At 32.9% G+C, this 72,089-nt stretch overlaps 1 long non-coding RNA gene across 1 annotated transcript; it reads right to left on the reverse strand.

The window, feature by feature from the left end:
- Nucleotides 1-12,410: 12,410 nt before the first annotated feature.
- LOC146996352 (uncharacterized) lies at nucleotides 12,411-36,052 on the reverse strand. Its single transcript, XR_015041908.1, has 4 exons — nucleotides 35,959-36,052; nucleotides 35,286-35,357; nucleotides 12,703-12,771; nucleotides 12,411-12,621 (listed from the first exon to the last, which is right to left on the reverse strand). It is a non-coding gene; the product is annotated as an uncharacterized LOC146996352 (long non-coding RNA).
- Between the last annotated feature and the right edge of the window lie 36,037 nt (nucleotides 36,053-72,089).

Here is a 72,089-nt window from a genome sequence, read left to right on the forward strand (position 1 = left end):
ATTTAGCTGAAATAGTAAAATCACAAGCGCAATTACAATCAAAAATTATAAAACAGTTAAACTTTAGAGTATGTTGGAAACTAGAAAGAAACCCATTGTCAGAAAAGTATAAAAATGACATCTAAAATTAACTAAAGTTCATGCGTATGGTAGGAAAATGTAATAAACAAGTTCGAAATTAGAGTACTTTAAAAATTACGAAGGTATAAAATGTACGAAACATGTTAAAAATAATATCTAAAATTGAATAAAGCTCATATACATGGCAAGAAAATAGAGGAATTAATCTAAATTTAAGAGCCTGTTTGAAATTAGGAAGGTTAAAACGTACGAAAGTCGTTACAAATTAAATGAAAGTCATGTGAAAATATAAGAAATTAGTTAAAATTCTTAGTATGTTGGAAACTAAATAAAAAAACAGAAAAGGAGTTAAAATTTACATCTAGAATTAAATAAGTTAGGTATATGGTATAAAAATGTAATAAGCAAGTTCAAAATTAGAGTACTTTAAAAATTACGAAGGTTTAAAATGTACGAAACAAGTTAAAAATTACATCTAAAATTAAACTAAATTCATATATATGGTCAGAAAATATAGGAATTAAACTAAAATGTGAAGTATATTTGAAATTACGAAGTTTAAAACGTATGAAAGTAGCTATAAGTTAAATGAAAGTCATGTACATAGTGTAAAAATATAGCAAATTAGTTAAAATTCAGAGTATGTTGGAAACTAAAAACGTTAAAATATAGAAAAGAAGTTAAAATTTACACATAAAATTTAATAAAAGTCAGGTACATGATGTGAAAATATAGCAATTATGTTAAAATTAGGACTATATTGGAAATTATGAAGGTTAAAATGTATGAGAGAAATGAAGTCACGTACGTAGTGTGAAAATATAGCAAATTAGTTAAAACTCAGAGTATGTTGGAAACTAAAAACGTTAAAAATTGAAAATAAGTTAAAATTTACACATAAAATTAAATAAACGTCAGGTATATGCTATGAAAATGCAGGAATTATGTTTAAATTAGGACTATATTGGAAATCATGGAGGTTAAAATGTATGAGGGAAATCAAGTAAAAGTCATGTATATAGTGTGAAAATATAAACTGGTTAAAAATTTGAGTATATTAAATAGTGTGAAGGCTAAAATGTACAAAACAAGCTAGAAATGTTACATCTAAAATTAAATACAGGTCCTCTATATGATTAGAAAATGTATGAAATAAGTTAAAATACAGAATATGTTGGAGATCGCTAACGTTGAAAAGAACGAAAAAAGTTAAAAATTACATCTAACATTGAATAATATAATACACGAAAATGCGTGTTTTAGTAATTACACTCATAAAATATAACGAATAAGTTAAAAGTATTGCCTAACAAGTCTGAAAAAACTCTGGGTAAAATGAATTTAAGAATAAAAATGAGTAATGAAGATTACGGAAAGTATATGTGATATTATGAACAGAAGATTTAAGAAATAAGGTAAAATTCTGAGTGTATAGGATCACTCAATCATTAAATTCGAAAATAATCCTCGTTCAGGGTAACTAGGAAATAATCATCATATACGTAGTAAAACAGTTGGAATACGAAGAAAAAACACAAAGGCTAAAAATTTATTAACGAAGGGAAATCACCTCCGATAAATCAGTAAAATATAATCTCTTATTAAATTGTGATGACATGTAGCAGTTTTGCAGATATTCAGTCATAGAATAAATACAAGTAAGAAAATAATTATCTTCCAAAGACTGTGAAGGAAACATTTCATTTTATATCTGTTTAAGGAAATGGTCTATATCAGTCACTTAAAACACCTACTTGATATACGTTTTTAAGAACTCAATATAAATAAGTACACATTATCATATAACTACTCAATGCCTAAATCACCAAATTAAAAAAGAAAATAATCTAAGCACACGTCCTTTTTCTGTGACGTAGCAACTACCCTTATCTCCCATCCACCTCCTGATAAGGCTCCCTGTCTCCATTTTCAGATAAGCCTCCCTTCCACGGCTGAGCCTTCCTTCTCGGGAGCTCCCTCAACTCCAGATCCCTAAGATCCCGAGCCAGAACTGTCATTTTCCTCTACTTACAGGATTTCATAATGGGCCGAATCAAGCAATTAAAAAGGCCGCATACTATTCCGTGGGCCGACTTTTGCCTCTCCCTGATATAACCAGCGATTATCAATAAGGGAGTCTTACCAATTTGCACCCTCCCGAAAAAAATGGATGTACCCACTGGAAAATTTCGAAACCGTTTTCATTGCAACCACAACCGAGAGAGCTGTATTGTTTTAAATCATTACAATCTTGAGCACATATCTTCAAATAACAATATCTAAAATTTCATTAAGAATAATAGTTATTTAGATTATGGCAAAACACTCGAGGTCTATCTGTCTAAAGAGAGGTAGATGTCCTCTGAACGTTGATAACTCCATCTGTTTTCAAACGGTCGTATAGTGGCCCTTAGTCGGTGAACGGGCTGGCTGCATGAGAGGTTTTGTGGTTTTTCCTCATGTGTAACTTGTATACGAGCCAGTTTTCCTTAGAAAGTCCCTCACGAAACCATCCCTCCCGTTAGGCAGACAGCTCTCGAATGCATTTCTATAATTAAATAAAACAAACCATCTTATTTCAAATCCCAGAGCTGCTTGCATGGTCATTTTCTTGGATTTCTTTATGTGCAACAAAAATACCTATCAGTTTCTCTTAAAAAACCCTCCGCGAAGGCATTCCTGCCTATTAGCCCTTCTTTATCATAAGATAAGTAATCCAGTCCTGTAAATATAGATAATTAGATTAAATAAGTAGGGACATTTAAATATGATTGGTTTCGTACTTTACCAGGTAATTAGTTAAAAAAAGTGAAAGAAATTCATGAAAATGTCCATACGCATATACATTTGCTTTATATTATGACGGAGTTTGCTTTAAATGACCGCGAATTCAGATTAAAGCAATGGATTAATTTCATTTGAGCTCGAATGTAGGGGAAGGCAACGCGATAATTTTATTTGCCACAAATGTCAACGCATTAATTCAACCGAATCGTCAGTCACACATCAAATGAATATATGCCAGAAGTTACCCCACCGAATTTAATTATGATTCGTTTGACTTCGCCGGCTTGCCAGTTATCATAATTGCTGCTTCACTTTTGGGAGCTTTCCTACTTTATAGTGTCAACCAATTACATTCAAAGCACCTCATAACATGGGTGCAACCGAGAATGTGAACGTGACTGACTATGATTTGGTTAACTTATTTGATATCATTATTTATGCAATTTATTTTTCTCTGAAGGTGCATAATTTAAATAACTCTATTTAATTTTATCAGTACTGGAAAACTTTTATTATTTTAAATTACTTCTAAATAAAATTTTGAATAAAAAGTCTTTCTGATAGATAATACTACATATCACCTTGTATTATTTATGGAATTTATTCTTCTAAAAAGACTGCGTGATTTAAATACCGTATTTTATTCTCGTATTTCCCACTTTTTTTACTAATTTTATCATGCGAAATTGGAGAGGAGAAAATTATGCGAGTAATTTAATTTGTTAAGATGCAGTTAGAGTAGAACATAAAAAATTAAAAGCATTCATGGATAAACTAATACTAACTATCACAATTTTATTTATTTAAAAGAAACCTACATTCCAATAACAATCCACAGCAATATTAGCATTATAGAAGTATCTAATAAGATATCTTCTTTTCTACTTTTCCGTATCTTCAATCTCGCCCCCTCCATTTTGTCATGGAGGTAAGGAAGGAGGTCTTACTTCCTTCCTTACCTCTATGACAAGTAGTCTTCATTATCATCATTGTCAACGTCTTCATCACCTTGGTCTGTCTTCCCACTTGCGGTGATCTTCAGAACCTTTAAGCGTGTTAGATATTCCTGTTTTCTTGAAATTCTTTACTATTATTGCTTCATTAATCAGAGCTCATGCGCTTAAAATCCCCGTGCAAATCAATTAGTAAGACGAAAATGGCCACGGCAGGGATGAATCCATATTAAAATTTAGGGAAACTCGCTTTATGAACTCATCGAGGAAGCAGAAAGTATGTGAATACTTATAGAATTTTACCACCTTATGTTAAAGAATTAGGGGGAGAATATATACCAGTAAATACCGTATTACTCTTTCATTTTCTTAAAGTATTACTTTTATTTAAAATGAAAAAAAAAATGAGTTAGAGCATTTAATAAATAAATACTCTTATCTCCTTAATAAGAAAATTTTTTCATCGTTTCATTAAAATAAAAATTTATTATTATTGCTATTACTGAAGAATGTCAAACTTTGGGGTTTAAGCCATGGGTTCTCCAGTACTTCCTTATACTGTTGAAACCTTTTAAAATGAAATTTAAAAAAATAAAAACTTCACCAATGAATAAAGTATTCAAAATTTAATTACCTCGAAAATATTTCTGTTTAATAAAATTATAACGAGCGAGAACTTTCCTTAATTCTTTTTCATCAGTGACCGAGTGAATAAGACAGCTGAACACTACTCATTCGGTTCGGGTTCATATGTCGCCGAACAGGTTGCTACATAAGTGGTTTTGTGGTAATTTGTGTAAAATAAATACGAAGGAGATTCTGTAAAAAACACTTCACAAAAGCATCCTTGTCCTTAGCCAGATAGTACTGAAGTACTTTATCGTATTTAAAAAACTTAAAGCTGAAACGTAAATAAATAAGAACTATTTGACTATAACTTAACTACTGTATCGAACGCCATTTAGTGGTGATAAAAACGACTTAGTCAGTTGACCTCCAGTTACGATGAGGATATGTTGACTATATGATGTGTATTTTCTTTGTAACTGCTCCTGTGCTCTGATAATAAAGCCTTTTGTGTTTATAGAAGAACAGTATTGAAAATACTGAAGTAACAAAAATCAAAGTAAGTACTCAGCGTAAGTTCTGCAACCAAAATTATACAGAAGACGTCTTCCGTTGGTGAAACAGATTTTCTAGAGGCTTTCTTCATTCATAAAAACTTTCAATTCTTGTTAACCATCCTAGTTCTAATACGACTTTACCCTCAGCCTTTTAGGGAATTATTTAGTAATTGTCTCCGCTTTTCGTCAATAGATGGCACCAGTAACTTTGTTTTTCTCGTCTATTGTTAACGCGTGAGCACAGGCTTTATTTTCGTCATATCCACTCCTGCGCCCACCAGAGGCCGAGCGGTAAAGTCGCTGAACACTGGTAGTTCGGTCCGAGGTTCGAATCCCGTGAACGGGCAGGCTGCATGGGTGCTTTCGTGGTTTTCCCCATGTGTAACGTGTATACAAGCCAGTTTCCCTTAGAAAGTCCTCCACGAAGGCATCCCTTCCCTTAGGCAGATAGCCCTCGAGGCTTTGCCGTAATTAAAAAAACCTAACCTAACCTAACCTATCCACTCCTGCAGCTGAAACAAATACTAGCAGAATTTTACCAACTTAACGTTAGTTCTTATTGCTTCATTATCTTTAAAGTGTATTTTTTGGAAAGCAACAAAATGTATATAATTGAAATACGTGATGTTATGTCTTAAATGTCTGCTGTTTCTCCATATTGAAGTTGGCAGTGTTGCTATCGATTAATATGCTGCACAGGGTTCTAATTAGTGATTAGAGAGCGTACTTTTAAAGACTGATTGCAACTGTTTATACTGAAGAGTTGAACAAAAATTAGCAAATAGGAAAATATGGCTTTTGCTTACATGAAAAAGGTTTAGAAAAGAACGAGTGCTAAGGAGAGCAGGTGACTGTGTGAAGTTTTAGATAACATTATAAAAGCTTGTTAAAATTTTTTATATATGATTTAGCTGTTCAATATTGTCAGTTTTAAAGCATGGTGAAACAAAGAAACGTGCTCGAGTTTCATATAACACCGTTCATAATAATACTAATACTTTCACCCGCAAAGATTAGAGGTGTGGTTAGGGCTTCACCTAGGACACAGTATAGCAGAGGCCAACGGAAAAGGAAATCTGCAATCCTAATCGACAGACTCAAAAAGAAGTATTGGAAAAAGAAAATGAAGAGATAATTAATGAGATGCAAAAAAATAGGGAAAGATAAAGGAAACGGAAAGGTTAAAGAAAAATATCCGAAAAAAAAAGCCAGTTAAAATGCGGGAGGAAAATTTTGAACTCAGATACAGATTCTAAAAGAGAAAAGTGGTTTTACTTAACTTGCGTGTCTACAGTAATATCATGAAACAACTCTAATAATTGATAATTGCCTACAACTCTGATGAACAGATATGTGAACAATACTCAGTTTGCAAAATGAGGGTATACGTTAAATATGTGAGAGGAAACAATCTATCATTTATTTGAGTTAACTGAAATTCTGATGAAGACCGACGATTATGTTGATTGATTAAATAATATTACTTTTGTTTTACTATACTGCTTGACATGATTCATTGTTATTATGCCAAATAATAACAATCATCAAAATGTTTTCTTAAATGCTGTCATTTTTATTCTTACTATATGCCCGAGTCAGTTACAATTTGAACCAGGTCCGAGACAAATTATAATAGATGAATAGTTTCGATAAACTATTTCTTGTACTATAGCAACGAAATTGCGGAATATTTGTTTTTGTGCAAACGATGAATGAATAGTTATGCTATAAAATACAGCAGTTATAATCAAGAAATCATAAATATATTTAAACGTACAAATATTTGTACGTTTAAATATATTTATATTTCAATTTTAATATATTTATGATTTCCAAAAATTTTATAAAGAGCCTCTATGTCCTCTATATTGAATAATTTTATAGTTATCGTTTTGCCTTAGCTACATCGCATACGTTTGATGTTACGCTCTGTATATGTAAAACTGCTTCAGATGTCATTGGCTTAACAGAACTAAACATGAATCTAAACACATCAACGAGGCTTAACATGACGTGACAGAAATCACAGATTGCTGCGAATTTTGTAAATAGCTAAATAATTTTAATGAAATTATACCTGAAATTGTGTATTTTTTTGTGTACTAATGTAACCTGTAAAGCTTCAGAGAAACGATGCTCTGCCGGAAAAATAAGAATACAGACGCAAGTCTATTTTAATATTGAAAAATGGCTGTGCCGTTAATTTGGCGAGATATCTTCAAAAATCGGCAAACTTGGCAACATTTTGGGCCGTTCGCTGTATAACTGTATTTGAATAACTGTAATTGGTTCCTACATTAGCTGTAAACCGTACCCGGCCCTCATATGAAGGCCCCAGTAATTTCGAGCAGCAAAAAGTACTAGAGATTTCTGAGCGGCCGGAGGAAAACTATATAAGACCGGAGAGGGCCTCAGTTTCTCAGTTGTTTCCCTTAAATGCATTCTTGCTATTCAACTGATGAATTTTAATACATAGTGTGTAACCTACGGAGCAAAGGGAACTTCGCTTCCGTTACTCCATTCAACATATGGGTCAATTAGTCGATTAAATTTCTCAGTTGTTAGTTGTCAGTTCAGCGTGGTTCAGAGTATTGAGATATCTCCGTGTTGGCTTCGCTCATCGGATGCGCTTTGCATTGAGTTGTATTTAATGTCCTTAATAGTTTGAAGTGTAACTTCTGATTGTACTCTGTGATACTGTGTAGAGCTGTATGAATATTTATGTGGAAAATTCCAGAATTGTGTAGTGTTTCTTTTCATGAAATAAATTTTATCAAGCTATCATCGGTTCTATGTGCATTCAATCTATTACGAACCCGTACGAATGCAACAATATACTAGCACACGGCATGTAATATAAATAACATATAATAACATCATAAGGAAAACATCAAATAACATATAATAACATCAACGCGACATGTGTCGACAATTACTTCACTCGATTAAAGTGTAGAACGCTGTTTGAACTACTGATAAGTGTTCATCCATAACTGTAAAGAAAGTAGTTAAGGTTGGGGCAGACAATAAAGAGGTGGGACCTCATTATCATATGTTGCCCCGGAATCCTCAAATGTTTAGCTACAGCTTTGCAATTCGTTTTGAAAAAAAAAAAAAAAAAAAAAAGCATATTACTGACAAAGAATTTGATACTATTTCTAAAGTTTTAGCTTTAATTTTTTTCTTTTAATCTCCATTACGCTCTCACTATTTCCAATTACACTTTAAGCCATTTTCATTTGGCAACATAAATAGAATTGCTTATTTTTAGATTGATAGCTATCATTATTTTTTCTCTCTGTTGGCAAAAAATTATAGCATCCATTCCATTCTCAGAATACAAAAATATACAATGTATGTCTCAGTTCAGTTTTAGAACAGGACGCGGGTATAAATAAGCCGACCATATCCTCACAATTATAATGAACGGAAACGTTAATTATATAAATACTGTAATGAAAATTCTACTTTTTTTAAATTTTTATTTCCCTCCAGCACAGTGCTTGGCTTAATATGTTTGAAAGTTCGAACATTAATATAAATATCCTATGTATTTATGACACGTAAAAATAATAATGAATACCACAAAGATGAAGTCGCCATAACCGCATAATATATCGACAATAAAGTTGTTCTTACTTCGGAATGCTTCCAATTAATTATGAGTAATGACTTTCAGTAAAATAATTGCCATAAAACATTAGCTGCACGTTCAAGACAGCCATGCCTTTTTTTAACCAAATCTATAATCATTAACAATAAATCAAAGGACTGCTTTTCTTTATTTGGTTTGCTGTTTCGCACTTCATTTCCACGACGTAATAAATATTCTATAAACGCACAGGAACAGCAAAGAAAACACATACGAGAAGAGGAGAGGAAAAAAAAGTTCTTTCAGAATGTGTAATTCATGTAATTAATTAGAAAGGTTCGTTCTAAATCAAGTTATAAAACACAATTTTCCAAGGCAGGATTACGCTTGCGAGAAAAAAACAAATAAAAAGTTCGCGCTAATTCATTTTTCTTCTGATATTCGAGAGTAAATGAGCTTAGTACCGGGTTCGCGATACGTGTTCGGGTTTTTAATTTATGCCTAAAAATCGATCGCAGTTTTTGTCAATTTTTACCAAGGCCTAAAGTGGGTAAAAAGTCACTAATGTCGAGCCCGCATGCTTAATGTCAGAGCGTGAACATACGTCCGTGAGACGTTCAAATATGTTATCCACGTGCGGGCATTTACGGTAATTTACTGAATACCCACACTTAAAACGAAATATTTTCCGTATTAAGTTAATTATGAAGGGTTTTAGATAACGCTATATGAGATTAGAGGTGTAGCAAGAGGAGGAAAAATAAAAACCAAAAATGCATAAATATTGGGCATTAACAGCAACAATAATAATAATAATAAATACAACACGAAAGGCGCAAAGGAAAAAAAAAAGGTTCGAATGCTTTTTGTCAAAAGTCCGAAACAGTGAAGGCGGTTACAGTTAAAACCGCTCCGCTCTTAATGGGCCTAATTAAATTATCGTCCAACTCATCTGCGGGCAAAAACCGAGTAAGATAAAAATCTGCAACGGAACGTTGGGTAATTTATTCCAGGCGAGAATTTAATTTGTAACCCGTAAATAAGGAATCTGGCAACGAGAAAATTTAGCGAATGGAAAAGCAAAAAAACGGAATTAAAAAAAAAAAAAAAAAAAAAAAAAAGGAAAAGAAAAGATTTAAATAATATTTTATGTGAAACCTTCGGACGATCAAGAGTTTTGGAACTTTATGGATCGTTTGAGAAGGGAGGGGAATAAAATTAATATTATCGGATATTAAAAAAGTGAAAAATAAGTTTTTGATTGCGGTACTTTACGTAAGCGATTTAATAAAGGCATTTTGTAAAATTTAGAGTCCTTATTGCCGCCATGTTTTGACGTCACCTATGTTTCTGACATAGAATGTTTATTATTATTATTAATTATAAAAACTTTTTACAACATACGGATAGATATCTTTATTTTCTACGGTGTTTCGTGGACAGCTTATTTGAAATACTAAATGAAAATCTTTCTCTTTAAAAGAAATTACATGTACTATTATGAGAAGTTGTTACATTCAGATTCTATTCCAGCCTCTATTTTATGAGTAAATCACCTGTTAATTAATAAACAGAAAATTTACGTTTACAAACATGCTATTATAAAGCATAACTAAAATTTTATTTACAATTTCTTTTCTTAATTATATCAGATTCAACCCCGCTTGGAAGATAAAGCTGGGTTAGTTAAGTTAATTGAATATGGAAAATCTCGAAAGCTCAAACATTCAAAAGAAAGGTATGTCTTCGTGGAGGACTTTGTGGGGCCATTTTTTTCTCGTACTTTTCGCCTTACGCATCGGAAAAAACAAGAAAACGGCAAGGCGACCAGCCGTTCACTAGGGACTTAAATCCGAAATCGAACTACCAGTATTCATTTTATCTTTTGATAATTGTTGGACAAAAATTACTATCGCTAAATGTTAGACGTGTAAATAAAGAAAAAATAAGTTTACTATATTATTTTAATTAACGTATGTCAGAAATGTGATATTATTATTAAAAATTTTAATAGCTGCAAATAGGAAAATTTTCCCCCTTTTTTAAATTTTAATAACTCATATTCAAATATAAAGCACCAATACTTTTGTCGCTAATATTTTTGTAATGCTAGTTTTCAACTCCATAACAAGTTTCTTTTTTAATGGAGATTGGTGGAATATTTTTTATTAATGCGTAAATCATTAATTGCTTACGCAATTAGTAGCTTTCTGAATATTTGCTAAGATAGTGATTATGTTTTAAAATCATATTTAACTATTACTTATGAATACTAAAGAAAAGATACAGATAACTCAAGATTTGTCTTTAAACATCGCCCCTTACATATTTTCCAGTCCAAAGGTGAAAATTTGCAATTTCTTGTTCTCTACTAACTGGGCTTAAAATAGTGATTTCAAACAGGAAAACCAAAGTCGTCTGGCATTAATATATTTTATTAAAAACGTAAGGAATTTTCTTTTGTCTTACGGTGTGCCTTCGGGAGCATTTCTGGCAGGTAGTCGGGAGGTTCGAGGTTCGAACCTTGGCGAGGGCATCGCAGACTTATCAAATTCCCTGCTTAAAAAATTTCTAAAAGATAAAATCGGCACCCTAATTAAAATATGGTGAATGATATCTGTCACCATCAGGAATTAATAGTATAATTAAAAGCTCATTTGATTTCAGTCGGAGGTTCAGAGTTCAAATCCCATTAAATGCCTGGCACATTTTTCCTATTTGCTTTCTCGACAAACATGATACTGTAAATTTTTCACTTAACTTAATTTCCAAAGTAATACTCTATGTATTTTTTACTGGCACTAAATTTTTCACTGGCTATAGAATTTGCGATGGCTTTCCAACTTAAAAAAAAAAAAAAAAAAAAAAAATTCAGAAGTTGTTCTTTATCTGAAGATCTTTCAGTTATATTCCATAATCTCTCTGAAAGCATTCATAAATTTCAAAATAGCTTCTTTTCATAATCCGTTTCAATATGCTATATTCTGTCTTAATGTATATTCATGGACACGGTGTTCAATATCGGCATTTACCTGACATTAGTTGCCGACATACGATCGAAACAGTAAAATAGAAATTTTTATATAGATTGTAAGAATGAGTAAGAGGATTAATACACGTTTCTTACCTTCACAGTGTTATCACAGGTACACGACCGACCTGAGTAACATGGAACCACCATTGCGTTGATGCGGTACAGGAAAGGCACCAGCATGCAATGATGATTGTATAATGTGGCCAAGAATTATAATTAGCAGCAGCACATAATCAAGAGGGAAAGATTTTGATTAATCAATTATTTTTAAGATTTATTATTATTTATATTAACCAGTTATTTATAAATTCAATTTTATTACCACTTCTCTTTTTTGTTTCCATACCAGCATGCAAATCAGGCTAGATACCATTTAAGTTGAGGGTTTTGGATTGTAAGACAGAGCGTGTTTCTGCCTCTTGTGGCCACGTTACTAAGTTTTGCCAGCTTTGATAAGACTGTAATCCTTCGGCTTTGCGTTACTGCTGCCGAAGTCTAATTGTTACGCCCGTGAGAATTTCTCAACCACCTTAGAATTTAAAATCTGTTGTGTAATCTTTGACTACTAGGCTTAGTGTACTGGTACTGCTCTGCAATATGTCTGTAGAGTTTGGGAACTTTTATTAGTGTTTGCACTATTAATGTATAATGTATAGCGATGTATTACTACTGTCTTAATTCAACATAGCACCACTTTTTTTTGCAGTTCAATGTTTAATGCTATGTTTCAAATGTCCAACGGGCTTGAAAATGTAAAATGTACAATTACTAAGACTAACACCACTTTTGGACGTAAGGTAATTTTATATTGTCATATATTGTACAAGAATCATTTGTATTGCAAGAATCCGCAATACGTCTGTCTTCCAATATCAACCTCTGTTTGGTAATGTTGGACAGTTGCCGGATCTGAATAGTCAGTAAAAGTCGCCCGCATGTCCGGACTCTGCTCTCACCTGTCACCTAATAATTTAAATTACTCTTTCTTCGCTACATGCATTAACGAATTTCAAACATCCTTCTCCAACAGCACAAGAAATCTTTCACCTCCTGGAAGAAAATAGCGAAATTAAAATTTCGCTTAGTTGGCTGAAAACGCACGCAGGTAATGAATGAAAGAAAAATGCAGACCTTCTTACTAAAGTTGCGGCTGCTACTCCTGATTCCGAAGATAGGAATTTAAAATAGTTCAAGTCACACCTGGGAAAAGAAACAAACAAGAAAATAAATCAAATCTGACAGAACGAATGGAACTCTGTTCCACAATGCAGGAAAATACATGGCATAATCCAAGTAATCAAGGTAATAAACGGGAAAAGATGTCTCAGTAACTCTCGTTTAAATCATTTCATATCTGGACATGGACCTTTCCCCATTTATTTATACGAGATCAATATCTATTCCTCAGATAACTGTGTATGTGTCGAAATGGGATCTCCAGAACACTATCTCTTGTGATACCCATTAACGCAAGTGTTACATTACAGTGTTAGATCAACCTACAAACGAACTAGCAGGTTTCAAAGATACGTCAATAAATATTCCAAAATTTCATCACAAAGTTAACAATATTTTAAAATACCTTTCGGAACAAGGGCAAGATATTTGTGAGCAATAATTGTTATGAAAAAGTGTTTTATCAGTATACAAATTCTTCTAAATAATAACTGTGAAAATGTTTTGGAAAGTTTGCACGGAGCTTCTGTAGGATGTTCACTGGATCAGTGGCATCAGGAACCGTACCTGTCTCCGTATATGGCAAAGTCCTGGTGTTCCGTATGCTTATTTCCATCCTGTTACTGTAAGTTACGGGCCTCAGGTGGTGGTTGACTTTTAAGCACGAGACGTGCAACTTATGTTCAAGACCTGTTTTAATAAAACGGTTGTTTTAAACCTTTTCAAGACTTTATTGTTCTTCAGACCAAGAGATAATTCGCTGTTTACTTCATATTAAACGATGATTTGGTCCAAGTATGTTATGAGTTTGGATTAGTTTATGCTACAAAAGCAAGTTAAACTTTATAATTTTAATAGAGTACCTGCATAAGATAAATACCGACATGGAGTCTAAACTGGTTTCTGAGCTGCCTTGTTGATTCTGTGGTAGAAAGATTATCGTTCTACGCAATATTGGTCTTGTCAGAACTTCGGTCTCAGCTGCTTTCTGAAGAAACCCACCTTTAAAATAGAATTTTCCTAACGTATGTAATCTGATCTCACCAGGTGTCACCTTTGTGTGATATCTTCTGTATCTTGGATAAGTGTGCAACGATGAGTGGCTGTGCTTTTCCAAGAATTCTCCTTCATACGCATTTAATTGCAAAAATGTGGGCTTATAACAGGAGTTAAATGTGGGATTTTCATTGTTCATGTACAAAGCTGCGTGTTTCGAATCTACTTTCTGAAGCCAACAACCAGTTTAAGAGTTGTGCGATTTAACTTGGCTATTGGCTTTGATCTACTTACTTATGCTTTTTACCAAAAAAGCCTCCGTCACTTTTTTTTAACTAAATTGTGTCCAGGAAGCTCTTATTGAACTTTCATTATTTAATTAATATAATGATATATATATATGATAGAGATAATGATATGGTAGAGATGAATACTCCCGAAATGTTTATTCTGGTCGGCTACTGGTCTACTAGTTATGCCAACCATAAGTTGGTTGATCTCAATCCAGAACATAAGCTTTGATTTTGATGTGATATCAGGGAATGTTTCTAGAAAAGTCCGCCATGTTTAAATAGAGATGTTTACATCTGCGCCTGACAGCTCATTCACGAAAATCAAATAAATAGCCTCGATATGGCGCCTTACAGATCGATATGAAGTCTCACAGATAAATACTAAAGTGATCTAATATAGTCAATCATGGTATACCAAATTCAGTTGATCTGTGAACTGACTTCATTGAATACCCCTTACACGAAATAAATAGCTTGAAAGCTTCAACTGAAGAGATGAACACAGGAGCACAGGAGTTTCCAAATGCACTTAGCCCACCAATGTTGGTGGTAGAAGTGAGCCCAAACAGTTAATTTATCTCTTGAACTTAATTAATCTCTTGAACTAAGATAAAGTAAAGATAATCCTTAAGGTTAATTTATCTCTTGAACTAAGGTAAACTGATAATTGCAAAATACATTAGAGTTTCACTTGAAAGGGATGCTAATGATATTTCTGAACATGAAATTTTGTCCAGAGATGGCAAATTACTAGAAATCTCACCCAACCATTTTTATCCTTGCAAGAATCGGTTTTTTTAATCGAACTTCAGCGGTTTATCCCCTTACCACCTAGAAGCCCTCTGGTAAACTCCGAAGCGAGTAAATCATTATATACTTATTGCAAATCTGATTTATAGCTGCTCTTAAGGACGGTCATTGGTTTACTTTGGTTTAAAAATTTTTTAAAAATCGAGGCGAATAAGTTATTGGGTAAGTAGAATTTGCTGACAGATAAATATAGATAAATAAATATAGATAAATGGATAACTATATGGATATAAAGCATCAGCCCATTTTTCAAGTCTCTCATTTGTCGAGGAAACGACACTTGGCTTTAAACCAAGGAATGAAAATGAGATATTGATAAAACAGTATAAACAAAAACAACATTCTTTTCGAAAGAACAGAGGAGCGGAGGCGATTATTCTTCCTTAAAAAGGAATCATTTGTCTCTCTTTAACTCCTGTCTGGAACAAAGTGACACCAAACGACTGACACAGAGCGCTGACTAAAATATATCGCCCCCTCTACAGGGCCGGGACAAGATTTTGCACTTTGCCCAACATTTACTTATGGAAGAGAATAGGTTTGCCTAAGCTGATGATAAGCCAAAAACGCTCGTTTTTGGCGAGTTTTAAAACAGTGGTTTCTCGCCAAGGTGCCATTTCTAAAACACAGTTAAAAAGGCTTCGGTATGCGCAAACTGCAAAGTATTCTTTAAATCATTCTTGCCGAAAATTTAAAAAATTCATGGGGTCGAAGATTGCACCTTTAATAGCTTTTTTTAAGATGCAGATAGTTTTGGTCTGAGATAATATGGCTGAACATAACGTGGTTTTGGATATTACGCCGGATTTGCTTAAACTGCACGAAACTACCCAACCCCGAAATCACGCATTTACCAAACATATTATCGTTAATAAAAATTTACTATGTAACAGGATAAAAGCAAAGGCGTATGGGAGATAGAAACGGTGATGTATGTAAAAAATTATATTTTCATATTATGAGGTAAATAAAGTTGTGAATGCATTGATGAAGAAGCTTAGAGCATATAACGTCGATTGAAATGAACATGAAATCATCTTTTCAGTCAAAAGTTTAACTTAAAGAAGTTATTTAAGTTAAGTATTAACAGCCGAAAATTTCAGAAAGGTTTCTTCATAAATAGTTTTACAAAGCTAAATATGTAATGCAGTTTTGATTTGCGCATGTACGATCGTGCGCAGGTACGAATGAGCTCTGTTTATTGCACCTCGCACCTTTCTATTTCATTCATAATTTGTGTCTAATAATGCCATGTGTAACTTGTATACGAGTCAGTTCCTTAGAAAATCCTCCACAAAGGCATCCTCCCTTGAAAAGCAGATAGTTCTCTTGTGCTTTGCTGTATTCAAATAACCTAACTTAATGTATTGACTAAACTGCAAAAGAATTATTTTTGACGTTAAACATTAAACATATCGATGAATAATTTATTTAGACCACATTCGTTTGCATGTTAATCAGTTATCTCAGAGTATGCAAAAGTTATCTGCCAATGGTAAGAAATGCCTCATGGAAGATTTTCTAAAGAAACTGGCTTATGTTCATATTACAAATGCGAAAATGTACGAAATCGCTTATGCAACCGGTCTATTCATCGGTACTCGAACGCGCGATGACGCACCTATGCTTAGATTTTCTCGATCACTGGTCTAAATATTCAGTATTTTTTAATTGGAAAATCCTATAATTTATCATGAAGGTGTGGCAACACGACTTCAGTTCTTTCAGCGTCACTCGCGTTATAGTTAGGTCACACTGTAGTAAGGGTAAGATTACGCATTTCGTACCACCACTTACAAATTACCTTTTAAATATTAAGCATAATATCATGCCAACCGTACCTCTTTTGGCCAAACAAGTTACCCCGTCGTCAACCATACTGTTTCACATCGTGTTAGTCTTCCTGTAGTATTTGTGAGGAAGACCGCGAAGAGAATATGATTTAGTGCCTAAAATGCAAAAGATGGGTAGCGACTTATTTGCTGGAGTTGAGAAGAAAATGAAAAATGGTCTTTGTGATCAATGTTGTAATTAATTGTATAAATACATTAATTGAGGCAAAGAAAGTTTTATGATAACGGTCCAATTTTAAACGTAGCACGACTTAAACTACAGGAGGTACGACTTAATACTGGTTACCTAAGTCGTATTAAGTTCGTGTTCATAAATTTTATTAATTTTGCGAAATAAATAGAGCGTATGGAATTTTTTGTAAAAAATATCAGTAACGAGACACAAGATATTATCACATATAAATTTTATTTTATAAAAATTACATTGAAAATGAAGTAATTAAAATAAATTAAAATCAAAAATTAATTCCTCTGAACTCAGTGTTCTTCAAGGACATGGCCAATCCGAAAATAAATTTATTCTCGTTAGAAATCATTTCTCTATAGATGGCGCTGCCCTAGCGCCAGATGTTTGATTCCTAATGTATTTTTTAATTTTGTCACGCGTTTGTGGCAACAGATAAAATAAAACCAAACGACTAATATTCCATGCTAAAAGAATGAAAACATGTAAACAATTCTGATAACTTATAAAGTCTGTCAAATTCAAGTATTTCCAGGTATAAGTCGATGAAAATTCAAGGTAAGCTATTTAATAATTATTAATTATTGAACTTACCAACAATCAAGTGGCTTCACAAAATATATGAATTCAAAAATTGAATTTTTTCTTGAAAAAACTCGCAAATTCATTCCCAACGTTTTCGGATTTCAATACAGTTAAAAATAATATTAAAAGCAATGATAAAAATCCACGAACAGAAATAATCTTTATAAAATTGGTAATGAAGAAGACTCAAGTTATGAAATCGAACAGAACATTAAAAATACTAAAGCAATTTTATAACTGGTAACAATCTTAACCAAAATTCATACAGATTTAAGTAATATAAAACCAATTACCGTCTAAGACACGAAATTACTGCTTTCATTTCATCTGCGACATTTAGTAAAACGCCTGGGAACGATTGTGAAGCTGGAAAGTTTAAAATTGTTCTTTGGCGTTGGTTCTAAATTAAATAAGTCTGAAAATTGTGTCAAAAATGGAACTTTGGTATGCAAAACGAATTGCAGACAACTGTTTTATATGAACAACTGTAAAAATTAAATTATAAACAAATTATTTTAAAAATATTTTCTTGAAGTAGTAAACACAGTAGAAATAGAAAAGAAAATTATCAAAACAATTATCTTTCACGCATTTGGCTACAGCGCGACTTGAAGAGAAATTGATTTGTTAGTAACAGAAATTTGCTTCAGAGAAAAACATTTACATTCTTAAGTCAATTAATAGTTTTATTGTAGGGTTTTATTAATAGTATTGTAATTAATGACAAATTTTTAAAAATGTTTTTGATAAAATAAAATAGAACTTTGTTGCCAGGAAATGTTTTGGTAAGAATATGTAATTCATTATTAAAATCCCTCTCTCTATATATATATTTAAATAAGTGTTAATATAGATTTTATTGTAAAATAGGGAAACAGAACTCACAGATGACTAAAATATACATTTTTGACAAAATTATGATACTGAAATTTTTAAAGGTATTCTAAATATCATTTTAAATGGCATTAAAATATTCTAAAATATCCAAACATTATTTCCCATTTTACGGACTTGTGAAATGCAATGGAAAAGTAAAATGAATCGAAGTAGTAATATTGCATAAAATAATATAAAATTAAAAATAATTAATAATGCAACTGCTGCAAGTTTCTTCTAAGAATTTTAATAATATTTTTCCTTTCCTTTCATTTAGAAACACAGGAAAGTTAACATTTTGCAACTTTAAATGACACGTAATGTTCTTTAGATAATGATCTTTTATAATTATATAATTTCAAAATGCTTTCAGTTTAATATTTGAATTGCTTAACCTCTGTCTGTCGATTGATAAGTTATTGACAGCTAAATCAATGACAACTTTAATTAAAATTTCCTTGCTAATGAGTTTGTTTTGTCTGTTTAAGAATGTTATATTAAAGACGTTTGAAATAAGGAATCGAGGAATCATTTTAGCATACGTTCAATAGACAGAAAAATAAAATATTCATAATTCTAATCTGCTTGTCCTTTACTTTGATGTGAATTTAAATTTAATTAAGTTTTTTTCAAAAGATAATGACAGTAGTTTAAAAAATGTATCTTTTGTGTTCTCTGCATAGATAAAATATTATAATAGCATTAATCAGACTTAAAATTAGAATTTAATACTATTGTGTCCTGTTTTTGAAGTAATATAAAATTTTACTTCCTTTAAAGTAATTCTTTAAAAATCTGAAAGCTTTCAGCTTTTATATTACGTCCAAAGGGACTTTGTTAACGTTTTCTGTGTTACCTTTATGTATTAAATATCATGTTCTTCTCACTTAAACCATAAAATTCAATTCAACAGCAATATCGCAAAATAATTTTAAAATGAGCATATCTTTAGAATTTCCGATACACACTCTCGCGCGCTGGAGATAATTTTTTTCTTTTCCGTACAGTTTGCCATTGCTCGCTTTGAAATCCTTGAGTTTCTAAATAAAAATTTCGTTAAAGTTTTACAAAATATGAAATCGATAATAAAACAAATTCCAAATTTGGGCTCCCAGATGCCCATATTCGGGTGGAAACGAACGTTGTTCCAAATTTGATGGCTCTAGGTACCGTTATTTTATCTTAGTGCGGAAATATATATACATTTATGCAGATTCTTCATTATTTAATTTCTTTACATATAATACAGGGCGATAATATTTAGTGGGAACAATTTGAAAAGTTAACCAACATTTATAGTGAACCAACGCAAAATGCCAAAACGAAATTAATAGTCCTTCTGGGCAAATTGCTCTTTTGGACTAATATATAAAATAAATAATAAAAAATATTACATTAGATAAATGTGCAGCTCAGATCAATCGGATTTAAATTACTGAATTTTTGTACGGTGCAATATGGAAATAATAGTTAATTGGACATGGAAATAATAGAACCTGTGATACAGCATGAAATAGAAGCAAAAAGAACTGCTGAGATAACAGCTGAGATTTTTCTCCCTTTCATGCATCACAAACTGTATTCCAAGACATCACCTACATGAAATCGAATATGAATTGTTTAGCGAAAGATAATTTTTCTGCCGTGTTAGTTACTTTTAGTTTATTTAATGTGGCATTAAAAGAAAGATGTATTGATAAATTAAGAACTTGAAATAAAATTTTCTTGAAAAACTTATTTCATTTCATAGTCATATCACTAAGCTCTTTAAATAATTACTTGCATTTTAGGTTGTGACGTAAATCTTACTGGATGCAAGTCGCTGTACCTTGCTCAGTAGATTCATTACAGTAATTGAAAGAGGACGAAATTTCCCTACTAAAGCCATTAAATAACACTACATGATTGATATTTATTCCTATATAATTCTGAAAAGAAATAGTAAATTGCCTGCTAAAAATAAGTCGCGTTATGTAAATTTAAGTAAACAGAAAAAAATTTGAAAGGTTTGATATTTTAAATTACGTCTAAAGGGGTGTTTTTTTTTTAACATTTTGTGTGTTAGTTTTATTTATTAAATATCATGTTCCTCGTACTTAAAACATAAAATTCAGTTCAACAGCAACATCGCAAAATAATTTTTAAATGAACATATCTTTAGAATTTCCAATACTCCGATCTTCGATACGCTGGAGATTTTTTTTTTCGGGGGGGGGGGTACAGTGTTACCATGGTTTGCTTTGAAATCGTTTAATTTGTTAATCAAAAATTCGTTGAAGTGTTACAAAATATGAAATCGATAATAAAACAAATTTCAAATTCAAATTATGGCTTCCACATGTCCATATTCTATGGAAGATTTCGTTATTTAAATTTTGATGGCTCTAGGTACCGTTGTTTTATCACAATGCGAGAAACGTACATACATTCATGCAGATTTTTCATTAATTATTTTTTTTAAATATAATAAAGGGCGATAATATTTGGTAGCAACAATTTGAAAAGAGAAACAACGCTTTTCGTGTATCGACGCAAAATGCCAAAACGAAATTAATAGTCATTCTGGGCAAATTTCTCCTTTGGACTAAAATTGATAAATAATTCGGTGGTGAAAACAGTAGCAAATTATTTTGAAATTTTGCTGTTTGCGATGCCTTTAATAACAGCAGTGGAAATGTATCTTTTGAAATGTACAATCTGTATGTTCTGAAAAATAGCTGTCATTGTTTTGGGTTAACAAAGCTGATAAGTTTTCCTCTCGATAATATATTCCTTGTCATAGTTAATCATTCAAGAGTTTTTAGGCCACTTAAAAACACTGTATTTTAATCCAGCCTGCTTATTTGACAGATTTAAATTTATGGGCCTATTTCCTTTGTTACAAAATAAAAGCACCAGTCTGAAGGACATTAATTTGAATATTGCACTCACGACATAGAAAACTGTGATTGTGAGTTTAGTTTCAAAATGCATTTCTTTAATTGCTTACTAACAATCCTTCTGCGCTGCGCTCTTCGTGATCATGCAATGCGTTTACGGATTCTCGAGGAAGTTACTTTGAATAAATCAAGACTCTAATTTACTTGAGTGATTCATTATTTTTACATAGCATCAATTTTGCTTTCAAATTGCATCTCTGTGTTTACACTAAAATGTCGATAATTTTTCAACAATACTAAAAACGATAATGATAGTTTCATAAGTAATTCAGTAGGCTATTATTATTTAAAAATGATTACATTCTTTTGGATTTATTACAAGAAGAATTTTCATGTATAAAATACATATTCTTGCAGATAAATCTTCTAGTTTACTACTTTTTATTTATACTGTGTAAAACCCAGGGCTTAATTTCTAAAATTAGAAGTAGAAGTCCCGGAGCCCTATGGAAGACTGTTAGGAAGAAGGAAAAAAGTAATAAATAATAAACTAACTAAAAATTGAAATAATTAAATAATTAAACCAAAATTAAAAGTAACGTAAAGAGATAGATAGAAATTTAATAAATTATTAAATTAGTTATAAATAATTAAATAAAAATAAATTATCAGACCTCGTTTTATTTGGGGCTCCGGTTGGAGTTACAATTCCATTCAAAAGCAATAAGTAGTTCAGCCGAACTCTGTCTGAATTTAAGCCCTGATTAAATATACTATAATATACTACCTCAAGGGATAGACAGAAAAAAAACCTTTTTTGCAGCACATCAATAAAAAGTTAAAACGATTAAAGCGTCACTTAGGAGAATAGTAAGAATTCTAGAAACTGTATGAGGATGTGGATGGAAATGTCAACGGAAAAATGTAACTTTGAAAACAAAGAGGGAAGAGCAAGACTTTCTGATCGCTATACCCCGTCGATAGAATTCTAGTCGTTAAGCGGAAATTTTCCCTGAATACGATCCGATAACAACGTGAGAATAAATGTAAGCTTCCTCTGTACTAGTGGCATTAGTGGTCCCTCGCGTTTGGTAACGTCGTTCAAAACGTCTACGGGAGGTCTGCAGTAGAGAAGCAATTAGCATGGCACGCGTAATACCACGGTATCACTTTCGGTATTTTCAGGAACAAAAAAATTTACTCACTCTCATAAATTCTTTGCATTTTCTGGAGAAATAAGCCTTTGACATTTGAATGGGGGCTTTTCTTTCCTTAAAAGTCTCAACCTCTGTCCACAGTTTATGTCTGAGACTTGCATTCAGAAGTCAGAAGATACACAGTGTTTCAGCAATTCGGTTTCAAATGTTAAGGAGAGATAGCGTACACGCGGACAATGGACAAACACATAACAATGCAGGGTCGGAAACGCTTTCCTGGCATGGTAGTGACGACACAAACATAAGAAACGTAGGCCACAAACAAGATGAGAACATGTTTATTATGCTTAGTACAGCAGAAACCAAGAAATGGAAAACAAAAATCGACAACAGTTGTCATAAAAGAAAGAATTAAATTTTACGACATCGAAATTACGATCTCGGACCGCGGTGCAGGCCTCTCACCTCCGACTTAATGGGGATAGATCAGTGTGTTGGCGTAACTACAGAGGGAAGTAGTCAATGCAAGTGAGGTGTAGGGATCTTGCTGGCCAATGCACTGGACCACCCTTGCTGATTCAATGTCAAGGATACGTTACATTCAGGTTCAGCCGCACATCGAGGCTGTTAATGTACGCAAAAATTTAACATTCCTAATATTTTAGCTGCATTGAGCACAATAAACATACTTTCTGACCCTATTCGTGTCCATCCTTTCTTGCGTTTTGTGTCGTCACTACCGCTCCAGGAAAGCGTTTCTGACCATGCATCACTATATGATTTTCCATCATCTAGGTGTACTCTATCTTTCCTGAAAGTTTGTAATCGAACTGCTGAAACACCCTGTATTTTTAAGGCATATTTATTATTAAAAATAAAAGTTGTCTGTTGAAATTGGGGTTTACTTACAGAAAAGAAGTTCCAGAGCCCTTTCATTTAGAGCTCCAGTGCGCTCCGGCTAATATTATGGTTTATCTCAAAAACTGAGAAGTATGGGAACCAGTCGCCGGTGGGCTCTGGCACAATTTAAGCTCTGGTAAAACTTTAAAAGTTTAAGAAAGAATTCTTCAAAAGTAGATAATATTTTTCGTAAATTTCTATGCTAATTGTTTTGGTTAAATGAAAAATTGATGAAACCTTTCCTCTAAGAAGAAACAATCACTTTCTCATGTAGCTTTCCATTGCACCAGATACAACAGAAAAGAACCAGATTTGTGATATCAGGCCGCGAGGACACAAAAGTGCTATATTTAACAATAATCCATTTTATGATAGGTGTGTTTAATGATTATTCTGCTCAGAATGCATTGCCACCTTACGGTGTACTTTTGTGCTTTCATTTTCTTATACCATGAGTTCGGATGTAGCAATTGCATTTGGCTGTTGCATTTTATAGCAGGCTTTCACGAAATTGAAAGAATCGTACATTCCACAGTTTTTCGTCGAGTGCAATAATTTTTCTCATATATTTTTCTCATATATACGGCAGGAATCCTTTGATAAATGTCTATATCGTCTTTTTGCATCTGAGAGATAAAAAAGAAAGTTCGAACACTAATTATTCACTTACTAAAGAATTTCGCAGTTAAAACGGTATTTTCAGACAACACGTTCATCAGACATACTCTCTAACTAAAGGTGAGCCAGTACTACACACCATGCATGGTTTGTCCTTCTGATGTGAAATAAGAAACCTATTTTTATCTTGTACTATTTGGCAAATTGGCTATTCTATTGCCTTCTATGAGGATAATTTTTAGCATTGCCGTCACGTTTTAATTTGACTACACCAAATATATGTATTACATGAATACTTTAAGTTTTTTATGCAATAGAACTGGCTTATTTTCATTTATTATGCAATATACTGAAGATAACAATTTTCTTTAGCTAAAACCGCTAATTAGTAGTAATATGTATTAAGAATAAGCACGGTCGTTTTTAGCTAAACTAGAGGAAGAACAAGATATTGTTACGAATTTTGTATATATGTAATTAATTTTAAAGAAATTATGTGTAAAATTACAGTATCTCCTACGCAATCTAACATGCAATACTCGAAAATCGAAGCTGTGCGGAAAAATAAGTATATTTAACATTAAGGTAAATCTTATCTAAATCGCTAAATTGGAGATATATCGCCAAGGTGACGATGGTTTGTTGACTAATTTTGTTGCCAAATTTTGCAAGAAATCGACAGAAGTCACAAAACTTGGCGAGCATTTGGTGACACTTGGATCCGATTCCTGTATAACTCTAACTGATACTGTAATTGATCCCTATATGTAACTGCAACCGTATCCGGCCATTATACCTAACTTTAATCGTATATTCTTTCCAGTAATTTTGAGATGTGGAAGGTGATAGAAGTTTCCCTGCAGCCGGGGAAAACTGTATAAGCCTGGAAAGAGCATGAGTTCTCAATTTTTAGTTCAGAGCTGAGTTTAGAGTACTGAGAGATTTCCATTAAAGCTTCGGATTTTAGATACGCTTTGCATTAAGCTGTGTTTAACGATCTTAGTAGTTTGAAGTGTAACTACTGATGTTCTCCATGCTTCTGAAAAGAGCTATATTAGTAATTCTGTAGAAAATTCTAGAACTGTAAAACATTTCTCTTGAAAAAGTAAATTTTAACAAGTTATTATCTGTTCTGTGTGCATTCAATCCATTGCGAACTCATATGCACGCAGCAATATATTATTCTTTTGGACAGTTTTTTTAATGTTTTATATAAAGAAAATCGCAGTCTAGTTATAGCTGAACACACTATAAAAGATCTATATGAATCTAATTAGAAGAAACGAGCCTTTAAAAAATTAAAAAATCTGATGTGGACACCACATGATTTTATTGTACCGAATATTAAATTATACGCATTTTTTTCTTGAATTTCATTTCAATTGATTGGGTTGAATTAAATCTAGTTCGTCGACAGCGCATAAACCACAATAGAATACATGCACTCTCTAAAATTCACTATATTTGTTTACTATAACGACACTCTGAATGCACAAAATTTATATCATTTGAAGAATTATCTTATCGTTGCCACATGTTCTATTCAAATACTATAATAAAGCTAGAACGATGTATGAAAGAAATTAAGCAAACAAAACAGAAAAGAAACAGTTTTTCACAGACGATTGAGTATTTCTCATTCAATTAATTCAGTTCTCACTTCGCGACAAGGCAAAAATACATAAAATCTCAAAATATCCGTATTAAAAATTACGAAGTAAATCTTAAACACTTATTTCCTCGAAAAAATTCCAGAAAGGATTAAGCATGATTTAATTCGCAATAATAAATGAAGGCGTTATTTTTGTTATTGCGAAGCTTAGTCTCTCTAGATTGGCAACAAATCTACAATTCTGCTGTTTCAAACGAAAACAAATATGTCCGCCATGTTATTTTAAACTTAACCGCACTTAAACAGCTTTTAAATTGTTGATAATTGTACAAATATTGCTTCCAGAATTACGAAAGGCATAAAAACCTTAAACGGAAGATAAGAACAACATAATTCAATCATTTTTAAAGCAAAAAATGTACAATTTACAAACATATAAGAGTAAAGAAACTGAGATCACTGTGCCGGGTAACAATGTGGATATATATATAAATATAGTATTTATATACGTTTGGTGCGGCCGATTGCAACCAAAATACGAGGTGCACATCTACATGTTATAGCAGTCCTATATACAAAATTTCAACGTTCTGAGGCTACTCGTTTTCGAGTTATGCGAGATACGTGCGTACAGACGCCACGAAAAATTCTCTTCAGAATTCATTTTAAAGCAGTTTTATAATTTTTTTGGAGGAAACGAGTATTTTATTCTGTCCTTACGTACAGATATCACGCAAAAACATCGTTAAATTGCATTCGATAGCGGTCAAAATGGATATTTTCGTTGAAATATGCTGCCTGAAACTTTTCGCGATTACACTACTTCCTTTTTACTTCGTACAAGGAAGTAAAAAGGTACAAAAAGTGACAAACTAACAGCTAATCTTTTTCCCCTTTAAGAGAATTGCATTTAAAGTATACTAAGGATATTAGCCTATGTGCGGAAATCTATGTGGAAGTTTTCCTTAAGACTGGCTTGTACTCACGTGACACACCAGGCCGGAGGGAGGCGAAAATTCATATACAACTAGTCCACAAACCTGTAATCCGAGCCTGGGCAATACCCCTAGACTTAGGATAACCTCAACTCTAAACCTCATGGGATGCTAGCGCGGGTCGGATCCCGGCAATGGATGCATAATAATTGGGGGTAATAATTATCGAATTGGTCTGATTGGGATCCATTGAGGTAATAATTGCCGTGCAATGCTCTACGTTTCATTTTCAGATTGTGTGCGTATGCTCGTAATTGTTTAAACACGATTGTTTGCATATTTGCTAAATAACTGTGTTTCCTATTTTTAAATTTTTAAGAATTTAAGTTTTTACTGGAGGGGTTTCGGTTTCGTCCTTGTTAAGTTTTCATAAAATATTCAAAATAACTTTATTTATGAGAGAAGAACGGGCTTTATCTACAAATTTAGTACTGAAATACTTTAAGTCATTAAAATTTTATATCAATTATCAAAAAGAGTGTTTAAAAACTTAAAATCTAATCTTTTTCAGACTGCAGTAAAACTCTATTTAACCGATGGCTGAATAATATTCGAAGCGAGCCTATATGAGTAACAGTGACTTTTACACTTCATAAAAATTTTACCGTGATATTTTAAAACTAAACTGGCATACAAAATACTGACATATAAGATTTCTCATGCAACTCTATTGAAACAACTTCTTTCAATACCTTATAACAGTAAAATATTGTACTTGGGTGTTTTAATGTTGAGAAGACTATTATGTCGAAAAGCAACACACATTCAGTATAAATAAATAAATAAAAAAACTATTAACTATTATTTAAAAATCTAACGTATTTTAAGGAAAGTTCAAAGTGACAAAAAACAAAGTATAATAAGAATTCTTTTTGTTACTTCTCATTATTTATGCAGTGTACCATTCACATTAAAATACCATTACACTTGATTTATACTTTTATTCTTCAAACTATGGTATATCTTTAACTGTTTAACAAATGATGCACCGCAAAGATTGGAGAAACTAATCTTTAGTACACAATTAATATATACAATAGGTATGTATTAACGCACTGTATAAATGGCAATAAAATATATAATAGTTATTTTTATTTGTTTTGCCCAGCTTTATTTATTAAGACATTAAACGTGTCTAAAAGAGAGAATTTACCACATAAATTGACAGATCTTTTTATATTTATTTAGTAAAAAAGGTTGTGACCTTTTGTTTAGTTGAGGTATAGCATTGATGGTCCCCCCCTTCCACTTAGAATGCATGAACACTGAGAATCCCCTTAGGAAGACTGTATTGTAAATTATTATATATTAATTCTGTCGCTCAAGTGGGATAGTGGTTAGTAGCTCGAATCCCGGAAAAGGCATGGATGTTTGTAAACACATAGTGTCACTCTAAATATAAGGCGAGCCCAGCCCTTTTGTGTGGATTGGTGGTAAGAGAAGAGGGGTGGGAGACCCTCGAACCCATTCCTCGGGGTGCTATCTCCCAAGATTGAGGCGGAATTGACAAAATCGTACTCTTACCTATATAGTACTCAAGGCTTTTGCCAACGACAGACGTAATCTTGTTCTCCTTAGGAAAAATCTCGTGGGCTTGTTCTGATGATGAGATCAGGCAAGTGAGATTAGTTACATATTTGTTCTGATATAAACTTATGTTTTGCTTCTAATTCTCTTGTTCGGGAAATTTCTCCTAATACCTCCGATAATCGTACTTTACTGTATGATGTAACACATGGCCTGCTATGATATAGATTTATGTTTTACTTAATAAATTTGTTTGTAGTTAGGATGTTATGTCACAATGGAAAATCGTGGCTTTACTGTACGTTATTGCATATCATTAATTATACAGATTTACATTTTGTTTTCACCATTCTCAGAAAATTCACCACGCTACCTTGGATACTCCGGAGCAATGCTGTACGTGCGTTATTAGATAACAGCTGTGATATATATTTGTATTTAGTTCGTGCTAATAGAATATATATTTGGCACATGAACATTATAAATTATTCCTACCAGTAATAACTTCATTATCTAGATTAACTGCTTTGTATCATCATGTAGGAACTCCAACTAGAGCCGGGTTGCTCCAAAGATTTTTTTCGTATCATCTCGGTTCGTGATATGAGCATATTTATATATACTGCATGCATATTTTAGGTTTTTTAAAATATCTGATGCGAACATCATATGACTTCTTTGTACAGCCTATTAAATTATAGACATTGTTTGCTGAACTTCGTTTAAATTTATTTCCTCGAAATCTTCTAACTTAATCAACCGATTCCTCAAGGCAAGTGGAAAATAAAATCCACAGTTGCAAATTTTGAAAGTAAATATTTTTGAATATTCGTGCTGGAGTCAAACTTCTTATAATTTTATTTTTTCATAAATAAGTCTAAATATTTCCCAAATATAAATATAGAAACTGGGACATTTAAAGTTAGATTTTGTTATTTGACGAAGATTTTTTAAAAATTTTACACTGACAAAACATGAATATTTTCGTCATTTAAAACATTTCTATAATTGGAAGTATATGACTACCACCAACGATTACGAAAATAAAGGTCGGGTAAGGGCTTTTATTTCACCCTGAACATAACGCACTTGCTTTCTACTTTATGGCCTAGCTGGACTAAAGTCTGTCTGCTCCTCCTTTCTTACTGCAAATTTATCAAAAATGCAAGCTTTTTGGAATAAGCACAATTAATGTGTCACCTTGTTTGTGACCGCAACCTGTTTTCTGAAATAAAAAAGGAAGATTGCCTTCGCCTCCAATTTAACATTCATTAGGAATCAACACTTCTACGACATAAAAGTTCCTGCTGCTTATTACTTCTGAGTTAATTTTTATCACATATATACTTAGATAGAGAGATAGATGTTTGATACTGCTGATTGCAATTAAAAAAAAAAAGCAAGTGCACAACTAGATGTTATAACGGTCCCATGTTCAAAGCTCTACGACTAATCGTTTTTGAGTTATGCGAGATACATAGATACGTATGTACGTAGGAAAAAGCATCGCGAAAAAAATGCCTTTTAAATCCATTTTTCAAAACGTTCTGAAAAATCGAGTCCTTTATTGTGTCTTTACGTACAGACTTCAAGCAAAAAAAAAAAAAAAAAAAAAAAAAAAAAACAGTCCAAAAGGATTTAGGAACTATCGAAATGGATATTTCCTTTCACATACGATACCTGAAACCTTTCGCGGTAATACTTCTTTTACTTTACAAGAAAGTAAAAAGATTTCAATGATTCCACTCACTTTTTTTAAACAAGGACTTCGCAATTAAAGGCCTTTAGTAGCTGCTTTCTAAAATATCCAATTAACAACTTTTAATAACAAAAAAATATACATATATAACTTTTATCCAAAAATTCGTAAATTTGAAGTAGTTTGCAAAATTTCTCATCTAGATGTAATACAAAGAACAAAGCGATAAATAATAAAGTCTTTGATTCTAAAGTTTATCTTCCATCATATGAAGTAAAGAGTGGAAACTTAAGCGAATGAATAATATTCTTATTATGTTTCGGAACGTATTATTGCAAAGCTTACCGAAGGCGATTATGTTACGATCAATGCATCATTTGTCTTAAATTCATCTGGCATTTCTCAGAAATTCGAGAAGAAAATCATCTTAGAGATCTGTTTTATGTCTAAGTTGTTAGATCTTTAATGTATTATAACATCCAATTTTTTCCTAACATTATCTGGCAACAGCAATATTGAAGTTTTTTAAGTGAATGATATGTTAATATCCGATATTTTCTCTAAAGCAATGCTAATAAGCAGAAAAGAAGTCAATAAAACTTAAAAAGACAATAAGCGTAATAAAATTATAGCAGACTGTAAATTCCATTTATGGAAATTAAATTGGTTATACGAAGAAAATTGAATTACAGTTCTCTGTTTTAGTTCAGCTGAATTTAATTACGTCTCAAATAAAGTTTTTAAAGAGTTGTATCTGAATATTTAGACTTCTGTTTTTAATATTATGTAAGCAAAAAAAAATTTAGTCAGGTATAGCATTTCACTATAAATGTTATAAATATGACGAGTTAATAATATTATATAAATTTATTTATTATAATAAAAGAACCATTTAAATTGGTTTAGAAAAGGAAAATCATAGCAAATTCTTGTTTTCCTCAAAGGAATTTTTTGATGCTTTGAATAATTAAAAAGTACCAAAATGGGCTTTAAGCTATATTATTTTCTCATAGATTAATAGTGCTTTCACTAAAGATCTAACCAACAGTGTGATTCAAAAATTTTAAGATCTGACTCACTAAGGAAAGGAGCGATAAAATTAGCTAAATAGAAATAAATTACTTAAACAAATGATAAAACTATTATTTATATATTTCTAGTTATATGTCTACTAATTTAGTTAAATTCCGTAGCTAATACTCAGATTATTTTATCTCGTCGTTTTAATCACTGGGTTAATATAATAATAATAATAATTATTATTATTTGGTTTCATTCCAATGGCGAGCTTTAGCATTGGCTTAGCTTATAGGCATTGGTCACAACTAAGGAGGGGAGCGATGGTGTCTTTATTACGAAGGCACCTAGATGGATCACCGTTGCCTCCTATGAAGGGACGGATAAACTAAATCCATGCCTTCTCCAGGATTCGAACCCGGGCTACAGCAATCAGAGTCAATAACCGCTTTCCCGTCTGGTCGGAATAATGTTAAAATAGCGGTGGACAAACGTGATCACACTAAGCGGTGTCAACTGTAAAACATGTGTTCATTTAAGATTAGTGCCTGAAACTTTTAAAAAATACAAAGGGAAGTTAGGCGTAACTTTCATAACAAAAGTGGCAAACCCTTATATTACAAATGTCGTCCCTTTGAATGACGTCATACAATATAGCCTTAAAAATAACTTATACATAGCGTACTGCCTTATACAAACACAGACCAATAACTTCTGAAGCTTGTATGCCTTGTGGTTTGCTAATTCTCTCATTAGAGGTTTAAATGGCAGCCTGTGAAGGAAAATCCATACAAAAGTTCGTTGCTTTAACTGTTTCCTTTAATTCGGATGAAGGAAAAAGATAAAGGGGGAAGGGAGATAAGAAAATTCCTTGATTAATTAATGTGTCAAGAAAGTGTCGAACGCACTTTTTTGACGTAATAATTAATTAAACATGATTAATTTCTTAGCGAAAGAAAAGCAGTGAAAAAAAGAATAGCAACTTTTATCGCTGCCTGTGAGATATAGCTTTCATGTCACTGTGTACGCTTAAAATATCTATAACGTATTTTAAATAAAAAATGATAACTGGCCATTAACTATCTATAATGTGTTTTTTTCTCCTTGTTCTTAATAAAAATATCTGCGATCATGAGAAATGCATATGCAGATTCTTAAATGATTTGGCCTCTTTTATCTTATGCATAAACAATGAATGTTTTCTAAGATGATTACTCATGCTTTCAGATAATTTGGGTCTTCTGTAGAAGTGGTCGTCTTACAGAAGTAATGTTCGATAACGATTACTTATAATCTGAGAAGAATTATTCGTTCTTAGAAATGGTCTTATTAAAGGGGCAGTCGCCATGACTCTTTTATTCCAAAAATGATTTGAAAATCATGTTAGTATATGACTTTTAGTTTGTCCCAAATTCGGTGAGGAATCTTATCTACAGTTACAGTGTCAATATCTCTAAGAAGTACTTTCTTAAATTAAGTATTCTCAGGAAAAGGCAGATATGCTTGGATTAATGTATAAAACATCGGACACTGGCTCTGGTATTTCCTTGCTCAAACTGCGACATTTATAATTTTAAGTTTTACTAATACTGAGTTTCATATTACTTTCTATGTGGTCTCGTAACTTTACTCGCACAAACTTAAATTTCACGATCGCTCAGACAGTTCTTTACTCACTCAGACCAAAATTTCACGATCTGCAGCATAGTTTAAGACGCAATCTTAAACAGAATCTCAATGGGTTTCGTCGCGAGTTCTGCAATCTGACTGCAGAAGCTATACTTGCAAAAAAGGAATTTAGAATAACCGTAGATTTGACAAAGCTCGCTATGTGTTAGAAATTTAGCTTGTTCCAGTTCCAGCACAAACTGTATTATTATAAATCTGCGAAAGATTTCTTATAATTAACATCTCTGCTGTAGCTTACCAGCAAACAGCTGTATTGTAAATCACCAAGCTAAGCTTGTTCCTAACTTTTAGTTTTACTGACCACAAGTCTTTGCTAATAAAGTTAAGCTTTACTTTTGAGTTTTATCTTGTGTCTTAGTAGTTATCAATAAAAAAGTTGATATCTCGCTAATCATTATATATATATAAATTCTGAAGGTTATGCATTATTTGAGAATAAGCTGTCCCCAGTTAATCTTTTGAAATTATACAGTAAGCACCTGTGATTTTTGCATATTTCACCAACGATTTAATATCAATTAAATTGCATATTGCTTAAAATTCTGAGAAATAATATCATTGAGTTCAATAACTTATTTAAAAAAATTATTATGATGTAATTTTTTACACGATATCATGAAACCAAAGAAAAATTTTTCACTAAAACTGCATTATATAATAAAAAATTTAGATAAACTTGCCGTTATACAATTTTAATGAAGTTTTAGTTTCGAAATTCCAGAATTTATATAAACTTAATACTTTATGCATTTAATTTCATTAATATTTTTAATCATGTTCTTCACTGATATCCATTGAGTTTGCAGTATTTTCCATTTTAGAAATTAAGCCATTTGCATAGTTGTTTTATTTAGAGACATGAAAAGACACGATACTCGAATACTGCATTGTTGACGAGTAAGGAATATTTCTGGCTGTTTCGGAGGAGAAGACAGTTTTGCTTCAGTCAGCAGAAAGATCTAAAATATAAGATTTCGTATTATTGAAGAGTTAAAAACGTAATAAAGCTCTTGTGAGCAAAAGGAAAGCATATGTAAATGGCAATGAAAGATTATAATGCTTACACTTGGCATTTCAAAGCAGCATATCAGAGATGTCGAATAAAAAGATTGCTTTGTTGGATAACTAAGCTCATGTCTGTCCTGCTAAACTGACAGTCCGCCTCCTGAAACAATTTTATTGGGAATCATTTAAATATCTTTTCCATAACACTTATTTAAAACACTGTATATTAATTAATGAATTTTTAGGGCTACTGCAAATCACACCTGCGCTTGGAGTGCCCAATCATCCAATCGGACAGTCATTTAAGGTAAAAGTTCAAAGCCAACATTTTGGATAACAAGGAATTTTAAAAAGAATGCAAAGGTCTGGAAATCGGGCTTCTTTGCAGGTCATTTTTAACGTTGCCAACTGAAGGGTGTAGAAGATTGTGACTGAAGCAAGCACCAATTAAAAAGTAACTGAAGACGCCCTCAAAATCCAAAGATTTTCAAAAATGACTCACATTTAACATCATCGAGTATAGCAATGGAGAAACGGGCACTTGCCTATTTAGCACTGACCACTCCTAAGGTCAGAAATGGTGGTCATTTTATTGTGGAGGCACCTAATAGACGGCAACCGTTGCCTCTTATGAAGGGACTGACAGTTACAACCATGCCTTCTCTGGGATTCGAACACAGATTGTTTGGTATCGCAATAGGCTGCCCTCATTAGAAACTGGGCGATTCACCGTGAACTCAAAATTCCAGAAATTAACGCATGTATGACCAAACTAGCCGAAACTTTCTCCCAGAAAATTCCGGAAGTCAACAATGCAACTATTCCAATTTTGAATTATGTTTACAATGCTCATGTAAACAGAAAAAGGCCAAAGGCCGTTCTAAGACACATCTCCTAACCCTCCTCCAACTTGTGCAATATACTATTCCTAAATATGTGTCTGACCGATTCCTTTTGTTTTTATTCTGTTATATACATACACTGATAGGTTTTATTATTGTAAGATTTCTTAAATTGTTTTAAGAAACTTGTTTTTGTAATCACTAGCATTTCTTTTTGAACTCTGTTTGACTCTGGTTAATCGCCCTGCTTTACACTGACGGTCGCAGATTATCCTAGACAGACTTGACTACTGGCAGTTAGTAGAACGTCTCTGTTCGTTCCATGTAATCTTTATGAAAGAAGCTAGGGCGAGTTTTTTAAACTCTTCCCAACATGGGAAATACTGATATGCCATAAATAACTGCTTCATCATCATTTTACTCATCTTCACCTTCTGCTATTTATTGCTGCTCATATTATTAGAAAATAGTTCACGCTGTTACCCCGGGCTAGCGACTTTACGCGGGTAACCGACGGCTGTCCGAAGAAAGCCAACTGTACCAGAACTTCAGTTATCGAAGCTAATTTATGTTAGAATAAAACTAGATGTTAACAGACCTGTTAAATGTGGCTTGTCTTAGTGTATATATGCATATTTATTGTAATGAAAGTTCGGGTAGTTTTCAACTATTTCCAACCTTCTCTTTACCACATATGCTGTTTAAATCAACTAAAGCATGGATTTTAAGTAAAAAGCAGTCTGTTACTAAATAAGTTACGCTTCTGTTTCTATTTTGCCCAACACCAGTGGCCGAATGGTTAAGACCGTTGAAAGTTTTAGTTCGAGCCGACTTCAAATCCTGGCAAACAGGCTGGCTGCATGGTTGGTTTTCGTGGTTTTGAGCCTGTTTCCCTCAACAAGTTCTCCCCGAAAGCATCCTTCCCCTTGGACAGACAGCCATGAAATGCTTTGACATGTTATTCAAATAACCTAAATTAACATCTCTCTGTTCTAACTTACCACTGTTCACTTCCACAAATATGAAGCTACATAAATTGGTTGTCTGAACTTCTCTCCTTCTTCTAGCTATTCCTAAAAAGAGAAAAAAAAAAGTAAAGTTTAAATAACAAATTATTTTTTAATGAAACTTATGAAACGCGTGAAACTAATTACGCTTTAGATTGCTATAATTACGTGAAAATATTCATGCATAATTTTTCGCATTCGTATAAAAATTATTTATTGTTTTAATTATTTGCTTCTTTATTCATTTGAGTTAAGCATTTGAGTAAGTTACTTTTTTAGCTTAGCAATGGTCAATTCTAAAATTACAATCTATTTGGATTTCAGTTAATATATATAATATATATACACACATATCTATGCTGAAAACAGAATATATAAACGTCCATAACTTTTTTTTTTCATGCAAGACAAAACGTTTAAAACCCAAATCTTAATTTTTCTAAGGCCATTACGATTATTGAAATCTGATCACAACGCAACGCGATGCATTTGCAAAAGGGAAAAATTATTTTAATTAACCTCATAAATTGATTGAATATTTTGATAAGCATTGATTAATGACATATGCATTTGCAGCCGTTGCAAATGCTCCTATCAGCATAATAAATTAGATAATTAAAGATTAGTCTTCTTGTCTTCGAATATTCAGAGGATTCTAATTCTTCACCTTCTTGTTTAAAAGGCGCCAAAATGAAAATATCACGCCAAATGTGTGCCAACCACACCGACTTGTCTCTCTGTGCTCCCCGAGCAAAGGGTCGTTAATCATCATATTCCTCTCGCAGCCGGATGACGTCACATTGTGAAAAGTTTCCCGGTTGACGCTAACGACACCTGGAGGAATAGACGCGAAACTGAGGCCTTCTTCTTTTAAAACAGAAAAGTGGTTTAACTGTCACTTTGACAAATTGAAATATAGTGCGCACACCTTTTAGAATTACATGAAACACACCAAAGGATTAGAATTAAAAATAAACGCGCACAAAGCAGAGAAGTAAATGGAACAACACTCTCGCAAAAATTAGACGAAAAATTTGTGGTTTAAGAAGATCAAATTTCGCGGTAAAATTAATTTAAGAACCGCTTAAGAAATTGCTTCTTATTTTAAATTAAACAGAATTAAAATTCAGCTTAGTTCCTTTGCATTGTTTTTTTTTCTTTCTAATTCCAAACAATGATATGATTAAAATATTTTTAAAATTATACTTCCGAAATTTTAAAATTTTAAATTTTAATTTGAGTAAAATTAAAAAATTATAATATATAGTTTCGAATCTAGAGTTTACCTGTTTATTTAGCTTTTTGAAAATTGCAAAAGGCAAATTATTTAAATAATTCAGTGGAAATATTTTGGAAAATGTAACGGTTTCGAATATGCAAAATTTCAAGTAGCAGTTTACTACAATCTAAAGATAACTTAATATGATTAAAATATAGGCTCTTGAAATTAATAAGTTCTAATGACCCATTGTGTGGGTGATGGTCCAGAAAAGCAAGGCTAAAAAATTAATAGTCGTCAAGCATTTTGGTATTATATATAAAGGATACTCATAACTTAAAGTTAATAATCCTTGTTGCAGTAAAAGAGACGTCTTTAAAAAAATCGCTAATATATAATCTCAAAAGCATTCAAAATTTTCTTATAATTTAAAACAAATTTAACATATAATTGCTGATAGCATGTTGTTGAAAATCGATTACAATGGAACAATCAAATTTAAGAAATGTTAGTTAGATTAAAATCAAAATTAGAATTTTAAGACTTTTATTTTTTGCAAATACAAAATTATACAATTTCTTTTTTTAAATTTCGAGGAAAATCTGAAAGTCTCTTAAATTTCTAGAATTCAATTCAGAGCCGACTATGATTTTAAAAGATATGTATACTGTTCTTGAAGAATTTGTATAAGCTTCGAAAAATATCAAACGTTTTCCTATAATATATGAATATCTCCTTATTACATTCAATATTTCAAGGTATTACACTTCTATTTCTTAAATTGTAATTAAATATCACTAACTCTTATCAGCTAAAATCAATAGTTAAACAAAGAATGAATGTTGTCAATTACATACATATACATTGGACATATACAATAGATATTAATCATTATTATGCATTTTTATATTAAATCAATTTAAACATGTTTCTAAAAGCAATCAAATTTAATTCAAAACATCCATGAAAAATAGAGATTTAGTGCTCAAAGATTTTATATAATTAAATTTTAAAATAAATAAACACATAAACTATGGCCGTACAAACTATGAAAGTAAAATAAAATATCATGTTAAGCCACAGAGCAATTACTTACTTTGCAGATCGTTAAACATCTGCATATTTTCCACAATTACAATACTGAAGAATAGACGAATGCACAAAATCTCATATTTCATCATATTCATATGCCTCAAATGCTTCGCTATTGTTAAATATACTTGGCTCTATAATCTTATTTTTCCGGCAGAGTTTCATTTCTTCAGCCTCTTCATTCTATATTGTGGAAAAAATACTAGAATTTCACAAAATACATATACAATGGTGGCCAAAATTGTGGACACTTTTGGAAATTTTTATGTTTTTGAACTTTGTATGCTTATAGAAAACGTTACGTTTCACAAAATGCAAACTTGTATATATCATTTTAAAGAGAATTTATTACTGAATTCAATACAAAACACAAAATTCAATCATTTGCAATAAAAAAAAAGTTAAACGATAATAGTTATCGATATACATTAGATAGTGATGATTGCAGTGAGTTATCAGTACTTAGTAGGATACCCTTTATTTTTGATTACAGCTTCACATCGACGTTGCATTGAGTTGACAAGAGTTTTAAGCTCTTCTTTCGTCATTACATGATGCCAGGAAACAATTATAGCTTCAATTACTTCCCTTTTATTTGATGTGCGCCTCATTCGGACAAGAGTTTTCAAACGGTGCCACAAATTTTCGATAGGATTGAGGTCAGGACTGTTTCCTGGCCATGACAATTTAATGCTCTTTGTAAGAAACAATTCTTTCGATATTTTGGCCGTGTGGCAAGGAGCAGAATCTTGCTGAAAAATAAACGAAGCATTGTTGGGAAAGAGATCTCTGATGGAAGGTAGAAGTTTTGGTTCTAGAATAGTGTCAATGTATTTTCTGGCATTCAATGTCCCATCGATGACATGAAGGCGACCAATACCATCTGCTGACATGCATGACCAAATCATAACACTGAGTTCTTCACAGTTGCTTGAATGCAGTCAGGATGTAGCTCTTCTCCTATTCTACGTCTTACATATTTTCGCCCATCACTACCGAATAACGATATCTTAGTTTCATCACTTCATATAACTTGTGACCACTGAATCATCTGTCCAATTAATGTGTTCCTTTGCCCACTGTAGTCTTTTTTTCGTTGCTGAAAATTAAGATAAGGCTTTTTTCGTGGAATTCTACCTCTCAGTCCAACATCTGTTAATCTTCTCCTGATTGTTCTTGAACTGGCAGAAACACCAGCATCATTCAGATCACTTCTGATGGCCGCTAATGACATTTTTCTATCTTGGAGACATAGTCTTTTTATTCTTTTTTCATCAATAGATGTGGTGCACCATTTTCGGCCTTTTCCTTCTTTGTTTTTTATTGAATTTGTCTCCTGATATCGTAAACAAAACTTTCGGACTCTAGATGTAGTTACTGAGCCATCCACCTGTCTTGCAATTTCAGCATAGGAAAGACCACTTTCTCGTAACACAATAATATTACATCTCTTTCTAGGTGTCCAATCTACTCTTTTATTTGATGTCATTGCTTCTTGACTAAATATTAAAAATTTTTACAAAAATTCCTACTTGTAATTATAGTGTATAAGAAACAGGCCCTCCTTCTACAGAACAAAGCAAAATAATGAATTGTTTCAAGTGTAAACAAGATGTCAGCTTTTACTGGCAGTTACTAACATTTGATTGGTTCTCAAAACAAGGACAGTGATTGGCCAGGAAAGCTAGACATTACAAACCACTTCATAACTGTGTTTTTTATTTATATTAAAGTACATATAACTTTTTTTTGTATTGCAAATAATTTAATTTTGTGTTTTGTATTGAATTCAGTAATAAATTCTCTTTAAAATTATATATACAAGTTTACATTTTGCGAAAAGAAACATTTTCTATAAGCATACAAAGTTCAAAAACATAAAAATTTCCAAAAGTGCCCACAATTTTCGTATTCTGTATACGAAATTCGTAACGTTGTCCCTTTCCCAAGAACTGCACGTACTGGGAAATATAATCCAGGACAGGAAGTCAGATTTACAACTAAAGCAAATCAGTGCAATACTAAAGCAATAATTCCAATAAATAACACATGACAAATCAAATACGAAATCTGCAATTAAATGCAGGAATTTACAAATTTGTATATACGTAAATAGGACCATGGTCTTAATATGCTATTTACACTATATATGCTATGGAGACTATGTACTATACCCTGTCGTAATGAACAGCTTTAGGCTTAGAATTTGATAACATAAGCATCCGAACTGCGACGTTTGTTTCAGCCTGTTTAGAACTGTATAAGGACGGCCCCAGGATGTCTATGGTTTAGGAGAAAGTCATCAAATTGGATAACATAACCACACTTTCGTTGAATCGGTGTCCTGTACCTCTTGTGCCATATCTGGTCTTCATCTTCTTTGCCGTCAACTCACTCTCCAGCAAACTGGCGCATCATTTCAAACAGTACCTGGAGATCTTGCATGTACTCCTCAGGCGATGATCACTTGCAACCACTTGGCCTTTCCTAATGACTTCCGCTTTATACTGACTTTGGCGACTCTCACCGGGATGACATCTTTGATAAGCCGACGAGTGACGAAGCTACTTGTACCCCTTTTAGGTTGTTACAGTTCTTAGGTTATTCCATTATGCCGTACCGAAAATTTCAGTTTTCAGCTTTGGATCCAGGTAGTAAAAATTCCGATCTTGCTGGTACTGTAATATCGTCTTAAACAATTGTTTGGTGGGCTGATTTAAATTCATTATCTTTAGTTCCGAAGAAGGTTGTGTCCTCTCAAGAAGAAAGCAATTCGTTTTTTTTAACTAAAAAAAATTGTATTCCCTTAGAAAGTCTAATCCAAGTACACAAGGGTCTGTAATATTTGTCACATATGCCATGGGAAGGTAAGCGGCACTTCGAAACGTGATGTTAACATTTAACTTTCCGTCGAAGTCTATTTTATCAACGGAGACAGACAATGACACACTGGGCGAAGGACATCCATCCCAGAGTCCGAAGTATAATGCATGGCGGCATCCAGATAAGTTTGCCCTCCAATTGTTGAGCCACATCTTTTCGGATGGTGGTAACATTCGCTCCTATATCTATGGTCATATTGCAAGGAACTCCATTGATATATCCCATGATGAAACGTTCATTGCTTCCACCATCTGAAGTGCTTTAAATTGGGGCTTCTCAATATCTGACAACCTCCGCTCCGCGAGATAGCCACTAATTTGTTTCCTGCCCCTTTGCTGGGGAACGGTCTTATTTTTCGTGCTTTGATGTTTTCTGCAGTTCTTTCGCCGTGGCATTCACCACCGCACTTTCAGCACTTTAAGGATAGTTTGTTGTCACTCCTATTTCCTCCTAAGGTATTTATTTCCTTGGTTAAATCGTCTAGACAAGCAGAGAGCTGCTCTATATTCTGATGGACATGAGCAGCTCTAATTGGGTGACAATCTCTAAGGGTTGCTTGCTGGTATGCCTCGAATTTCATTGCGTACACTAAAAAGCTTTTTTAATTTATGACATCTGCCATTCATAGGGCTTTCTGTAGTTTATGATCCCGGATGCCATCGATGAAGTACTGGACCGACAGGATTTTACTTGTTTCTGATGGACGGTCTATAAAGGCGAGATGAGATAGCCTTTCAACATCCGTGGCGAACTCCTAGAGTGACTCCGTGAGCTTTCCCTGTTGGTGAGATTTTAACTGAAGCCAACTATACTCTTTTAAAAACGTTTCACCAAAGCGCAGCTACAACACGCTGGATAAAGCTCTGAAGTTTAGCCTCTGGTTTTCGGGTAAAGTTTGAAGGATATCCGTTGCGTATGCTCTCAGAGAAGCGGCGAGATGGCGGGCCTTAGCTTAGGAATCCCATCCACTTGCGTCCGCCATTACAGAGAATTGAACCTTATACACTAGCCAGGAGGTCTTTCCATCATAAGTGGGTTGCGAAGGCATGGGTAAAAATGTAAAGAATTGCTTCCGCTGTTGCTATGAATTTCTTTAACCTGTCAATTTCTTTGGCGATAGTAGAACCTCTGTTATCCATTTGTTGTTCGACAGCAGAAGCACTCTGCGATTTTCTCTTTGACTGAATAAATTCTTTTTCTGATTTTTATTTTGGAAGCAGAAACTTTTTCTTCAGTTTTTCTTTGTTTTCAACCGTGTCTATACTGTCTTCCATAGCGTCGAATTTGTTTTCTATTATGCAGGTAATTTCTCTTTTCATCTCTTTTTAGCCTGCTTCAATCTTTCTTGAACTGATTTAACGGCCCCTTCCATCTTTGTTTTGAACTGTTTCATCTCTTCCTTAAAGGATTCTTGGCCCGCTTGCGTATTTTCTTGAAATGCTTTTATCTCTTCTTTAACAGAGTTTACTTTCCCTTCCATCTTTTCCTAGAATGTACCAAAGGCATTCATCAACTGTCTTAGTTTCTCCTACACCGCTCTTGTCACCGGTATTCAATTCCACTTCTAACACCGAAAACTGTTGCATGAGTACGTGTTCATGATGGATTGAATGCAAACGGAACTTATGATAGGTTTATAAAATTTATTTTTACCAAAGAAACACTTTACAGCTCTGGAACTTTTCACAAAAATACACGTACAACACTTCTCAGTGTCACAGAGCCCAATGAGTAGTTACGACTTCAAACTATTAAGAAGGTTATACACAAAACAATGCAAAGCGCATCCAGAGAGCGAAGGCCGTGCGATCTTTCAATACTCTGAGTCAGGTATGAACTGCTGTCTCCGGTCTTATATATTAGTTTTCTCGCTGCAGCAGAGAACTTTCCAATACTTTCTCTTTCCGAAATTATTGGAAAGAATTTACGGCTGTAGTTACATACTGGGGCCGGATACCATTACAGTTACATATAGGAAAGAATAATATTTATTCAGTTGCAGTACCAATAATAGTTATACAGGTACCTGACCAAAATGTCGCCGAAATCACAAAGAGATTTGGCGAAGAAGCCAAATTTGTCGAAACAAATTAGTCGTCCAAACCATCGCCAGCTTGGCGATATCTCGCCAAATTAGTGAGATAACCATTTATCTCAATGTTAAATAGACTTGCCTCTGCAATCTTATTTTTTTTTTTTTTTTGGCGTCTCTTCAGACTTTTTATTTTACATTATGTAAGAGATATTAAAATTTCGCACATTTATGTCACAAAAATTATGCAAAAGATACTAGAATTTCATATATAATCTCATAAAAGTTATGTAAAATATACTACAATTTACAATAACATATAATTTTACAAAAATGATTTACATATATACAAAGTTCTTATCACTATAAACATTTTCTTTTCATTTGTTTCTCGATAAGCTGATCTAAGATATTCCTCAAACGTAGAGTTCTTCCCAGTTCCTTAACCCTTTGCGGCACAGTATATCCGGTCTGGACACACCTAGAAATTTCCTTCTGTACGCACAGAAAAATTGAATGAAAAAGGATTTATAAATTACTATAGGTTACTCTAAACCTTCTTTATTTATAGTAGATGGCAGATCAACCCAAACCAGTCCATATATTTTAGCCACGTTTAGTTTTTAAGAACCTCATTTTTCAAAGAAATCTTCCAGATTTTTTTTAGGGTATAAAAGGAATTGTTTGAAAAGAAATTTCTATGTTATTTTTCGACTGTATGCTAATCTCCTTATTATATATTAGTCTTAAATTTTTACCTTAAAATCTTGCTAAAATCAAACGACGAACCCTAGGTGTGCCCAGACTGGACTCACCGATAATCTAGGACAACTGAGAGTCTGTATTCTTTGTTTCTCCGCATCTCATTGGTCAGTTCATTGACAACAATGCTCGTTTCAGCACCCTTTTCGAAGCTCTATTTAACTCACAGAAGTAAACGATAAGTGCTATCTTCACAAAATTTTACTTGTGTACTGTACTCCTCTAGGCCTAAATAGACTGCCTACCTTATATATATATATATATCAAAACTCCAACTTTAAAAGGTAACGTGCCGTAAAGGGTTAACAGGATGCTTAAATGGAAAATGATTTGCACTTTTCTGGTTTCTGGGTCACACATTTCATTAAAAAGTAACTGCATTCTTGTTTGTTATTTATTCTTTTTGTTATTAGGACATTTAAATTATACTTTAAGGACATTTAAATTATTATAAGAGAATTTCAATTTCTTTAGAATTGCTATTTGTGGTTTTACTCAAAATAAAGCAAAGTGAGCTGTTAGGCATTCGTTTTAAAATATTTAATTTATTTTCTTTCTGAAATTAAAAGTTAGCGTCATTAAGTGCTGTTTCTGTTAGGCTGCTGTCCATCAATTCTTTTACGTAACATTTATGCAATAAAGAAAAATCTGCATAATAAGAAATGCAAAGAAAGCCTTTAATTTACTTCTCATTATCACTTGCAAATGTAATAGGCCATGTGATTCATCGTCAAGACTTTATGATTTTATGCCATGATGACTTTACTTGCCAGATTTTTAATATAAATGTACTAAAAAATTTAATTGCTTGATTTTAATCGTATTATAAGGTATTTTCTTCCTCCTTCCAGCATGCCTTCGTGGTGTAACGGTAGCTTACTCGGCCCGTATTCGAGAGGTCCAGGTTCGAGTCCCGACGAGGGCATTGCTGACTTTTCATGTCTCATGATTCAAAATAAACGAATGACTCTACAGCGGAACCCGAACTAAAAGGTGGTGGACAATAATTCGTTACCATTAGGATTTGGCGATTAGATTCCCTAATCCCAGTCACCCTTTAAAAGGGGTAGTATAAGGCATTTTGTTCCTCCTTCCACCATGCCTTCTTGGTGAAACGGTAGCATACTCGGGTCCATTTGAGAGGTCCAGGCTCGAGTCTCGGGGAGGACATTGCACATTTTTCACGTCATCTGTTAAAAAAAAAAAAAAAAAAACTAATGACTGCAATGTTACAGTATTTTTATGTATTGTGATATTTTCGTCATTAGCACGCAGCATAACTTCTGCCTAGTATTGTCACATAGATTTACCACGCATTTCTAAATAGAATATTAGTTACTTTTAAGCGCAATTTGCCCGAAATCTTCAACTTGAATTTCCGATTCTTCGATTTTTTTCCTTTCTTCCTTCAATTTCAGTTAATAGAAGTTTGATTTTAAAGGGATTCTGAGGAATATATAATGTTTAATTCTACTTAATTTCATAGTTTTAAGACTACTTCTCATACAGATATAGCGACTATGATGTAGAATTACATACAAGATTATTATCAGTTAATCAAGTTTGATTCCTCCTGTCCTGCTTGATACAAACTATGGGCATACAATTACTAAATAAGTCTAACCGATTATTGTAGGTGACTACAGATATAAGAAATATAAACAATTATTTTTTAAAGCACAAATAATAGTAATCAGACAAATATTTTCAAAACATCATAAATGTTATAAAACATTTTGTTCATAAATTTTAATGCATATCTTCTCTTTTTATGAAAACTAAAAAATTATCTTAGTACATTAATTATTTATGAAAATAATAAGTGGGATATATGATTCGTGACAATAAATAACACGCTATAATTTCTACGCAGTTAATTAATTTTCTCCATTCGATAATGTTGTAAAGTCATTTGCTTATTTTGAAGGAGGAGTACATGAAAAATGAGCAATGGCATCGCGAGATCGAACCTAGGCATCTCAAATATGCGCCGAGTGTGTTACCGTTACACCGAGAAGGCATGCTGGAAGGAGGAAGAAAATACTTTTCCTTTTAAAGAGAGACTAGGGATTAGGGGAATCAGTTGTCAAATCCTGGTGGTGACTAATTATTATCGACCACCTTTCAGTTCGGGCGCCACTGTATAGAGTCATTAGGTTATTTTGAAGGAGGAGCAATGTCTTCTACGTGACTCGAACCTGGACCTGTCGAATACGGGCCGAGTATGCTACCGTTACACCACAAAGACATGCTAGAAGGAGCGAGAAAATACCTCCTAACGTATTTCATGCGTTGACTGCAATTTGCTCTATCATGTTAAAAAGCGTCCTGTTTATACAATTATACATCAGTTTGAAGTCAGACAGCTGAAGTTAGCTGAAGACAGACACAACTCGGCATTTATCTTTTTGAATAAAGATTTTGAGAAATGTCAGCTTCTAATAAGATCTGGCCTAAAATGTATTTACAGTGGAACTTTGGATCCCGAATGCCTCTCATCACGAAACAAATTGATTCACGAACAAATTATCTAAATAAGAAATATCTTGGGCGACGAATGGTATTTCTAATTACGAACACTCTATCGGCTACGAAGACTTTCGAAGAGGTTTTGAGGTAAGCTCTAATGTAAGAGTTACATTCAGGATTTTCTTAAAAGATCATTTTCATAGTTTCCTCAACTTAACTCGCATTAACAAAATTTGGCAACAAGTGATTAATGGCGACATGGATTCCACCTGGAGGAAATTATGGCCAGGTCATGTTGCAGGCAAAGATTTTGAGAATTTTAACACTGACGATATTTTTGTTAATTATATGATATTGTGCTTTAAATGAACTTGCAAATTAACAGTGAAGATGTGAATAGTTTACCATAAGCTCATTGAAAAGAGAAAAAAAATTAGAACAAATGTAAAAGCTGCAACAAATGTGGATTCTGAAGGAAGAGGAAGGAAGGTAAGATGATCATAATAACATGTTCCGCAAAATGTATACAAAATAGCGGCAAGGTGCAAAGTTTTTCCTATAGCAATGTCATCCTGATAAATTAGTTGCAAGCTACAGTATTTGATATTTTCCATAACAATGCCATGTCTCACTTTAAAATATTTTAAAATATAGATAACAGAGCAGAAATTTTGAGTTAAACGGAGACCAAATGAGTATCATGCAGAGCCAAGTGGAGCTAAGAGACGGAGAAAAGATGAAAAAAGATGCGCGAGAGGAAAACTTACGTGCTGTTTTTATGTAAGTAAACGCCTTATCCAAACAATAGGATATTTTCCCTTTCTCTTCCTTATCACATTCCACTGATAACATCCACTCTGATTCGAACAGTAAAACTGTTTCCCTTCGATTTGATGATTTCCACTGGCTGCGTATTATGAGCTTTTGTACAGTGTAGTGTTGCAAAATTTAAATAAGCAATCATTTTTAGAAATGTGGTACTCACTCTATGAATCGCTTCAAAGAATAGATTCACTTAACTTAGCGAGCGAACGGTGTTTCGTTAAAAAAGAGAGGTAGGTCTTTTAGAATTCACCCACTGAGAGCTATTATTGAAAGCGTGCTAAAATTTGAGTGTTATTTTAAACAAAAGAATGTTTATCCCTCCATAATGTGAGTTTAAATTGTATCATTTCCCAGCTTTCTTAGCATTCCATGTTCAAGAATTTTTATTGTTAGTTCTGTGTAAAAAAGAGGTGTTAGACAATATCAAAACTGTAGTTAAAAGAAATCAGTTCAGGGAGTTAGCGGCTCAGTTGAATTGATTCTTCCGATTCTAGTGCTCGTTCCATTCTTTCCGCTCTTTGTTCTTGATTCACTTTCCTTTACGATTTATTCAATAAGGTTATTGTTAGTGAGCCTTGAGTTATAAAAACAACTAATTCCGTCCCAAAACCGAACCATTCTGATCTGATCCCATATAAAATAACAGCTTTGTCCACCTCTAATAGTGAGTGGTACAGAAACAGATTAATTCATTTAATATTAATTCCTGTGTGGAAAAACAGTTTCGACGGTCGAACGGGCTTCAGAAACTAATTACGTACGTAAACTGCGATTTCACTGTATTTTGTTCTATGGAAGGCAAAATTTTAATAATAAAGATATTCAGAGACAGTATTGTGAGATAAATGTAATTAAACAGTTCCCCTGCCTTATTTTTTTCTAATGCACACTTCTCACTATGATTATCTAACCTCATACGAAATTTAATATATATATATATATATATATATATATATATATATATATATATATATATATATATATATATATAAAAGATCTCACTTGCTGATCAATTAACATCAACAAAACAGTGATCTAGATTTTGTTAATCAAGCTTCCTTTCAGTGAAGCCCAAATCACTTTGAATCACTTAAATAAAATCTTAGCTGACATTGATTCGAGAAAAATATCTCTTTTACCTATTTAGAAAATGAATTACAGCTAGTAAATATATAGCACACCAGGAAGAAGAGATAAAAAATTTATCAGCTCCGTCTTAATCTTGAAATTATACATTGCAGTTAAAGGTTACCAGAGAATATGACACTGATATGTGTTAGAAAACCTGAATGCTGACAGCTAGAAATTTATCGGCGCCCTACCCGGTCTGGGAAAACAGCATTTTAATTGTTTCTTCCAATGCATAACCTGTTCTACAAGACCATGGCCCGGCAGCAAATACAGAAGATCTTTGATTCGTAATGTTATGCACGTTCAACAAGTATCATGACACAGTGTTGAACGATTAATAAAGAACTTTTCAGACAAGTGGCAAGTAGGATTGTTTTGGAAAAAGAAAAAACGTAATTTGTTATCTGCAGGAAACCTTTCGAAAGATACTAATTAATTAATGCATTTTCAAAAAAAAAAAAAAAAAAAGGACATATATTAAATTTGACGGATAGCTGTGTCAAAATATGAACTTAATTTAAGGTAAAGAGGAAAAAAATTAATTTTTTGGCGCCGTTGGGTATAATTCTTTTTAATGACCTGAAGTGTTAATTTCTTTGTGTTATTTTACACTGATTATTTTGAGCAGTAACAGAGGAAAAAAAGGAATAAGTCTTTCTTTTCTTCTGAGTTAACAATTTTTTAATATACATATATATGCAGAAGGAATCCTCATCAATCCTACAAAAGTTTACAGTATTTTATGGCGCATGTCTTTCTTACATTGAGCTAGGGAAAAACCGCTTTCGTGAAGCAAAATCTTTTATTTGGATAAATAACAGTGAATAAAAGTGGTCTGAAAATGAAGCTTAAATTCAAAAATTAATTAAACTGTTGCAGATAATACAAAAACGTTGATCAACGTTTTGGTGAAGTAGTGATTGAAAAAGCTTTATAGTCAGCTAATTATGAAATTTGGAAAAATAAAAGCTGTGAAGAAACGGTAATATAACATTGCAGTCATTTCAAAGAAACTATACATATACATGCATCCATATATGTCTATATATATATAAAGGTTTAAGTTCAAAAGGAACAAAAGTTAACATTATCTTATCTGAGGAAAAACGTGTAGAGGGGATATTTAAGAGGTCTTAAAAATGAAAATGGAAATTTAGATATGTCAAAAGGTCTGCTGTATGGGATGTAAATATGGTAAAAACGTGAATACCTCAAAATAAAAGTAGAAATGAAAATTTAATATCGATACATGAAAAACTAAATAAAGAGATTACAAATTAATTACGTCTATTTAATGCTTTAAACTGAACTTGTTAAGGGGTAAGTATTTAAAGCATTAAACCAGATTGATTACCAGACGTTCTCTTTTGACCAGGATTTTCCCGGTTTGATGATGTGATCCCTACGTCCCGGCAAGTTGTCTTGTAAAATTTTAAATGTGTCGAATATACACAATTAATATCAATAGAATCTAGAAGAGTTTGCAGCAGTCTACGACAGATGTCTTTCTTACATTGAGCTATGGAAAAGCAGCTTTGGTGAAGCAAAATCTTTTATTTAAATAAACAACACGGTATTAACGTGGTCTGAAAATGAAGCTTCAGGTAAAAATAATAATGAAACTGTGTCAAGTAATACAATAAACATTGATCAACTTTTTGATGAAATGGTGATTGCAAAACTTTATAGTGAACTAATTATGAAATTTGAAAAAATAAAAGCTGTGCCTAAATGGTAATAAAATAGGGGATGTAGCAGTGTAGTCACTTCAAAGAAATTAATATTTCATTGCGCAGTCTTGTTCAAGTAATAGAATACATTTTCAGCATGCCAGGCACATCGGCATCAACCGAAAGAGTGTTTACAATAATGAATATCGTATGATCTGAAGAAGGATGTACAACGGCTGAATCAACCATAAAATCTTTACTAAGCTTAAAAATTAACAGTGAACTAAACTACGGTGGATTTTTCGATGCCATTAAAAATGGCAAAGAATTTTGAAATGATGTTTGCACTAGTGATAAATAACGTACTAATAATTTCTTAATAATAAAGTCCGTTCAATTGAATTATTAAAAATGTCTTTCAATTCGTTGTATTTGTTACTGTTGTCTTTATTTAGCCTTCTTGCACACAGGTATATATCTTAGTAAGATTTATTTCCGTTGTAAGTACTTACTCAAAATTGTCCCGATGCGAGCAAAGCATGGCCGTTATTTTCATAGCTGTTGGAGGCAGCCATATACCTTCAAGTACGAAACTATTTTAAATGATAAAAAGATTCATATTTTGGCATTTTAAATGTAAAGAAATAAAATTTGTACGAATTAGGAAATCTAAATTTTTTGTACGTTCCTTGGGCCCAAATATTTACATTTAGGAAAATTTGCTTCTGCTTATTAAAAAATAAAACACAGAAGTCTGACTCCCATACGATAAAATTGACTGAGATACTTGGTAATAAAAACGGGGATCATATTTAGCCGCTTTCACAAGCTGAAGAGCAAAATGTTTGCATGTGTACGCAATTAAACATAAAATATCAGTTAAAAAACGTTTCGGATGTTCAGAAATTAAGTGGCAAGCATTTCTATGCAGATTATTCTAGAAAGTATTGATCAGTATAATTTTGTTTTAAATAGAGATCGTATTCGTAGAATCTTGTAGGATTTGCGTTTCAGAACTGGCATTTTTCAGCATTGGCGCGTAGAAAACTCGTAATGTTATTTGCATTAATTTTAAAAAGTTCGAAAGAAAAAAAAAATTGTCGTTTAGAGAATTTTTCTTTACGATTACCAGATTACGATTCTGAAATACTATTAACGTATTACTAATACTATTAAAATACTATTAACGTATTTTTAAATTTTGAAAACTTGCAAATTGCTTGCTGAAAATTTTCGCCGTACTAATTGCAGCAAAACTATAAATTAAAGATAATTAAATCACAAAACAATATCATTGAACGGTATTTGATGAAAAATAAACTTGGAATTAATCCAATTTACATATTAACTGATCCCTCAATGCAACTTGAATATAACGCCAAAAACTGCAGTTTTTAAATTTTAAGTATTTGGGTAAATTTTTGTTGTACAGGAGTCAAACTTTTTTATTTTTATTTTTTGTTATGAGTACATAAGTTTTCTAAATATAAATATAAAGACCGAAAGGACGTATAAAAAGTTAGATTTCGTAATCTTCACAAAATTAATTTCTTAAAATTTAAAAATGCCAAACCTGTAAAAATTTAAAAAACTGAATCTGTGTCAATTAAAATATTTTTGTAACTGGAAGTATATGTTTATGGCCAACGGCTGCGAAAATATAGGCTGTGTAAGGATTTCCCTGGACACGATGTACCTATATATAAATGCTCATATTTTTGCTAACTTATTTCTTTTCATTTGACGGGAAGACCTTCCATCCCCCGAGAGGTATTAAGAATTTAACCGAGCATATTCTTAGTGTTTTTCTCAGGATTCTTGGATTTTTTGATTCGAACTTCATTACCTTAAAATACAGATTCTTCTGTTAAATATGAGAATTTTGTTCTAAAATTTCTTGCATTTGCTAATCCCACCACTGGCCGAGTTAGTAAGACCGCAGAACTCTGGTATAGTCGAACACGATTTCGAGTGCATACTCCCAGGGAAAGTGCGTATTTTCGCAGCTCTACCCATAGTTAGCATAAAGCCAATCATTTTCTCTTATAAAAGCATTCGTTACTTTAGGCAATGAGTTTCATTGATGCAATTAAAATAATCCGTTCCTTTTGTTAGAGGGTAGAAGTTTTTCGTTTAGTGGGGAAAGATTTAATGACTTTCGTATCTCGTATTTTTTTTTTTTTTTTTTCTTTTGGGTTTAATCAGTGAATAAGTATATGTTCATACATATGTAAAGAAACTGCACGGCTTTTCAAAGATTTCTTAAATAATTGACTGTAGGCCCATTATCTAGTTTGGAAATGCATCAAATGAACTGTCATCTATTAGTCTGGACTTAGGATAAATAATAGATACATACGTGAGCATTCATGCTGGTATATATATTTCGTGCCTAATCTAAAGTAATGTTTCTATGTCCAAGAGTATAAGGAATGAGACTAAATGAGGTGGAAAAATAAATAGAAAGTAGTAATGACAATAAAGTGCTAAAACTGACCACCTTCATAAGAAACTCGTATAACAAAACATTTTTCGTTATAAGATGTAAAGAGCACATTATGCTTCGAACAATATGAAAATACAAGGCGGTTTTACGTTTATAGTAAATAAAAGAAATACAAGTTTATAAGGAAATATGTGTAAATAAATTTGTAAAACAATATGTGTAATAAATTATGAGTTGTAATGAAGTTAAATTTGTCCGACGAAGGAACTTACGCTCATGGTCCCTTTTTTAATCTCAAAACAAATTTCAGTGCTTATTTAAAAGCATAGACCAGCAATGGCAGAGTGATGAAGACTTCTGAACACCGGCAGTTCGATCCAGGTTCGAATGTTATGCAAAGGGTTGGCTACCAGAGGTGGGCAAAAGCTCTCTTTTATGGAATCAAATTAGGATCGTTCGCGCACTGAGCTGAATTGGCTCTTTTTTACGACTCACCGATTACTAACAATAATTTTGATGAATAAGATCGGGAACGGGGAGTAAATCAAAAGCGGCGAGTAAAGATGCAGCGAAGAGCAAAAAGAATCGGACGAGGAGTGGGATCGGAAAAATCGACTGAAATGAACGGTTAATTCCTTGGATTGATTTTTTCAACTGTGAGATTCGCTAAAATTTCCTTACTAGACTAAACTAACAACAAAATTCTGAAATAAAAAATGTTCAAAAAGTTGACAAAGGATAAAAATTAAACTCGCTTTTAATATAGAAGAAATATTTTTCCTCCTCTAAAATGGGAACTGAACTTTCCTGGCAAGTTTACAACAATAGTCCTCGAAGCAGTTATCACTCAGTTTTGTTGAATCAGCATTCGCTCACTTTGTTAACTGAATCGCTTTTCTGAATCAGTTCGTTAATGGACCGTAAATCTCTACTAGCTACATGGGATCTTTCGTGATTTCCTTATGTTTAGAAGAATATGAGCCAATTTACCTCAAAAATCATCCCATGAAGTCATCTCTCCTCATACCGGCATAGTCTTTATATACTTTGCATAGACAACTATTCCAGTGCAGTCTGATTAAGAATAATGAATGAATTGGTTTTGCCGTTACTTCTGAGAAAGCAAAAGAAGAAGAGTTTATTTTCTTCCATTTCGTCAGTCAGATAAAATTTTAAAAAAATATCAGAATTATTAATAAAGACTTTTTTTGATGATCTGACTCTGAAGTAATTTGGCTGAATTGGCCAAAGTAACAGCTTTAAATATCTCATCATCGAATGAACTGTCCAGAATATATCGCAAGGGGTAAACTGATATCGCACTCGCAGGAAGAGGACATACCCAAAATTGACATTGGATTCAAATTTGCACGAGTTCGGATTATTTATCAGCCTCTGCGTTTTACAACACTATCCAGGGCGATTGTTAATAAAGCTACTTTGCTACATTTCGCTCATTAAAACATTCCTAAAATTTATCCATTTTGAACCAATATCAGCAATGATAAACAAGTTTTAATTCTCCAGCTTTCTTAATCAAGTACTAACAATATTTATCAAATGGATGATAAATAAGCTTAAAAGGCATTGTTTTCCTCTAACAACAATCAAAGCATTGAAATGTTAAGTTCTTAGTTTACGACGCCTTACATAGAATTATTGCATTACATTTCCTCAGATAAAATCTCTCATGTACTTGTCCTAATCCTAATGACGCCATTTTTCATTTCAATAGATATATTGTGAGAAATCAGTTTGCACACGGCAGGCGAACCTGATTGCAGCGAGCGTTATCATTAATCAATTCCAAGAATAATGAAATATTTAACATAAAGATTAGATACCCTACTTTGTTATTCGGTTACAGAATAATATGACAGTGGTCAAAGAGTTATGCCCTTTTGTCACGCACTGAGGACAATGCAAATGCAGGACGCATGCGCGGAAATATAATACTCTTTGTGCTTCCCCTGTCAGCAGAAATATATTTTCCAGATAAAGATTTAATATATTACCATCAATCAATGGGTTGTTTAAAGGAAGTTTTTTACTCTAAAACAATGACAGTAGTAGGAACAAAAATAAACAATCTGCAATTAGAGATTCTTGTCTCTTTGTTTCTTTCAAAAATTATCTTGTCTGGTTGGTGATAAATTGTGAAGATTGCGATAAGAATATTAAACAAGTAAGCTAAATGAGCTTAGCAAATGATAGACGTAACATTGAATATTCTTGTTTTCTTTACTATGTAGTTTGCTTACGAATGCATGATTTGTGTTGTCTTGCATTAACAATTACTTTTACTGGCACTACAAGTCTAAGAAGTTCAACTTTTTTGTTCTTTCATAGGTTCTTGTTGCAAAATAAATTTAGATGATTCGTTGTAATTAAGTACTCAGGGATTGTCTGCCTTTGAAGAGATGTGGACCACCAGCGGCCTAGCGGTAAAGTTGCTGGACTCTGGTAGTTCGATTTCTATTCGATTCTAAGCGAATAGGCTGGCTGCATAGGCGTTTCCGCGTTTCACACATGTGCATTGTGGATCGAGACAGTATCCGTTAAAAAGTCTTCCATAAAAGCATCTCTCCCTATAGGCAGATAGCCGTCGTGAGCTTTGTCATAATCAAACCAAATCTTAAAAGAAATTCCTAAGTACAGAATTTTAGCGAAACTCTCTTACATAAAGTACTGTTACGAAATGTCCATCCACGGTAAAATAGCTTTCCCGCAAAGCAGGTTTAGGGATGCCAGAAAATCGCAAGGGAAGGCAGGGCTGCCATATTTGGTGAGAAACTGGCGATATGCCATAGACGGATGGAGAACCTTTTGGAACGAATTCCTACCGGTTTGGCCCAGAATGTTCTCGAATGCAAGCCAAAAACTATATAAACCTTGCTGGTACGCGAAGAGTCAGTGCCTAGTCAGAGTCAGTTAAAAGTCAGTGATCAAGCGTCTCGTAGTCTAGTGCCGAGTTGGTCATCGAGTGCATCGAGAGAGTCTCTTAGTGTATGGCGAGTTGGTTCATCGTCGAGTTTATCTTAGTATATCGCGAGTTAGTGAATCGTCGAGTTTGATCTTAGATTGTGTTGAGTTCCGTGAACGACCGAACATAGTCGGGAGCTGTACTCTAGTGTTTTGCCGTGAAGCTGTCTGCACCGTTGTAGCCTGATAGCGGAGAGTCTTAAGAGTACGAAGGCTGTGTCGCTGTTTGTTCAGCGTGTTAGTCGTAGTTTTTCGACGACTGTATTTTCATTCTTCATCAAGTGTTGTTTTTTCATAGAAAATTTCTCGAATTTTCAGAATGAATTTTCTATGAGCAATAACAAAGGAGATGCAGAAATTTATAGATTCTCCACAACTATTATCATATATAAGGAACCACAAGGTTGTAAGATTGAAGCCTTGTTGAGTACGTCCTTAAGGCAAGTTGCTAAACACATCTTTTAGTTCTAGCAAAATTAAGAAAAAAAAAAAAAAACTTAGCTTCGAGAAATATATCAGGAGTCTCAAACTGAAATTGCATGCGGCTGAATGCTCGACCTCAAAGCAGCTGATGGACCAAATATTTTTAACAAAATTTAAAAACGCTTTTAATAAACCAAAACAATAATAAATAAATTTTAAATTTCGCTTAATCATAACACAATAAAAAATAAAAATAACAATTAAAAAATATTTACTTTCTATCTGAAGTTTAAAGGTTGGTACCTGCAAGAAATTTCTACTGGTTATATTTTGTAATTCAAATTCACAGTCAGCTAAATATTAGATTTTACATTGGCATTTATTTCAGTTAATTCCAATATATTTAATTAAACACTAAGTAACTTATTTAGTTAAAGACTTTAAGCCGGATATTTCAGAATACAGAAACGGCCACCAGATGTTGGCTATTAAACTCTTTTCCTGCCCGTGCCAACGTATGAAAATCTCCCACATTACTCTAGTCACGTGGCCTGACGTACGAACATACGGTGACAAAGTCAGCAGTGCCAAAAGCAGCAAATATTTCTCTCTCTCTCTCTCTCTTTTTTTTTTTTTTTTTTCCTTCGATAGCAGTAACGTGCGTAAGCTCAGTCTGTATCTTTATGTAGCTAAACTATAAGCACCGTATTTGCAACAAATTTATATTTAAAACGTATTCTCGGGACGTATATAATTGCTTCGAGGACCGTATGCAGCCTGTGGACCACGAGTTTGAGACCATTGTCAGATATCGCCATAATCTTATGCGTTCAGCGTTACTACAGACATTTTCTGTATCTGTGTAGACAATTTTCTGTATTGTCAAGAATTTTCTTTTTTGGATTTTTGATTAACGGCGGAGTAGAAATTTTAGAATTTTTCTGTGTGTGTTTTATGTATTGAGCACCTCCTTACGACAAGTTCTTAAGTACATCTTTGGTTCTAGCAAGATTTAAGTGTCCTTAGTTCAAAGAAATATCCCACATCACTGTGATCATGTAATTACTTTGTTATCGTGGACTAAGTGTTAGTATTGTCAAAAATTTTCTTTACAAGATTCTTGAATTTATAGCCCACACTATAGAACAGGAGCTATAGAAATATTTTCCTTGTTTTATGTGTTTTCACGGCAAGTTTTTAAGTACGTTTTTGGTTCTAGTAAGATAAAATAATCCTTAGGTCAAAGAAATATCCTACATAGTCATAATCCTACAATTACGCTGTTACAATTGACGAATTTTCAGTATTGTCAAGAAATTTCTTTTCAGGATACCTAAGTTATAATTCATACTTACAGGACAGAAATGTAGATTTTTTCTTTCATGTGTTGAGAACATCCTTACGGCGAGTTACTAAGCATAAGCAAGATTAAAAAATAATCATTAGCTCAAAAAGAAATTTTCTACATCTCCGTAACTATACATTTACAGTGTTACTACTGACAAATTTTCAGTATTATCAAGAATTTCCATTGCAGGATTCTTGAATTTATAGCCCATACTTTAGAGCAGGAATTTTGAATTTTCTAGCATTATGTTTTCTTTTACGTATTGAGTACAGACTTACGGTAAGCTATTAAGTACATCTTTTATTTCAGCAAGATAAAAAAAAATCATTATTTCAAAGAAATATCTTACATCGTCATAATCCTGTAACTACAATGTTTCTATTGACGAATTTCCAGCATTGTCAAAACTTCCTTTTTTTTTAGTCTAAAGGGGCTTTGTCCCTGAAGGACTATTGTTTTCGTTTTGCGTTGAATCACTATAAATGTGCGTTTCACTTTTCAAACTGTTGCCACCAAATGTTAGAATCCTGCATTATATGTGAAGAAATTAAATAATGAAAAATCTGCATAAATGTATGTAGATTTCTCGCATTGTGATAAAACAACGGTACCTAGAGCCATCGAATTTTGAATGACGTAATCCTCCTACGAATATGGGCATGTGGAAGCCCAAATTTGAAATTTGGAATTTGTTTTATGATCGATTTCATATTTTGTAAAACTTTAACGAATTTTTGATTAATAAACTCAAGGATTTCAAAGCTAGCAACGGCAACAATCTACGGGGAAAAAAAACCTTTCTATTTCCAGCGCGCGGAACTGTGTATCGGAAATTCTAAAGATAGGCTCATTTTAAAATTATTTTGCGATATTGCTATTGAACTGAATTTTATGGTTTAAGTGCAAAGAACATAATATTTTATAAATAAAGGTAACACACAAAACGTTAAAAAAACGCCCCTTTGGACGTAATTTAAAATCTGAAACCTTTCATTTTTTTTCCAAGATTCTTAAATTTATATATATCAGAGTAGACATTGTAGATTTTTTTTCGTATTTCATGGAAGGCTTTCTGATGTATAAGAGCTATTTTCTAGCATTATGTACTTATTTTATTATCTGCACTGTTTTGAAGCTCGGGTAAATATCATGTTATTCTTACCATATTTATTCAGGCAGAGACTTTTTTTGAAGCTAAAAAATTATGAAGATAGATACAAAGCAGTATGAAAAAGAATTTTGTTTCTAGATTCTGATGTTTTTCAGTTTCAAAATGGAAGAACATTTAATACAATATCCATGGCTATTCATATCTGAAAATATGTGTGTTATGGCTATTTGCATTACGCTTATTTTAAAAGAAAACAGTTTGCCTACAGATAATTTCAGTATTTATCTAGAACTACTCTGAAAATAAATTAACTGCAGTATTTACAAAAGTGAGTGTTACAATATAACATTTTTAAACCACTGTACACCGATTTATTTAAACGCAATTCAAAACGCTGTTCAAAGAGTAAGCAAGAATGTTTATAATATGCCTGAAAATATGTATGTGAAAAATACTGCAACCCATTTCCAAGACTCAGTTTTCAAATTATGTCACAAAGAAGCCTAATGGTGTTATTACATTTTCCATGCTTAGATTTACAACAGACATAAATTTTACTAAAATTATTTCGCAGTTAACGCAATATTTTGTAGAATTTATTTTTGCATTTCTTTCGATTCTTTTTAATTTTAGTTTTTCGTTGCAAGGAAGAAATCAAATACAATCATAAACCTTTCATTAAAATTTTCTTCAGACGCTTCATACATATTCAGATTTGAAACCAATGTTTGAAGTTACTCTCCCCACTTTTTTTTACAGGAAATTGACCATTTTCTATAACATTCGTTAAAATATATCTATGATTCATTTGTAGACACAAATCATTTCCATTTCTCATGTGAAGAAATGATTGTCATGAAACATTTTACACTGGTCTTAATCCCTGCTACACGTCTTAGGAGAAAATAATAAGCATTGTATTTTTCTTTATATAATTGTATATTATTTTATTTCAAGTAGGGACAGGCATTTCAAAAGCTGCTTGAGTTGTCCATTCAGTAGATGGGTTATCTTTCAGGATTAGAGTTTTAATTTTTGGAATGTTCTTTGTAGTAAACACTTTAATTGGGTGAACGATTGAAGTTCCATTTCCCGTAAAAAAACAGTGGTTGTTGATTTTTCCTTACATTATAAATCTTAGTGTTTACTGTGCCCTTAAATACTTTGATTTTAAGATTCCTATACCATTTTTATATTAAAAAATGAGAATATTTTGCTTTGAAAAGTATAGCATAACATAATTATGGGCACTCAACTGAATGACACTTAATGGATTATTACATTTAGCGACGGTATCCGCTAGACGAGACTTTTCTGAAAAACGAGATTCTAGTGGCATTGGTTTAAATGGGAGGGTTCCTAGAAGAAACCGCTCCGATGGAAGCTAAGTGCTGCCTGACTACGAAAACGATGTCCCGGCTAAACGGGATATTTTGAAACTTCGCTGAAAATGTTCCGTCTGCAGTTCTGTTCTGCGTAGAGATTAACTAATCAGACGAAAGTTCTGCTTCTGAAGGATCACGCGATCACAATCTGAGCGGTAATTGATTAATGTGTAAGATTTAATTGATTAATGTGCCTTTAAGTTAAAGCTGAAAATGAGGAACCTTAAGAACTGGTAAACGAATAATCGCTTAGTTCAGTGGACAGAGAGCAGAACCCAAGAAGGTTAAATACCCTTTATTATTCAAAATAAATTTAACAGACGACTCCTTCTTGGAGTTTACAATAAAGCCTCGATTTGGGCTTGAACTCAGGAATATTAAGAAGTAAAACTTAACTTAAAAGATATAGCCGAAGCTGTCAAGATTCTAACAGAGTTGGCCCCTTAACGCTAACTAACGACGAAAGACCTAAAGTACGGCCGAGCGTAATAATAGCTTAAGAGAAAGAGTAGCCTAAAAGGCGAAAGCGCGCTGCTCAGAATATCTGGCTCTCTAACGAAGTCAGTAGAACTTCAAAGTTAAACACTTTCTCCTCCTCATTTGCTTTTGAGTGCGATTCTGAAAATACGTTCTGGCCGGAAAATGTAAGCTGAAATTAAGAATGGACAGGAAAGTAACTTTAACTAAAAATTGACTGTTAGAAAAACGCATGATCAACCTTACAATTGTTTGGAGTTCAAGTCTGTTTAGCAAGTGAAAATGGTAACCTAGCTACGTAGGTTTGGTGGAAATGTGCGAGTTCTGAGAAATGTCTCTTTCGACGTCCAGTCTCGCGTAGTGGAAGCATATGTGATAGGAACCTAAGAACTGTCTCGCCCCGTCGATCGGTTGTCTATGATTTGCTACCTGCCAGTCGCTGGGGTTGCCAGTTGCTTAGGGACATTACCCAGCGTACCCAGGACGCTACCCCCGGGTTACTAGAGCCCTAAGCTCCAGAACCTGCCAGATCCATAGGCCGACCAATAAGTGATCTTTCCGGAGCTATCAGAACCACTAGGTTCAAAATTTTGTTTACCCCCGTGGCCGAGACTGCCTAGGTACAGATCCTAGTCAGTAGCTTCGCAGAGTTCTCTACGTCGAGCCCCGGGGAGGGTGTTAAAAAGTATAAAAAAAAGTAGCTTTTTATCAAAAACTTATTTATATGAGCTGTTTTGATCTCAGTTTAAAATGTGAGTGATTGAAATTCTGACTACAGCAAGTATTGATTTATCTCTTATGGTAAAAAGTTTGCTATTAATTCATTTTTTATGTTTGTTACTTGCTAAATCAAAATTAAAAAAATGTGCTAATAATTTACTCCAGGTGAGCTGATCGTAAAGTAAAAACATTTATAATAGTGTTATGACATTCTATATCGATGGATGCAATCAGAGTTATCTAAAAAAAAATAAACTACATCTCAACATCATGCAAAACCAAATAACATTATTTGGGTCAAAAGCCTTTTAATGGAACTTTGAGTGTCGGTGTCAAAGAAGTATAATCACAATCATCCGAAATAAAACAATTCTGTAAACACCATAAATCATTCATAATTTCTCAATACAAAGATATAAAAGAATCAGATGTCACACTTAAGAGATATGTAAGCCTTACACCATCGAAATCTTATCTTTTTTTTAATGCCTTTCCTGTTTATTTTTGCTCTGTTTCCAAGTTTCTAACTTTGAACTGATCTGTATCTCACCTGCTCGTTCAATCATGAACTTCCTGCCACCATCTGTCATCTTGCGAGCTTCACAATACTACCAATAACTAGGGGTGGATTGGAGACTTGATGTTTGAATGGGGTAGACGTCCAAGGAATACAATACTCGATGACGTTTCTTGCCAGAAAATTAACTTGTCAGCTCTTGAAGGATTAATTCCGGGTGATTTTCGGGTCACGAGTCGTTGATTCGCGGTGATTTGTCATGTTCTGGTATAACACGATGGGAAAAAGTTGAATCCTAGAGGAAAGAAGGCGGAATTGAATAAGACGTTTGTGGAATGAATAAATACTTTGATTGTGACCGGATAGTTTCAGAAGACAACAAGCTGAAAGATTACACGGGCAGTGATAATTAAATGCTCGAATGGAGCATGTGTCCCTGCAGATTTGAAGCTTCTCTTAACAGTTCTTAATTTTCTCCAGTTTCCATCTTAAGCAGTTATCTCTGCACTCATTTATCCTTGACCATGATGCCCCGAGTCCAAAACAATTATAACTGGAGAAAACGTGGACACCATAAAATGTTACTTTAGTTGAAAATGAATATGCTCATGAGTGAGCACGACATTGTCTCTCTTCACATAAGTGGGCGCGATACTACACGATTTGCAGATTTAAACTCCAGTTTACAGTATTATATTAATACATACGTTACTATAACTTTTCAGACAATTATCGAACGTGTAACGCTTTTGACATTCTGCCTTCGGTATCAATATATGCAGAAAATTCTTCACGTGTATATTTTTGTCCATACAATAATTTCATTCCACTCCCTTTAAAGAAAAATAAAACTTTGGAAAAATGTTCTACAATGCTTAGTTTCTGCAAAACATTTCACATAATTTTAAATCGTCTTCCCAAGCTATACTGCTGGAAAAAAAGTACTTGTACAAAATACTGTGCTAATTGACTCAGAAAGAACAACACCAATAGAGAAGTTCCAATACAGTAAATAAATGAATTGTTAACCTTCAATGTCTTTCTGCATAAAATATTACTACACCTGATTAGTACCTTTCAAGGTATCCTCTGAAGCCACTTCTTCAACATCAAATGTGCCTTTATGCCTTCATAATGAAATGATAAAGAAAATTCCTAACAGAATGGAAGCATGGTAAGCATTTTTTTTTTCAGTTTTGGAAACATGTGATTAATGTTCATTACCTGTTTTAAATGTCATAAATATTTTGGCCTTCAAAATCATCAAATACTCATTATTAATATGCTTTTTGAATGGTTTTAATGCCCTATTTGAATGGTTTTAATGCCCTATTTGAATGGTAGCGTTTGGAATTCCCACACCATAAACTTTTATATATTTTTTCTCTCGAGACTAGCATTTTTCAAAATTTATTACCAGTTACCTTACTTATGGACTTCGTGCTCTATTTTTTGCAAAAAAAAGGGGGGGGGCAATTTAAAGTACTATGATTGTGGCGCTTCTTATTAGCATACATCCAAACATACGAACAGCTATGTAAGAATCGACATCGGCAGTTTCATCCATCTCATTAATATAAGTCCCAACATTTATTTAATTTTTAGTTAATAAAGCGAAGATTATCCAAACTCTAATAGCGTTGAATAAAAAAAAAAACAAATGCTGATTTTTTAGCTAACTTAATTCCTTAATAACAATGCAAAATTATATAAATTTTAATTAATTGTGTTTTAAAAACTTAAGTATACTGGTTGCAGCTTATGCTACAAATTGCTTTCGAAGGATACAAGCGTAAGATAATCCTCAGAACATTATGATTTATAAAAATGCTCCCCACTTGAAAAAGTTTGAGACACGCTACTTTAGATTTCAACGATTTTTCCGATTTCTTTATTTAATTCTTAGCTGGTATTATGAGGTCAAAAAAACCCGATGGGGGGAAACTTATTAAATAACATGTATTTTGTCTTTCACAACTTTTAGAAAAATAATGAGAATATTTTCTCTTAAAAGGAAATTTTCAACAATTTCTGTAAATGAAGATTCTACATTTGAAGCATTTTCGAAAAGGTAATTTCATTTTTGAAACATAAGCTGCAAGTAAAACTTAACTATGTGTATTATTGTTTACTGCCATGGTCTTCAAACTTTGTCGACTTACAGAATTCTTAGAACTAGTTTTTCGGAGGACTCTCATCCCACTCTTAGAAAAATACGAGTATATCTTAAAATAATATTTAAGGTACATTGATAATGTTATAGGCAGTTTATATAAGAACAATTTAAATAAAGATTTAAACATTTTAACATAAAATTAATGTAATTTACTCATTTATAGCATTCGCTCGTGCACCACGTGTTCACCTAATCTTTCATTATATTTAGTGACAGGTACGTGCTTGTATGTATTTTACACACACTCTCGAAATCTAGCTTTATTAATATTTTCTGCAGTCGCATTTCATATTCTGTATTTAATTTGTTTCTATATTTTGTTTTTGTTGCCACATACTTTGCGAAAGATTTTTCACTTAAATATGTTGTTTCGAATGGCATTAAAATGTTAACAGCTGTGTGAGAAACTTCTAGGTATTCTTCATGAGACTATTATCAAAAATCTATTAGCTGCTTTTGCATAAATTAAAATTTTAATGTCGAATCTATTGATATGTCAACAAATTTTTCCCTTTCCTTCATTGGCAAGCTTTCTGATTTATCTTAGTACCAACACCTCCTTAAACGGAAGAAGGCGTTGGTAATACTCGAACGGATTTTTATCCAGTCATTCTGAATTTCCCCTTCTCGTAAGTATTATCTTACAGTAGTTTTCTTCAACTGTAAAAGGTGCTTCACTGTTTAATTTTTAATTCTGTTATCTAAATTCAACTTATTTTCCATTAGAAAACTGTTTAGTTTTGCAAAACATTGCACATCATTTTCTTTGACTTATGATGACCATATGCTAAGTTATAAAACTAATCTGTAACTAAACGTATCTTTATATTTTTTTATTAATAAATAGTAGTCAACTACTGCGCGTGTTTTTCGAATTTAATTTGATTCGCGAAACACCGGGGTTCCGTGAAACACACTTCGAAGACCATTGATTTATTGTAACAAGTATATATAACATGATAATTCTGTCTAAACTTGCTGTAGTACCAAGATGCAATCTGATTTTGAAGTATCGCAGTTTTTTCAAAGTAGATGACATCAAGAATCTTTCTTTTTTTTTCGGGGCGGGGGGTGTAAGAACCATATTTAATATTTTTCTTACGTGCTTGTAAATAAAAATCGAATATCTAAACATTTATAATATATTATAAATTATTATAAAAAAAACACATACACAAAATTTTGGATGGAAAGCTATCTGAGCCTCAGTGTAAACAAAAACAAATGCATTCACGTATCTGTAAATTAGTTCAATACTGTCGACGATCCGTATTGTCAAAATGCTTGTTTCACCTCATCACAAATCAATATTCGATTTCCTTTTATTGTAATCCGTGATACTCCAGTTCACTTTTACCCAAATTTCACTTCTTACTCGATCCCTGCAAACACTAGAAAGCGGGCCGCATCACAGCCACTGACTCGCTCCATAAATCAGGATGCTCAAAAAAACTCAATTAGGACTGACAGACTAATGACAGAGGGCTATCGCGCTGTCAGCGGGTACTCTTCTCTTGATCACAACTCCGAGAGAGCCGGATTGACCTTGTCTTGCACGCTGCTTGCACCCGCCGGACTATGAGGCATTAGTCAGACCCGATAGTCGTGGACCCACTCTATTTGGTTCAAACAGACCATACTTCTAACAACGCCATTTCTTCCTGAAGCATTAACTTCTCAATCACTGCTCATGGACTATCTGTAAAAGAAGTAATAATAGAAGGAAGTTTGAAATATTTGTATTGATATGTTTCACATTATATGTAACAGCATGATGTAAGATGAAGATTATAAGATCACTTCATTGCATTTTCCCCTTAAAAGGACTTTTAGAGGAGGGTGGGTTAATGTATTAAATAAGTTAACTTTAACATGGAAGCATTCAAAGATAAAGTTGTCGTAAATAATTTATCCTGATATTTATTAGATAACTTGAGACAATTTCTGTTTAGTGGTAATAACTGATTCGATAATTTTTCTTAAAATTTTCGTCTTTTACAGCTTTAACACATTTTCTTAAATTTAAATTTGTAATGATTTTATCATGTTCTTCAATTTACGTTTAATTTAAATCTTATTTACATGCTCGTATTTAACGATTTTTTTAACTTTAATATCTTTAAAATTTTCAATTTTCCTTTCTACTCCTAGAATACATATACATATGCAAAACGAAGCTCATAAGTCTACCTCATAAGCAACAGAAAGATGCCCATAATAATACAGCGATTCTAGAGCAATTTCAATTACACGATTTCGAACAATTTAGTATTTCTAATTAGAATATTATTTCCAACACCAAAATAAGACTTTTTAAAGAATCCAGTTACATATTACAAAATAAAGACAATTCAGTTTATAGTCAATTTAGAAGATTCTCTGTAAAAACAACAAGAGGAGGACATAAAAATAAAAGACATTTCTTTACTTTAGATTTTAAAAACTTGATTACAAAATTTCTTAATTTTTTAACAGCACTTTTTCACCAAAAGTATTAGTATTAATTTACTCACACCATCAAATACAAAATCTTTAAGCAGTTGCTTTACCACTTTCAATTTAAATTTGAAAGTCTCCAATTACTAAAAGACATTATAATAGACTTTTGTAAATACATACTACACAGCAACAAATCTTTTGAAAATAAATATTTTTGTACTATTCACTTTAAGCATCCCGTTTATGACCGATTAAAAATTAATAAGATCTTTAAACTACACCAATATTAATTTTCAGACGAAGTACAGGCAGTACCAAGCTATCGGTATGAAAAAATACTTAATAGCTTAATAATTAACCACCATGAGATCGATGCTCTACTAATACTTGAAACTGCAAATTCTCAGAATACAGTCCCTAAGTAGATCAACATCACCAACGCATTATAACAGAAAATTTAGAAATTGCAGAAGAAAAAAACCAAGGCAATTAATGAATTTTGGCACCAAATTTCGATCCATTTTCAAAGTTAGCAAAAAATTCTGCATCCAACAATTCCAAAAAGATCTAGAAACTTTCATAGTGTTCTCCAGCTACAAAATCAACCTACCTACTACTACTTACCTAGAATGGAAAGAAGAAATGCTCAACGATTTCAAAAGACTTATTAAAGCACACGGTACTAAATAGCACACATAATAAGCAGGATTTAGACAAGAAAATTTAAATTTTAAAGGATCTTTTCACCATTACGAAAATAGACAAAATCAGTAACAACTTTAGTATTATTTGAAAGGCTTTCTACTATAATCTGATTAAAAAAGAACTCCATAGAGCAGTTGCATATAAAAAAATTAAAACTACGGTGAATATAACTGCAAAAACGTTTCACTGCAATTCACAGAAGACTTAAAATCACTACGAATAAATTTTACAACAGACTTTTCAAACCTTTAAACTCCCTAAATTTCACAAAACGCCAGTCAAATTTCGATTCATAGCTAACGGGACCAGAAACTATATGAAAGAAATAGACTCCCGTTTTACTCGAATACTTAAAAAAAGTTCTCTACTTTATTAAAAGATGCACAGATGTAAGACCACAGTTTCAACTGGATAGTAAGTAACAGTAGCTACTAACAGTAATTACTAACTCTAACAGATTTTTTTCCACAAATTATTACTATTATTACCAAAGAAGAATGGCAGCAGTATTTAAAAAAGTATTCTTTTTAATAACTACATTTAAAAAGTATTCTTTTTAATAACTACATTTAAAAAGTGTTCTTTTTAATAACTACATTGCATTTAACAATGCTTTTTTTAATCAAATCAACGGCATCCCAATGGGAACTAGCACAAGTTCTGCGATTTGTAATTTGTACCTTTTCACCAAGGAATTTCATTTCCAACAACAGTTATCTTAAATACAACGTTCCTATTACTCTAACATTTACAGATAGATGGATGATGTTATTGCAATTAACAACTTCAATAAATTAAAAGAAGATCATATTAATCCCTCATGTTTGAAACTCAATAAAACTAACTTTTAACAAGGAAATATTAATTACCTAACTTTTCAAATTATCAATTTTGAATATATTGTTACGAAATGTACAGGCGCGGTAAGATAGCTTCCCCGCAATGCAGTTTTAGTTGCCATAAAATGACAAAGGAAGGTAGGTTTACCATATTTGGCGAGAAATCTCCCATTTGGCGATATTTGGCGACATACCGTGGACGGATGGAGAACCTTCTGGAACGAATTCTTACCGGTTTACCCCAGAATGTTTTGGAACACAAGCCAAAAGCTATACAAACCATGCTGGTCTGCAGTCAGTGAGAGTGCGAGATAGTTAGTCCCCAGTTAGTCGGTCGAGTTGACAGTCGGGCAGCGAGTGCCGAATGGGTCGTCGACTCTTTCGATGCACTCGACGACTCTCTCTCTTAGTGTATTGCGGTTAGTGCATTGTCGAGAGAGTGTGTTGAGCTCCGGGAACGACTGAACCGAAGAGTCGGGAGGTGTGCTCTGTGTGTCATCGATTTCATCGCGAGTTGTAGCGTAGAGAGTCTCGAGAGTACGTGGAGTTCCGAGAACGACCAAGCAGAGTCGGGAGCTGTACTCTGGTGCTTTGCAGTGAAGCTGTCTTCACCGTTATAGCCTGATAACCTGAAGGCTGTGTCGCTGATTGTTCCATTAGTAGAATTTGATTAGTAGGTCTTCGACAACTGTGTAAACGTGATTTGGAGCTGTTCTGATTAATATTGGCTAAATAAACTTCATCATCAATTGCCGTCGTTATTCACTCCAAATACTCATGAACCCCGTACAAACGTGAAGGAAGAAAATAATGTAACAACTGCTGTCAGGAAAAAAAAAAAAAAAAAAAACCGCAACAATATTAAAATTTACGACAAAAGAAGAGATTTCGATTTCCCTACTATAAAGCTCATTCATTGGTATTAAGTATTATTCTTTTGGGGATATTTGAGTAAATATCCCCAAAAGAGTAATACTTAATATCATACATACTCAACTCCTTAGAATAAAAAATATTTGCAACAATGTCGAATACTTCAATGAAGAAATCACTAACTTAGTCAAAAGTCGCTTAGAGAATAAAACTCCTTTATTCAAAATTTCTATATCTTTAAAGAAAGCTGGTATTAACTACTTTTTTAAAAATTTCTCAGCTAAAATGATAATTATTCCTTAAACCTTAATCGGAGGCAATAGTTGGATAACTATGATAAGAAATTTGATGTAAATATGTACAAAGATCTTGTTTCTTTCTCTTTTAATTAGTTTTTATACCATCTTTCTACTATTTTGTCCATTTAAATAAACTGGCAAATTTTGCTTTTACTGAAAAAAAGGGCCTTCTAGTTTCGGGCACTGTACCCGGATTACGTGAAGACATTTATCTTTTATAACCTGTATTTTTTATTTTTCCTCAACTTTAAGCCAGTTTTGTTTGCAGGTTTTAAGATTTTACATAGGACAGCATCTTTTAGAAAGTTTCTTCCGTTGTTTCATGTCGGAGCTGACAGTCCCCCTCCTCGTCGGTAATAATTTTTACAGACCGCACCCAACGTTTTGCACCCCCCCCCCACACGTTAAAATACTTTGTTCTGCTATTTGAACCCAATTACATACTTTTCCAAGTACAAATTTTGCTTCTCCAGAGTAGCCTTGAATTCAACTTTCTTTTGCAAGACACACAGTTTGGAAAAAGATGGTCGTCTTTAGAATTCAGCAAGTTTACGTTTTGTTCAATTTTTGTTTCCAAGGAGATTAAATTTTATAATTTGTTCAATTTTTGTTTAAATTTAATTTTGTAATGATTTTATCATGTTCTTCAATTTACGTTTAGTTTAAATTTTATTTACATGCTCTAGCTCATATTTAACGATTTTTTTTTACTTTAATATCTTTAAAATTTTCAATTTTCCTTTCTAATAAATTTTTCAATTTCCTTTATAATTTTGTATTATTTTTTCCTTTTCGTATTTTTATTTTTCGAGTTTATTCTACTGCTGAATTCTTATTTTAATTTCCATATGTTTAGATACAGTGTTGAACTTTTTATCCACGGTTGCAATTATTACTATTGTTGAGTAATTTCCTTGCTTTAATTCAAATTTAATTTTAACTTTAGATATTTTCATAAACACACACACACACACACACATATATATATATATAAGGTATAACAAAATATGATAGCTATTTAAAAAAAAAACAGTTGGCGACCTCAAAATTAACATTCTAAATTTGATGATCTTCCCCTGGGTTCATCTCTTCTCACAGGATACAGATTTTTCTATCTTACATAACGTTTTAATGCAGATACCTCTTGTCCAATCAAATTAATTGTAAACCAAAACTCTGAACTGAAACTTTTCCCGCTTCCCAACCTTCTTCCTTTTCCGCATAAACTCACCTGCTGGTAAGACGCTTTTCATTCATGCTGCTGCCTACTTGCTTAAGATGACGTCGTATTTCAAACTGGAACTTACTGTATTCAAATATAATTAGGAAACATCTTGTCTGAAAAAATGATGGTTTGATATGCGTAAAAAAATAAAGATTGGGAATTTTCAAGATACGCTGTGCTAAATTGCGTCATCATGCTTTCCTCTCTCCCACCTTCAAGCTACTTCTCGGTCATCGGTGCAGTTTAAAATCATATATATATATATATAGGAAAATAAATTTAAATAAATTTAATTTCAAATTCTAAGACTATTGATGAATTTTGCAAAAATGCCTTATTAATAAATTAATAAATTATTAAAATTATAAAGTAGAATTAAATAAAAGTTTCAGCACTTCCTAATTGGAAACAATGGTAAAATGAAATAAAATAAAATAAAAATATACAGACATGAAGAAAATTAGTAAATAATTACTTAAAACTGTATCTAGAATGTGAAAATAAATTTTAGTGGTACAAAAATAAGCAATTAAAAATTAAAATTAAAAATTGAATAAAAATAAATAAAAGTAGTTTCACCCTAGTTCTTCCTCAAGGGGATTGAGGCTGAGTAAATCTTTACAATTATAAAATAAAATTTTCAGTACATTCTAACAAAAACAATCGTAAAATGAGATAAAATAAAAAAGAAATATGGCAAGGAAACAATAATTATTTGAAACTGTGGGTCAATAATGTCAATAAAGATATAAAAAAAGAAACACTTAAAAATTTAAATTAATAACTGGTAAATTAAGGATGGGGAAAAAATAAAGAATGTATATAACGCATATCATGTACATATAAAATAAAAAAAAATATGTACATCAAAATTAAAACTTAGTTTAGTAATAGCCCCTTGATTTTTAATTTTAATTTGGGTATTTTTCTCTCTAATTTAAAAATAGTAATTGTTAATAGCTTTTTCTAGTCTGCGTCATTTCAAAATTAATCTGTTTCATACCGTCTCACGTAACGCACATCTATGCAGGTAGCTATAGTCAATCACTTTTGAAATTTTGACTCACGCTTCTTTTAAATGGGTAGCCCTTTTTTTCCGCTATGCGTTTGCTCTTGCTAATACGTACCACTCATTTCTCTGTATCGTATATTGTCTAAAAAAGGGATAAAATTTCAAAACTGTAGGGTGCATATTGCACCTATAATGATGTGGGAATGAAATATCGCATCTTCAGAATTGCTTATTTAATGATAAAATTCGGAAACGTCTGCCTGTAAGTGTCATTTTTTTTTTTTTTTTTTATCTACGCAATAAATGTTCTCCAGGTTCTCCAACACACACACACACACACACAAAAAAAAAAAAAAAAAAAAAAAATCGCCAGTTCAATACAGCCATTTACCCGATCTATATGTATATTAATATTTTACTTCAGAATCTATGCATAAAAATTTATTTCAACCTTAATTGAACTCCAATGAATAATTGAACAACTTTGACAAAAATGAAATATGTAATTTAAGAAATGAACAGGGGAAAAAAAACAAATAATTAACTAGTGTTGGTGGCAAAACTTTCTGTTACATCTAAGTAACATATTTTACAAAAAATCCGAATTCAAACATAAAACACTATTTTTTGCAAAAATAAACATATGCAAAATACCATCGTTCATTCCATTCATAACAGGATATTCGGACAGGAAGGACAGGATATTTAAATATGTATAGAAGGAAAGGATATTTCTTTACTCATACTCTTTCATACTCCTATTGTTTTTGACTTAAGTTAGTGACAAACACGTTTCTTATAGAATTTGTAGACGGAGAAGGAAGATACACACTCACGTATAAATCAGACACACATTGACAATCTTTAAAGAAATAAAAAAGATTTCTTTAGAGATTTTTATTAAATTAATCACACACACACACACACTCACGCATAAAAAAGTGTTCTTCTAAGTTCGGCAGCATAAAGGTAATGAAATCCAGTCGTTGCTAATCTCAAGCTCATATACACTGGTGTGCAAAAATTAAGGATGAAGTCGAAAAATTAGCATATCAGCTGAACGAAGAGGCAGAGCGGACAGAAAGACCAATCAGGAGATTAAGTAAGGTGATGTACGGTAGCACATGCGCAGATATGCAGGTAGACGTAGTGGGGGAGTGTCTGAGTAGTATAAAGCATATTGTCGGTGTAAGATCAGTATTTCTGGCAAAGAGATTGCACGCCGTATAGCAGTTAAAATCACACCGAGTTGCTGCCTCAGCGAGAAATGGCGAATAATCACTCTGTTAGACGACATCTGGATGCTTTTACCCGAGGTCGAATCATTGAGAAGTTGGAGGAAGGCCGCACTGTGACAAGTGTGGCTGCAGAGTTCGGAATTGCTCACAGCATCGTTTCACGACTTTGGAGACATTTTCAAACTACAGGAGCGGCTATCCGGGGGTTTAGTAGTGGTCGTCCACGAGGAACCACACCCGCAGATGTTTGGTATATTGCCTTACAGGCCAGAAGAAACAGGCGGCAGACAGCGGGAGAAATCGCTAGACACACGACACAGGCGACTGGACGACCGATATCGCGTTTTACCGTGGCCAGAAGACTGCATGGTGGTGGTCTGTTTGCACGCCGCCCTGTACGGTGTGTACCTCTAACGCCTGCCCATAGGAGAAGGCGTTGTCTGTGGTGCCGGGAACACCGGAATTGGAGAGACAATGAATGGGGACGAGTACTCTTTACA

Source organism: Stegodyphus dumicola, chromosome 7 (genome assembly GCF_044657685.1).
Source record: "Stegodyphus dumicola isolate Sdum_Otavi_A_Nest chromosome 7, ASM4465768v1".
Lineage (NCBI taxonomy): Eukaryota > Metazoa > Arthropoda > Arachnida > Araneae > Eresidae > Stegodyphus > Stegodyphus dumicola.